Source organism: Gracilinanus agilis, chromosome 2 (genome assembly GCF_016433145.1).
Source record: "Gracilinanus agilis isolate LMUSP501 chromosome 2, AgileGrace, whole genome shotgun sequence".
NCBI lineage: Eukaryota > Metazoa > Chordata > Mammalia > Didelphimorphia > Didelphidae > Gracilinanus > Gracilinanus agilis.
In genome coordinates this window covers 289765155-289827734 of record NC_058131.1, presented here as the reverse complement: position 1 = coordinate 289827734, position 62580 = coordinate 289765155, and the positions used below count along the sequence as shown (strand labels likewise).

At 43.2% G+C, this 62580-nt stretch overlaps 3 protein-coding genes across 4 annotated transcripts; 2 read left to right on the top strand and 1 right to left on the bottom strand.

Annotated features, from left to right (window-relative positions):
* Nucleotides 1–38: 38 nt before the first annotated feature.
* COQ9 (coenzyme Q9) lies at nt 39–11402 on the top strand. 2 transcript variants are annotated; one of them, XR_006505375.1, is made up of 10 exons: nt 39–117; nt 5429–5597; nt 5916–6051; nt 6501–6643; nt 6929–7013; nt 8075–8179; nt 9335–9490; nt 10181–10234; nt 10623–10748; nt 11199–11402. XR_006505375.1 is itself a non-coding variant. In XM_044661393.1 (9 exons), exons 1-9 carry the CDS (start codon nt 48–50, stop codon nt 10656–10658), a joined length of 954 nt encoding a protein of 317 aa, XP_044517328.1. In that variant the 5' UTR covers nt 39–47; the 3' UTR covers nt 10659–11402. The 2 variants fall into 2 exon arrangements, 1 of the variants encoding a protein (XP_044517328.1); XM_044661393.1 differs by having other exon boundaries at nt 10623–11402.
* A 5029-nt stretch (nt 11403–16431) lies between these two features.
* On the top strand, nt 16432–24071 carry POLR2C (RNA polymerase II subunit C). Its single transcript, XM_044664124.1, has 9 exons — nt 16432–16696; nt 16874–16923; nt 18795–18863; nt 19220–19272; nt 20395–20523; nt 20939–20990; nt 21201–21369; nt 22642–22716; nt 23327–24071. Exons 1-9 carry the CDS (start codon nt 16611–16613, stop codon nt 23469–23471), a joined length of 828 nt encoding a protein of 275 aa, XP_044520059.1. The 5' UTR covers nt 16432–16610; the 3' UTR covers nt 23472–24071.
* A 321-nt stretch (nt 24072–24392) lies between these two features.
* On the bottom strand, nt 24393–43194 carry DOK4 (docking protein 4). Its single transcript, XM_044664123.1, has 9 exons — nt 43047–43194; nt 32752–33071; nt 28296–28403; nt 27961–28075; nt 27399–27518; nt 27089–27278; nt 26600–26738; nt 26108–26231; nt 24393–25951 (listed from the first exon to the last, which is right to left on the bottom strand). Exons 2-9 carry the CDS (start codon nt 32815–32817, stop codon nt 25833–25835), a joined length of 981 nt encoding a protein of 326 aa, XP_044520058.1. The 5' UTR covers nt 32818–33071; nt 43047–43194; the 3' UTR covers nt 24393–25832.
* Between the last annotated feature and the right edge of the window lie 19386 nt (nt 43195–62580).

The window sequence follows — 62580 nt, the reverse complement described above, 5'->3', positions numbered from 1 at the left end:
CGGTGGGGTCACGTGTAGACTCTTCGCGGACCGTGCCCACTTCCAAGATGGCGGCGGCGGTGGCTGGGTGCCTCCGTCAGGCAGGCTGGAAGTTCTTGCGGCTGCAGTGCAGGCCGGGTGAGGGGGCGGCCGGGCGGGGCCGGGACCCCCGGGGCCTGGGGGGGGGGGGTCACGAGGGCGGGAACAGGAGGGATTCCTTGCGACTGTGGCAGAAGGGAGCCAGGCTTTGGGCTGCTGACAAGGTGAAGTGAAGGGCACTCTAGGGTCTGAACCAGACTGGACCCTTGGGGGGAGTCTTGCTTCTTGGCCTCTCTCCGACAGGTCTGAATCTGGATTCCTCGGACTTGACCAAAGGGCCAATGCTTAGTCTTGACCCCACCCTGACCCTTGACTTTGACCTGACTTTGAATACCCAATCCCAAACATGGTCTTCAACTTTGCCTGGGACCTTTTTCTTCGTGTCTATCCAGGGCCAAGGCCTGGTCCTTAACTCCTGATCTGCATCCTGACTCGCAGTTCCAAATCTGAGCCAAACCCTGACTGTGACCTGACTAGGACATTTAGGCCTTGAGTCAACTCCAACCCAACTTCAGCTGGAGTCTGAGAGTGTGTGCAGAACTGCTGTTTGGGTTCTTCTGTTTCTGTTTCAGTCAAAGGTGCATCAATGTAGGTCAAAGGTGCATCAATGTAGGTAATCCTACCAAGGCTGCAAATCACAAGCCATCTGCATCCTTGTCATTGTTTCTCCACAGGAAAACCGGCCAAAGGCCATCTCTCTATATTCTCTTAGCCTTGCAAAGATACCATGACTTGGAGCATATGGGCTGTTCTTTGTTATCTAACATTCTCACTACTTGACCACCTTCTACTTTTCCCCTACATTTCCTCTAGGATAGTCTTAATGAGCTTCTGGTAGAGAATTCTTGGTTGGCAATATGCTCCAGGCTCTTTACACTCACCATTTTTTTCTGTATTGCCATTTCTCTAGATTTTGAATTCTTCTAATTAAAATCCATGATTTACTTCTGAATATCATCAGAAGAATATTCTTGTTAAAAATACAACCTTCCCCCCCCCCCAAGTTGAAGTTTAGGATTTTAAAACCATTTCCATTTCTTCACACTTGATCCCATCCATTGTCTTTCCTTAGCAGCTAGGTGACTCAGTGGATAGAACACTAGGCTTAAAATCAGAAAGATATGAGTTCAGATTTAACCTCAGACACTAGCTGTGTGACCCTGGCCAAGTCATTTAACTTTATTTGCCTTAGTTCCTCGTCTATAAAATGAGCTAGAGAAGGAAATGGCAATTCTTTCCAGTATTTTTTTTTTCCAAGAAAGCCCCAAAATGAGGGTCAGGAAGAATCAGACACAATTGAACAAAATTCCCTTTGGTAAATCTTTGTATTGATGAAATCTATGTGCTAACCATTCAACCTCTTATCACAAACTAGACAAAAGACATTCTTCATCCATTTGATTTTTCCTATGTAGATAGAAAACTTTCATGACCCCAGTTCTTATTTTAAATGCTCTATAGTGTTCCAAAACTTGATGCAATCAGCATAAAGTCACCAAATGGGAGGCTATAGAGAACCTTTCTATAGAGAATCTTCCTTTTAGGCTTTGTACTGAATATCCTTCATGATGGTGACAAAATATCTTTGGGGAACATTTTCCTCCTTGTTTTATACCTCACAAAATGTCAATATATCTCTCAAAGAATGTTACATAATTTTAAGGTATAAGTTCAACAAAAATAAGTAATATATGGATAGTATATGATAGTTACTGGGTAAGCTGACAATTCATCTTTATCTTATTTGAGATAGTTGTCTGATGCTCTGAGAAGTTAAGTCATTACTCATAGTTACACAGATAATATGCATCAAAAGTAGGAATTGAACCTAGAAATGCCCTGACTCCAAGGACAGCCCCTCCATCCATGATGGCATCAGTAGCTTCTTTAAATAGATCATTTGTTATCCAGTTGCTATTACAATCATAAGAAAAGAGGAAGGGAGCTGTGTAGGACTGAAAATATTTTTATATTTTTGTTTGTTTGCCACAACCAAAAAGTACATTGCCAAAAGGCCAGCCTATTGGTGAAAAATTTCCTCACCAAGGTTCCTCAAAGACACAGTTACAGAAATACATAAAGCTTTTCCAACATGGTAGACCATAACAGAACTTTTAAGAATATAGGATCTATAAGGCTATAAAGCATGCAATAAGGCATCCAAGTAGGATTTTTGCAGAGGAAAAATCATAGCTGACTCATAATGCTCCATGGTTTATAAAATGCTTTCAAAAGCAATTCTCATTTGATTTTCACATCAAACCCTGTTAAGTAGGAAGTACAGATGTTATTAGACTTCGTAGGAACCAGAATTGGAAGAAACGTTAAAGATTGCCTAGTGCGGTGATGACAAACTTATGGCATGCATGCCAAAAAGGGCACGAAGAACTGTGGGCACACCTGCAGTCACCCACCAGAGTTTGATACTAGAAAGCCAGAGGGACTTGGGATGGTGCTATTCCCCTCCCCCTCTTCATGCACCTGAGGACAGCCCTCATTTTACCTGCCCTTCTGCCCAGCAGCCAAATAGGAACACTTCCTCCCTCCCCTGTCTGGAGTAAGGTGCTTGGGGGGAGGGGAGGACTCACATACCGAATGAGGGTGCAGCACAGAGGGCAGCCTTTTGAGTCTCTGGTGAAGGTGATTCATGAGGTGAGGTTGGAGAGTAACTAGGTTTGAGGGGAGCATAGCTCACAGCATGGCATATAGCTGGAGGGGATTAGAGCTGGAAAGGAGTAGATCACTGGGGCCACTTTCCTTCCCCTCTCCACATGTACCTCTCATGAGTCACCCCTCTGCCCTGCAGCCCAATGGGAGTGATGGCTCCCCCCATCTGGAATAAAGGGCAGCAGGCACAGCACTTAGCCTTTGGGGGGGGGAGAGGGGGAGTGGAGTGGGGGCAAGGCCCAGCACTCCATCTCTAAAAGGTTCACCATTACTGGCCCCGTCATCTTTCAGTTTAGGAAAACGAAGTCCAAAAATTATTAAATGCAAATACCTTATCCACAGTCACATAAATATTAAAAGAACCAGAATTCAAACCCAGATACCCTGGCCCCAAATTGATGGCTATTTTCACCACTCTATATTGCTTCCCATTTTACAGATAAGATTCTGAAGCCCAGATTAGGAAAATAGATTTTCTGTGGCACATAGTTAATAAATGACAGCGATAAAACTTGGTCAGTGCCTTCTGACAAAATTTTCTAGGACTTTGTAGAAAATTTTCTATTACTACTGCTTTTTTTAAACATTTTTGAGTGCCCCTTTTTTATATCATCTGGTTTATTAATTTATTAATTATGTGATTAATTATTAATTTATTAGTAATTATTAATAATTAATTGTTTATTGGGTTCTTTAGGATATATGATATTTTGATAGGGGACTCATGAGGGATATTAAATTTTATTCATCTAGGAATAATTACTCTCAACCTTATTTTAATATGCTCTAATTATATTATAACTTAGTAAATCTGATTCTAATAATTTTACAATTCAGATCAACGTTTGATCAAAAGGTTTCTGGTGTGTTTTTTTTTTATTACTGTTTTGGTGTTCAGATAGACTAGAATCTGGAAAAGTTAGAACATAGACAACAATAAACTTAATAATTACCTGTATTATAAACTCTTCAAAAGCAGGACATATGATTTCTACTTCTTTTATATATGTCTTGTAATACCTAGCCTCAACATAGCAGGTGACTAATGTTGAATGAATGAAATATATTCTTTTTAATGTCAGTTTCTTTTTTTTCAATTCAAATAGAACAGTAAGACGGAAAATCTATGATGGTTTTTCTGGAAAGGAAGTCTATTCTCTACTTAGTAGTAGCAATATCCCATACTATTAAAAAGTATTTCTGGTACTCAGAATGTTTTGCAAAAGTTACCTAAAGGAGGACAATTGGGTGGCTCAGTGGTTTGAGAGCCAGGCTTAGAATTGAAAGGTCCTACATTCAAATCTGGCTTCAGACATTTCCTAGTTCTATAATCCAGGGAAATCAACCCCCATTACCTAGTCCTTACAACTCTTCTGCCTTGGAATCATTACACAGTATTGATTCTAAGATAGAAAGTAAGGGTTTTAAGAAATAGTTAACTAAAGATTGACTAAACAAATCCTCTCACTGATCAATACTTATAACTTACTTATACATTAAAATACTTGTTTTGATAAGTACATTTTATTAAAGTTTTAACTGTTCTTTATTCAAATTTTAAACTTGTATTTTAAAATTACTCTTTGTTATTGTTGAGTCTTGTCCCACTCTTTGTGACTCCATTTGAGAGTTTCTTGGCAAAGATACTAGATTGGTTTGTCATTTCCTTCTCCAGCTCATTTTACAGATGAAGAAACTGAGGCAAACAGGTTTAAGTAGCTTGGCCAAGGTGCTAGTAGAAAGGTCTGAGACCAGCTTTGAACTCAGGAAGATCAGTCTTCCTGACTCTAGGTTGAGACTCTATCCACTTCGCCATCTGACTGCCCTAAAATTACTCTTGAGTCTGTATTATTTTATGGAGGCAGTATAGTATAATGGAAAAAGCCCTGAACATAGAATCCAGAGAGCTATATTGTAATCTAAACTGCTGCTACTTTATTGCTTATGTGACTTTGATAAAATGATTTTATTTCTTGGGGCCTCAGTTTCCTCGTCTCTCAAAAGTTAGGGTTTAGTACCAAATAAACTCTACACTACCTCCCAGACTTAACATTCTTTGTTCCTATGAACTAAATATCTTAAATAAAAATAAGAATAGCCCATTATATCTCTTTTTTTTTCCTTTCAGAGTACATAGATTCATGATCTCATTTGATTTCAGCTTTCTGACATAGGGCAGGTATTAACACCCCCATTTTACAGATGAGAAAATAGAGGAATTTATGATTTGCCCCATCATCTCAGAATAGGTAGGGCCTAGAACCCAGCTCTCTTTTCCATAATAATAATAATAATAATAATAATAATAATAATAATACTCTTCATTTATATAAAACTTTTAACACTTTTCCTAAGTACTTTCAGATATGCCATATTATCTGTTCTTATACAAATAAGATAAATGAACCAGAGATGATGACCTGTATTTGACAGGTAAGGAAACTGGGTTCAGAAATGTTAAGTGACACCCACAGTCACACAGACTCAACTTCCTCAGTTCAGTGTTCTATTGTACCATGCTTTCAGGGCTATTCATTGCCTGAGGGCTTCATCCAAACCCCTTAAAATATAGGTCAGTGTACTCTGCTACTCACATTTTATGCCATGAGATCTCTTGTACCACCTTTGATCTTGAGTATCTTATGAAGATGTCTGTGTCTGAACATTCTACTTCCTGTTTCAGTGACTCGGTGTCAACTCTCCCTGATGCCACGTGCCTTCCATGCTTCAGCTTTAGCACTGAAATCTTCAAATGAACAAAAGTACCAGCCCCCACCCTCTTCCTCTCAGCAGCACACCGAATCACAGGGAACAGAAGATCCTCATCCAGAGCCCCCACGCTCACAGCCCAGGTAGACACCAGCAGCCCAATCATCTCATTCCTAGTCTTCCTGAACTCTAGTCTTTTCTGTGCAGTGACCAAGGGATACATCTGGGTCAAGCAAATCCTTTTGTTTACTGAGGAACAACTTTGGTATATGCTAGAGACCCTTGCTTTTTAGTAACAATAACAGGAGGAATTAAGATCTTTTTAATTCAGTTGGCATTGAAACAGCTATGATACCAGCACAAAGGAAAATAAGATCAATGTGCTTCTCAATCCTGTAAGGAAGTGTAGCAATCGAGATTTAGTCCTGGCACTCAACATGTTTTCCTGAAATGGATTTCAGGTACACAGATCAGGGTGGTGAGGAGGATGAAGACCATGAAAGCGAGGAGCAATTGCAGCATCGGATCCTGACTGCAGCTTTGGAGTTTGTGCCTGCTCATGGGTGGACCTCAGAAGCCATTGCAGAAGGAGCTCAGGTATATCTGTATGTAGGAAATTTGTAGATAACTGAAAAGTCAGTAGAGAGTTAAAACTACCAAGCATTATGGCGATTCTTAGCTCTTTTCCCAAAAAAGTGAAAAGATCAAATATAGTATTCCCTTTCTTTCCATCTCCTTCCCTTCTCCCACATATACCCATAGGTGCTTGTCTGTCTTTTTTTTTTTTGGGGGGGGGGTATAGTATCAAGAACACTGAATCTGGACTTAAGATCCCTGATTTCAAATTCTGGTTCTAACCCTTATTAAGTGTGGGGTTATGGGAAAGATTGTAAAAGTCTATGAGACTCATACCCTTATCTGCATAATGAATACCAACTACCTGCCTGGAGGCTGGTTGTGAACAAACTGTTTTGTAAACCTCAGAACACTACAGAAATGTGAGTTATCTCAGAGACTCCTCTGTCTTGCTCTCTCTTCTTTCACAGTCCCTGGGTCTCTCAAGTGCAGCAGCTGGCATGTTTGGGAATGATGGCAGTGAACTGATCCTACATTTTGTGACCCAGTGTAATGCTAAACTCAACCGAGTGATGGAAGAGGAACAGAAGCAAGTGCAGTTGGGCCAGGCAGAGTGAGTTTCCTGGGATGCCATCATTGAAGAGTATGAGGCCACATGTGCCAAGGCCCAGAGTGCAAGGCTTTCCAAAAAAAACAAAGAGAAAAAATAAGATCCTGTAGGCCAGCTCTTTTAGGGAAATAATCTCTACCACCAGCTGCTCTGACAGCCCAAGTCCAGATAGATTTGGACAGGTCAAAGTCATAAGCTAGAAAGAACCCCTGCCATCCTAAGACAGTGAGTAGCTCCAGGCCATTTATTCTGACACAGAGACACACTGTTTTCTTTTCCCTCTTCCAGGAAGAGGAAGACAGACCAGTTCCTGAGGGATGCAGTGGAAACCAGACTGAGAATGCTGATCCCGTATATTGAACATTGGCCTCGGGTACAAAATGCATATGTAGTCCCCATGTCATTGTTAATGGCAGAAATGATATTAATAATACTCAATACCAACTCAACCCTGAGCACTGTACCAAAGTTAACTCATTAATCTTCATAGCAATTAAAAAGCCTAGGAATACACAGTAAGTATGATAGGGCAAGAACACAAGCCCACATCTATTAAATGATTTAGAGTGGATGTCAATCCAAACCATTTATCCCTTTGGTGAGGCATGGGGAAGAGAGATATAGAGACAGTCTGGCAATATGAATGGCCTTGGGTTCTGGCTCACAGGATAGGCAGAGCCCTCCCAGCCTAAACAAGTCTCACTGCAATAAGATGATAAGAGCCCATGTAGGAAGCTGTAGAAAGCAAATGATTTTGTTGCTGCATCCCTAACATGAGGCACTTTTATAACAGCCACCTCGTGTTCTTGGTCCTAAGAGGACACTATGTTAAGGAAAAGCATCAGCAAAAAACACGGAAGTAGGAAAACTTGGCATGTTTCAGGAATCCCATTTTAAGTATAGGGCATGGTAATAGAGGAATTGTGGGAGCTTTTGGCTTTATAGATGATGCTAAGCCAGGATATGGTTAGAGTTATCTTTGAGGAAGATTAGTCTGGCATTAGTGTGCAGAATATGTCTGAAGGTGGGAAGGCCAATTAGGAGGCTATTCAAATATGTTTGGTGAAAGGCTATGAAGGCCTGGACTAGGATCCACATTGAAAATGGAAAGAATTTAAGGCATTGATTACCTGGGTAGAGTTACACTGCTACCAAGGGTGAAGCCTGGGTACTATCTGCCAAGGGAAGTGTTTGTAGGTGATTAAAGAACTTGATGAACAATTCAGGCAAGCAGGAGTCAGATTTGTGGACTGTTAAGGAGCCATACTATTTGACTAGGATTGAACCATCAGCCAATAAACAAAAGTCTCAGTTCTTTGATTAGTATTTTTTGTTTACATGAGCTACTTAAAACTATTTCCTAGTAACTACACATGACAGTCAGCCCCATTATGGGATTATGCCATATTTGTTTCTGTGTCATTTCCTTTTTAGGCTCTTGGTATCCTTGTGCTCCCTCATAATATCCCAGCCAGCCTAAACCTCCTCACCAGCATGGTGGATGACATGTGGCACTATGCTGGAGACCAGTCCACTGATGTAAGTGCCTTCCCCAGGTCCTGCCCAATTGTACTTATGCCTAGAACAATTGTGGAGTGATCTGCTATAGTCACCAAGAGACTTAGGGAGCTTAGAATACGTGAATCTGATGTTCTGATTTAAGGACCAGTTGACCCTAAAATTTAAAATGAAGATTCCTTATAGAGTTCTCAAATCATAAGTCTCCTTCATGGGGCTTACAGTATCATCATCCCCGGGGGGGTGGGGGTGGGGGCAAATTGAAACAATACAGAGAAGCAGTGGCATGCTCATCAATTGAGACAGTTCTTACCGGGCTAACTATAAGCTCTAACTTTTTGTTCAAAGTTTAGTGTCTGGGCCACAAAAAAAGAAGTTGATTAGAGCATCTTTTTTACCTACAGTAATGACGCAAAGCACAAGAGATGGTTTTTATTTAGAACTGCTTTTTTATAACCATTTCCCAGCAACCTCTAAAGATTTAAATCCTGCAGCAGGATCTCTTGGTGTTGGGTTTTTTTAAATTTGGGCTGATTTCATTAACACTACTCTCAAAAAAGAATACCATCGAGACACCCATCTCTTTAAAAAGAAACTCCCTTCCCCCATCCCACCTCTCCCTCCACTGAGAGATCAATAAACTCATTTAAAACAGCCACCAAGAAAGAATCTGCCTTGTTAAAAAGCATCCTCTTTGGGGCAGGAAATAAAAGAAGTAACTTATACCTTCATAAAAAACAATTAATAAGTGATGGTATTTTGTGGAATCTGGGTAGGGGAGGAACAGAAGGCTCCTACCACAATTGTAATAAACTGCTTTAATAAACTTCCTCCATGTGGGAATACACCACCGACTGAGATGGTAGGGAAATGAAATTGGAAAGCAAAGAAATTAAAGGAATAAAACATTAAGTAGCTGAGATGGTACTTTAAAGAGGGATTTACCAGGACAGGCTGCTCCCTTGCACAGTTAGAGATTGTTAAGTGTTTCTCCTAACTCTGGGCATCTTCTAGGGACCTAGAGAACCACTACCACTACCTGAAGGCTAAGGGGAAGGGAAGCAGTGGGCAAAGGAAGATCTTGCCCTTTTGTCAGGTCTGGCTTTGGCCCAAGCTTGTTCCCTTCCAGGGTCAATACCAACCCTAATTTGTTTTTTTGGCTTGCTTCTGATACAGATTAACTGGTACACACGTCGAGCAGTCCTAGCTGGCATCTACAACACCACAGAGCTTGTGATGATGCAGGACTCATCTCCTGACTTTGAAGACACTTGGCGCTTCCTTGAAAACAGAATCAGTGATGCCATGAACATGGGACATACAGCCAAACAGGTTATCTGAATTTAACTCTCTTGGGACAGCTTGGGAACTGTTCTATCATGGTCCTCCCATTGGTAATGTTCTTAAATTTGTTGAACAAAAAATATTCACCTGCAACTAACTCTCCATTAGAACATTTCATTCCTTCACACATGCTCAAACCAGATGACAAGTACATAGAGATTTAACAGAGTCCAACCTCTTCTGTCCTACCATTGTACATTAGTAACTGTATTCCAGCATTCTCCAGAGACTCACTTGAGCTCTCTTTAGGCAATTAGATCATCTTCAAGTATAGAGATATCAAACACTTAGCTCACCCTAATGGGAGCTAAACCAAGTTAACATGTAATTGGGAAATGTTTAGCAAAATAAATATACAATAAAACTTTGATGTTGTTAATTTGTGGTCTTCTAAATCAGTATGCAGCCCACAGAGAGCCATTTCTATTTTAATTCGACACCACTGTTTTAGTATATAAACTCCTTCATCTTGTTTTTTAATACCTGCTTTACCTTGGTTATTGATAAGGTCAGTTATGCTGAAAGTTTGCCAAATGCCATCATTTTTGTTATAAATCCCATCTGGTCATAGTGAATGATCCTTATGATATATTGCTGGAGTCTCTTTACTAGTTATCTGCTTTATCTTTAGTCACCTGCTAGAGGACTTGAGAGTTTTTCATTCTCTGTTTTTCCTAGGTCAAGTCAACTGGGGAAGCACTTGTCCAAGGAATGATGGGAGCAGCGGTGACTGTAAGTATCACTGGGGATGACTTGAGTTTGCATCAGCCTTAAACCTTACACTCTGTGTAATTCAAGTCCTTTTAATTTGAAGTGAGAAGCAAAAAAAAGCTAATGCCAATTTAACCTCCTGCACCTCCTAGGTGCAGTTTTCCCATCTCTTTAGCCTTCCTGTGGCATTGGGGAAGATACCAAAGAAGTCAATAGTGTCTTGTGTAATAACTAGTACTGATATGAAGATTTAAGGTTTACATAGGGCTTTTTACACATTATCTCATTCAATGTTGCTGCACATCACTGCCATCCCACCATCCTATTATTTCTACTGGCCACCACCTAATTTATAGTCAGGACCAGGCTCTGACCTTTCCTTCTGTCTGTTTTGATCTGTCTTCATTAGCTCAAGAACTTGACAGGCCTAAACCAGCGTCGATGAGGAGGAAGGAGAGTGAGCCTGAGTGCCCAGAAGAAAATGAGAATGTATTTACAGCTCTTTGAAAAACATAAAATGCTATACTGATGTAAGGTATTATTCAGAACAAATAAGAATCTATCTTAAACATTACCCTGTGCAATGAAGCATCTTTGTGCTGATTGCTTTGTTGATTATTTCTGACCAGAAACTAGGTCAGTCCCTCAGTTCCTAATGCCACATCAGACCTCTTGTCTTTAGCAGCTTCACACCTCTGTGTAGCAACTGTGTTGTTGGAAAATCAAAACGTCCCCCAGAGAGCCAAGCAAGGATGCCCACTGAGCACCCTACTGTTATCACCTACCCCAGCATTCTGTGGGACCTGATCATATCTTAACCCTCCCCTAAGCACTACTTCATGGGGCTAGTGTTAGATAACAGATTCCCACCACAGTGTTGCTTTTAGTAGTTCTACTTTGCCATCTACCCCAGTGAGCTGTATAAAAAACATCACACAATCTTCCTTGACATGGTCCCACACTGAAATCTTCTCTGCTTTTCTAGCTAAGGTCCTTCCAGGATGCCCACAGAGAGGGGAGGGCAGACATCATCTTTAACTCAGGTTCCTCTCACAGAGCTGTGCCAGTCTATGCCTTGCATATGGTCCTAGGTCCTGTGCCTTGAGGAGCCTTATGCCTACTCTGCTATGGAGTTGTTAGTGAATTTAGAGTCTGTAAAGAGGATAATAAAGGTGTTTGTTTGAAACAATTCCATTTGTTAGTGTGTCCTTAAAAGATATAAGGTTAGGACCAAGAGGGGACTTCCTTCTTCTACTTGAGCTTGGGATAGTATTTTTTTTTCCCATAGCTTCTAGGACTTTTCTGTCAGTGAGCATCTTGCCTCCCACGATTTGTACCCTGATTGTTCCTCTGCTGCCTCCTTTCCTTCTATCTACAAACATGCACAAATTTCTCTAAAATTAAAAATAAAAAATCCAATCTTTCCTTACCTGGTCTATTTCCTACGTACTGCCTTATTTCTCCTCTTTCACCATACTTGTTGAATGAACAGACTAATTTACTATTTCTTCCCTGTGTTTCCCTCATTTACCTTTTCTTTTTTAAACCTTATCTTCCATCTTAGAATTAATACTGTATATTAGTTCCAAGACAGAAGAGCAGTAAGGGCTAGGCAATGGGGGTTAAATGACTTGCTGGGGTCATGCATCTAGGAAGTATCTGAGGCCAGATTTGAACCTAGAACTTACTGTCTCTAGGCCCAGCTCTTTATCCACTAAGCCACCTAGCAGCCCCCACTCAACTTTTTTGTAGTCAGGTTTCCTTCTTCATCACTGCTGAAACAATTTCCTTTAAGGTCAAGATGAAGCATTCCAAACAGAGGCAACAGTATGTAATAGAAAGAGGACTAGATTCAGAGTGAGAAGATGTGAATTTTAGCCCAAATTTCTTCACTTAGAACTGTTCCTCATCTCTAAACTGAAGGTAATAATTTCCTAGCCTTCTGCATAGGATTATCGAGGATCAAATGAGATAATTCATGTAATAAGCACCAAATTTATTGGCCCTTTTATGTGCTCATCTACTTTGCTTTTTGCAGTATATGGTCTTGATGATATGCAATATCATTTTCATGTTGAAATTCCTACCATAGCTCTTCCCATAACATTTACTATCCTGGTTCCCTTTCTCCACCAAAATCTTTTTTTTCTTCATTGTCTTTTCCTCCTCCTGTCCCTTAAAGGTAGACATTCACCAAGGTTCTTTTCTGCTTCAGTATTCTCTATCATCAATCAAACTCATCCACTTCCACAGTTCCGACTTTTCACTGTAAGAATAACTCTCAAATTGTTAAGTCCAGATTCATATTTTCATCTGCCAGCTGGACAGCTCTACTTGTCTGCTTTAGAACACCACAAAACTAAAAACTCAAACATTTAAACAAGTTACTTCCCTACTCTTTGCCTGTTTTGTCTATAAAGTGAGGGAGTTGGAATAGAAGTCCCTTTCAACACTAAAAACTCAATGATCCATGTGTAAAACCAAACTCTTCCTCTCTCTTCTGCTTCTCAACATGGCATGTTGAACTTGGAGTCAGAAAGACCTGGTCCCAATCCCACTTCTTCTCTGAATTTATGGGCAAAATAATTTAACCTCACTTGGCTTCAGTTTTAACATCTGTAAAATGAGGAAATTGGACAAGATAAATTATCTTGAAGATCCTTTTCAGCTCTAAATCTGTTCCTCTTCTGGAAACTTTATCAAAAAAGTTAAAACAATTCTTCTGGAAGAACAAAAGATCAAAAATATCAAGGGAACTAATGAAAAATGTGAAGGATGGTGGCCTAGGAGTACCAGATCTTAAACTGTACTATAAAGCAATGATCATCAAAATGATGTGGCTAAGAGATAAAAGGGTGGATCAATGGAATAGACTTGGGGTAAATGACAGCAAGCTAGTGTTCAATAAATCTTATGATCCCAGCGTTTGGGACAAGAGCTCACTATTTGACAAAAACTGCTGAGAAAGCAGTATGGGAAAAATTAGGTCTAGATCGGCATCTCACACCCTATACCAAGCTAAATTCAAAATGGATAAATAACAAATATACAGAGGGAAATTATAAATAAATTAGGTGAAAAAAGAATAGTATACCTGTCAGATCTATGGGAAAGGGAAGAATTTAAGACCAAGCAAGAGATAGGGAACATTATAAGATGTAAAATGAATAATTTTGATTATGTTAAATTTAAAAGTTTTTGTACAAACAAAACAAATGCAACCAAAATTAGAAGGGAAGCAACAAACTGGGAAAAAATTTTCAAAACAAAATTCTCCAACAAAGATCTAATTTCTCAAACATATAAGGAACTAAGTCAAATGTACAAGAAATCAAGCCATTCTCCAATTGAGAAATGGTCAAGGGATATTAATAGGCAGTTTTCAGATGAAATCAAAACTGACAATAATCACATGAAAAAGTGTTCTAAGTTCCTCCTGATTAGAGAAATGCAAATCAACAATTCTGAGGTACCACCTCACATCTAGCAAAGTGGCAACATGACAGTAAAGGAAAATAATAAATGTTGAAGGGGATGTGGCAAAATTGGGACACTAATGCATTGCTGGTGGAGTTGTGAATTGATCCAGACATTCTAGAAGGCAATTTGGAACTATGCCCAAAGAGCCTTAAAAGAATGCATGTCCTTGTACAAAAATATTTATAGCTGCATTCTTTGTGGTGGCAAAAAATTGGAGAATGAGGAAAAAATTGTCCCTTGATTGGGGAATGTCTAAACAAATTGTGGTATATGATGGTGATGGAATACTCTTATGCTATAAGGAATGGTGAACTGCTTGGTTTCTATAAAAACTGGGAAGACCTCCATGAACTTATGCATAATGAAACAAGCAGAACCAGGAGAACATTGAACACAGTAACTGAAACATTGTGGGACAGTCAAATATAATTGACTTTACTCCTAATAGCAATGCAATGACCCAGGACAATTCTGAGGGACTTAGGAAAAAGAACACTATCTACATCCAGAGAAGGAACTGTGGGAGTAGAATTGCAGAAGAAAAACATGATTTATCGCTTGTTTCTATGGGTATAGGACTTGGGGTTTTGGTTTTAAAAGATTACTCTATTACAGAAATGAACAATATGGAAATAAGTATCAAGTAATAATACATGTATAACCCAGTATAACCCATGTTTATCAACTCTGGGGGGGGGGGGGAAGGAGAGAACATGAATCGTGTAACCATGGAAAAATACTTTAAAAAAAATAAATAAAAATTTTTAAAAGACTGTCATTTGCATCTTTGTATACTCTCATAGTATGGGCCAGGACCTTGCACATCTAGCATAAAAAAACAACAAATGTTTGTTGATCGAAAACATAAAATCAGTTTTATGAAAAAGGGACTATTATTGTGGGAAAGGTATTAGTTCTGCCTCCTTATGGGACACTTTTAGAGTTCCCAGTAGCCTTGAGGTATTGACATGGGATCATTCAAATGGCTGGCACTGCAGCTACAGTGGGGCCCCAGTTGCTTTATGGTTCCTGATTCAAATATTCATTAATCACCTATGTGCAGAACATTCTGAAAAAGATACACAATTTGGATAGGGCACAATCCCTACAAACATAGAAAGAGGACATAGCCAGCAGAGCAGTAAGGTTCATATACAGAATTATAACACAAAATAATGTACATTGAGTTCATTAGGAGTGCAGACTAGTGCCAAAAATAGATTGCCAAGACTGGAAGAATCAGGGAAGACTTCAAAGAGGAAGTGGTATTTGAATTGGGCTGTAGAACTTACCACTCATGGATCTCTACAAGTGAATCCAGTAGAGAATAAGGAGAGAATTGTGGAGGGATATTAAAGAGGCAAATTTTAGCTGATTATATGGACAGACTTGAGAATTAGAGCTGTTTTAAAACTGAATGGCTGCCATGAAGATAACGAATCCTTCATCACCAATGATTTTACAGAAGAGGCTGGACAACAACTTGAGGGGGACATAAAAGGGAATCTACCAAGTTAAGTATCAGTCAAGAAGCATTTATGCAGCCCCAAGCTCCTCTGCCTTCAGCCATGCACAGAGATGGACTCGGGTCATCACTTGCAAGTGTGCCACATCTATGTTCATGAACTCTTAAAATTTATTTATCTGATCATAATTTGTTGTCATTCTCTCTGCTTCATTCTCCAATGAGCTGATCATAAAACAGATCTGACCATATCATTCCATATTCAATAAACTCCAGTGGCTCCCTATTACCTCCAGAATCAAAGAAAATCCCTTGCTTGGACCCTTCCTACCTTTCCTATCTTCTTACACTTTCTTCCCCTCCACACACACTGCAAGCTAGTGACCTTGGTCTCCTTGTTATTCCTTAAATAAGGAACTTTTATCTCCTGTTCCAGTTCACATGGAATTCCTCCAGTTCACTATTTCTTTGAGCACAATAGTATTCCATGCAGTGATAGCTTTTAGAGAGGAGTGCTGGGTCCTTTCCACCCCCCACCCCAGAACATGTACCATGTCCCTTCCCACCACCACATGATGGGTATGCCCCACCCCACCCTGCTTACCCCAGACAGGGGAGGGAGGAAGTGCTCCCATTGGCTGCTGGGCAGAGGGGCAGGGGAAGTGAGGGGTTAAGAGGGGAGGGAGAGAGCATGAATCATGTAACCATGGGAAAATATTCTTAATTAATTTAAAAAAAAAAAAAAGCAATGTGGGTGCAGCTTTGTAGCTCAGCAGATAGGCCTGGAGTCAAGGTCTTGGGTTCAAAATTGAACTCAGGTACTTCCTAGCAAGTCACTGGACAAGTCATTTAACCCCCACTGCCCAGCCCTTACCACTTTTCTGCCTTAGAACCAATACACAGTATTGTTATTGTTGTTGTTGTTTTAATAAATAAGAAATTAAAGCTAGCTATGTGACCATGGACACTTCCCTTCGAGACTCAGTTTTCCCATCTATAAAACGATGGAATTGAAACTGGATGCATCAAATCCCTTCTACGATTCTGAGATTCTGTGACTGGGTGGGTCCAGGCTCTCTTTTCAGTTGTTCCTCCCAGAGCGAGAGGGCGCTGTGGGCCCGGAGGGACTCGAGGGAAGGAAGGGAGGGGGCGGGGCCGCTCTAGCTGACTTCCGTTGACGCCAGTGGAGGCGCGCCGTTGCTCGAGTTGATAGGCAGGTGATCGAGTTAAGTCGACATCAAGTGATCGAGAAGTCGATATCAAGTTATCGAGAAGTCGATATCAAGTTATCGAGTCCGGAGGCTCGATCACCTGATCGAGTTAGGTCGCAATCGAGTTGGTAGAATCGAGTAATCGAGTCCGGAGGCTCGATCACCTGATCGAGTTAGGTCGATATCGAGTTGGTAGAATCGAGTGATAGGGTCCGGAGGCAGGTGATCGAGTTAGGTCGCGATGCCTTATGCCAATCAGCCTACGGTGCGAATCACTGAGCTCACGGACGAGAACGTCAAGTTCATTATCGAGAATACGGACCTGGCGTAAGAAGCAAGCAGCTTAGGGTCCCCAAGAGTCCGGGGCGAGTGCGGGAGGGTTTCTTCCACGCTTTACAATCTTTGGGGAAGAGGCTTCGGCCAGGACCCCTGGTGTGGAGGAGACGGGGTTGAAGCGGGCTCGGGGTACTCTCTCTCATTAGCCTCTGTTCCCTCCCCCCGCAGAGTGGCCAATTCCATCCGTAGAGTCTTCATCGCCGAGGTGCCCATCATAGGTGAGCCTCCTGCCCCGCTGCCGTGGTAACCGCGCTCCCCTCCTTTGTCCCTGGGCCATTTATTAATGGCCCATTAATGGATCCTCACGTTTTTAAAAAAGTTTTAAAGATTGCAAAGCGAACTCTCCATGAGAACCCAATGAAGAGTGTCCTCATTCTCCACCCCACCCCCATCTTTATTTTGTACCTGGATAAACAGGCACAGGAAAGATCACATTTACGACATGACAATGATGTGAAAGCTGAGAGAAGTAGAATTAGAGACGTCACTTATCCTGTTAGCCAGGTGAACTGCTCCTTGTCTTTTTTCTTCTCAGCTCCCACCCTCCTCCTCCCTGTCTTGTTCATGCTGTTCTGTGCCTAAAATGGACTCTTCCTCTTCTCCCTTCCCCTTACTTTTAGTTTCTGCCCCCTTTTTCTTCGTCCATATCAGAACTCAGATACTTTCTCCATAAAATCTTCTGATTCTTTTTGTTTTTCTCTAGTTGAAAGTGATCTTAAACCCTCTTCAAATTTTAGATACCCCTTTCCTGTACCTCTTTGCTCTTATCATGCTTTTCCTTATGGTCATTTAGGTGTTAGCTTAATAGAATATTAAAATTGGAAGAGGCCTTTGGGGGAGGAGGATGAGGGTACTACAGAAATAATCAATACAAATTGGAATATGTGTAGGAGATATCAACTCAGAAAGAGGGGAGAAATTGAAGTGGGAGGCTTTTCTGGCTGGGAGAATAAAAAAAAAGCTTAATCAAGGTCAGAGACCCTCATACTGTTGTTCTTTTGTTCCCACTATTCCTGAAAAGCAACATTTAAGTAATTAATGTTTCACTATGTATATGTTAAGAGTTTTGTTGATTTTTTTTTTTTAACTTTGGATGGGGAGGTTAAAGAGAGGAAGGATGACAGTAGGGTTGTCAAAAAAAGAAAAGAAAAGATTGTCTTTCAAGCCTTTTTTTAAAAATACACAGAAAAGAACAAAAGAAACCCAGGCAAGTAGAATAACTTTGAAAGTTACATGGCGAATGTATTAAATTCTTAAAAGGAAAAAGCAACTGTACATATTAGAGATTCACATATAATCTTTTTCTGTCTTGCTTTGAATTTAGAAACATTCAATTATTTAGTATTAAGTGGGAAATAAAAAAAATTAGATTAAAATAAATAAAATGGAGTTAAATTAGATTATTTTTAAGGTGCCTTTCTAGTTCAAATGATCTATGACTCTCCAATGGGACTGTAACTACAGCCTTTACCTCTCTTTCTTGCCAACTTAAATTCTTGTCCTTTCAGGACATATAACAGCCCCAATCTCTCCATCAAGTATTCCCTAGTCACTGTTGACAGTTAAGCTTACAGCACTTAGCTCAGTGTCTAGCATATAATAAATAGTACTTAATAAATGCTTGTTGACTGAATTGACTTAAAAAGTGCCAAACTGTGTAATGCAAACATTAGGTGGAAAATGGTTTAGATAAAGGAGGTAATTAATAGGTTAGAGTTTTCAGCAGCTGGGACTTTGACTGGGTCTTAAAACATGAACAAAATAAAACAAATAATTTTTTTTTTAGGCATAGATTATGAAGGTCACAGTGAGACCACTCTAGCTGGAGTTAAGGGAATGGATTTGAGAGGGTGCTCTGCGTGTAGCATGGGGATACATTCTAGAGAGCTTTGAAAGAAAGGTTCATTTCAGTGTTCCCTGGCTTGCAAATGACATGGCATATGTTGGTATAATGAGCAAGTTTTGATCTTCCTCCTTGAAAGGTCAGCACAAAGGCAGTGTTACTACTTGCTTGATTCTCTAACTCTTCCATTAGAGCTCTGTGATTCAGTTGCATTTCTGCTTTTTTTTTTTTTTTTTAAATCTTTAGCCATAGACTGGGTCCAGATTGATGCCAACTCTTCAGTTCTTCATGATGAGTTCATTGCCCACAGACTTGGTAAGTGTTAAGTTTAGGAGTAGTAGGAGGGAAGAGCTGCTGGTGTATGTCTTAGAAACATATGAGAGGAGGGCAGTGGCTCCATGGATTAAGAGCCAAGTCTAGAGATGGGAGGTCCTGGGTTCAAATCTGGATTCAGACACTTCCTACCTATGTAACTGGGTAAGTCACTTAATGCCCACTGTCTAGCCCTTATGTTCTTCTGCCTTGGAACCAATAGTATTGATTCTAAGATGAAAGATGAAGTTGGGTTTTTTTGTTTTTTAAAGTAAAGAAAGATATGAGAGTAGGTCACCTGACTTCTGAAGGTTTTTTTTTTTAAAAACTCATTTGAAACACTGCTTTATTTTTTCCAGGATTAATCCCTCTTACAAGTGATGACATTGTAGATAAGCTTCAATACTCCAGGGTAAGATTATAACCTGTTTGGTTTGATTATCAAAGAATATTTCCCCTGATAATATACTTTCAAGCTGTTAGACTTCATTCACTTATGCAAGCTTACATTTTAGTAATTCTCCCAGCTTTTTCATTCTTCTGACCCCACCTACTCCCAATCACCTCATGTTCTCTAATTCCAAATTGTTGTGGAAAAGGGAACAATAGTAACATCTTGCTTGTTTATCCTTTTAGGAAGAGGTAAGTTTGTCTGTGAAATTGGCTAGGTATTTGGGAAGACATCTATATGTAATGATAGAGGAAAGGGCAGGAGACAACGTGAAGGACTGAGGCATGGGAGAAAACAGTATTGACAGAGAAGTTATGCTAATATAAATATAAATATGATATAAATAAAATACTCTTCTCTTCCAGGCCTCGTTTGAGAAACTTTCCTTCTACAGAATCCTAAGGCCTTAATTTTCAGCTAAGTGGAATGTGAAAGCTAAATTACCAATAAGGGAATAATGTGTATATATGTTAGAAATAAGGGTTCGAACCCTTAAAGGAACTTTCCAGTTTAGATTTTATGCACTTAACAACTGCCTGTTGGATAAATAGACTTAGCTGCAGTTTATATGTAGTTTATATATAGATTGTATTAAATCATTTGGTTGGAGCATAGAATTAACTTTTCCATAGAAACAAAGTGTTGTAAATGATGATTGGGTATCCAGGACAGCCTATAAAAGTCTTTTGAACACGTAATAGAGATGAAATAGTACCATGGGACCTAATCCCATTTATATCATAGTTTTTTGTGGGAAAATAAATGTTCAGAGTTCTATCATAGGACATAACCAGAGATTTTCCTGTGTCCATGATGGTACCTATACTAATGGGTTGGAGGATTGGGATATCATAAGCTGGAGGGGGAGGAATTGCCATTCTTCTATACTTGTCATTTCTAAGTCATAGACTACCTATCAGCCCAAGAGAATAAATGCAATCCATAAAAAAAGTCTTTGATACTCTATGATTATACTATTTTATGAATTTAGAAACTTGTGGGAATTAGTGTTGGCTACAGGATGCAAAATTCAGACTTGGCTCTTTGGCTTCAGACTTATTTCTATTCTTTGTCCTCTCCTAGGACTGTACATGTGAAGAATTTTGCCCTGAGTGCTCAGTAGAGTTTACACTTGATGTCCGTTGCAATGAAGACCAGACTCGCCACGTCACATCTCGGGATCTCATTTCTAATACTCCTCGAGTCATTCCGGTCAGTGTCTAGTGACCTCCCTCACAAAAGCTTACACTCAGAAGCTGTGATAAATTCTTCATTTTTTTGTAACATTGGAATTCTAAGCATTACTTTTTCACCTAGCAGATAACTAAGTTACTAATCTTGAACCTTTGTTAAGTGTCAGGCAGGAAGTATTTAAGTATTTGGGTGCCATTTCTTGGTTTTAGTGCACCATTCCACTACTATTAGGAGAGCTCTTTAAAGTGCCAGCAAAGTTAGATTCGAATTTTTTTCCTTGTCACTAATATTAGTGCATCCTTCTAGCTGTTCCTACCATTCCAGTCTTAGGTTAGCTTTCTATAGTCATCACTTAGCATTTGAAATTTAAAGGCATTTGAGCTCAATAAGCCAAAAAATACGGCAGCTAATCTCTGCCTTGGGTTCTTTGCAGGTGACATCCCGGAGTAGAGACAATGACCCCAATGACTATGTGGAACAGGATGGTAAGTGTCTTGTATAAGATCCCAAATGCTTGTTCTTGCATGTCTGTGGTAGGATAAATGAGAAAAAGAACAATCATAGCTTCTTATTGCGTGCTTTCAGTGTAAATTTACTTTCAGATTTACATACTCCTTAGACTGCAAATCTGATCCAAAATGTGGAAGAGTATATTATCAGTTGCCTTTTTTGACCTTGGTTTTTATTTTCCTTAGACATCCTCATTGTCAAACTCCGGAAAGGTCAAGAACTGAGATTACGAGCCTATGCTAAAAAGGGCTTTGGCAAGGAGCATGCTAAATGGAACCCTACAGCTGGAGTGGCCTTTGAGTATGACCCAGATAATGCCCTGAGGCATACAGTCTACCCAAAGCCAGAAGAATGGTATGTTCTGCTTCTAGGTAGAGGTGGACAGCTTACAAAGTGTGTTGGGTGAAAGATGAAATGATTAAGAAAACAAAGATTCATTCTTCCAAGCATTTCAGTTTATTAAGTAGTTTAACAAATCAGAACCGGTTGCCTTCCTCAGCTTGGGACTGGACCCCTGAATGCAAGGGGTCTAGACTTTTATACATTAAAAACAATCAAGGCCAATTAATAAAAAAGAAACACTGATTTCTAATTGGATGAATGATTAGGAACTTTCCAAGTTGTGTAGGGAAGAGTGAACTGGAACAATTTTCTGAATTCAGAAAAAGATGTCCCACTCTCCCTAAGTGTGTGTATACAATCAAAGGAACATGGCAATAATTTATCACTCTGGGGCCAATTTTCAGAAAAGGTATGGGTTGCTTGAGATATACAATTGTGAGAAAACTTTCTTACATCAATCTTTGGATCCGATTAGGTTTTCTGGTTAGCATAAACTAGGTCCTTGGTTAAGGCAGGTACAAGTGGTCCAGTTTCCCAGCCATACAAGACAGAATTCAGGCTAAACCTTTAGGGAACTAAGCTAGCTGCAGAATTGAATCATGAGCTGGAGTCAGTGTGATTCACTCAATTCTCACAATTAACCATTTGCTGTCCTAAACCCCTCAGTTGCCTCACAGGTAAGGGAAAATGGGCTCTGGGATCTGCTCTGATGTATCTTGGTTCACTTCTTATTCAAATATCAAACATAACAACTCTAAAGCTCACAGACCTGTCTACTTTACTGTCATATTCCCAAGTCATTCTATGTATACTCTGGATATATATTTTCATTTATTTCAGTGGTCCTCAAAGCATAGTCTAGAGACTCACCAAGACTGTTTCAAGAGGTCTGCAAAGTCAAATTCAAAATGATTTTCATAACACTTTGGCATTTTAATTTCTAATAGAGTAAATATCAGTAGATATAATTCACATAAACAAAAGTTCTTTGGGGTCCTCAGTAGTCTTAAAGAATTGTAAAGGGGTCCTGAAAACAAGTTTGGAGAACCACCAATCTCTTAAAGTCCACATTATTTTGTAAGTAACGCACATTTGATATAGCACACAGAATAAACTTATTCAGCAAGGTAACACAATTTAGCTCAAAGGGAAGAATCTGTATTAGAACATTTAGATTTAATCTGCCATGTGAAGAATACTTCTCTGGCCCTGTATTTTGCATACTCACTTGTCCTATAAAGCATTTAAACCAGTTTTGTGCTGTCACTTCTTTGATCATCCCAGGCCAAAGAGTGAGTACTCTGAGATTGACGAAGATGAAGCCCAGGCTCCCTATGACCCCAATGGCAAACCAGAGAGGTAAGTTCTATCAGACATTGGAGGTTAACTTCCAACAATCCTGACCAATCTATGTGACCTTAAATCTTGGTGGCTTCTGTTGGGACAGTAGGGATGTAGTTTTGCATGGAGTAAGCATCAAAGGAGAAAATTCTTTCATTGTGTCAGCACCTGATGACCTAAAACCTAAGTCTGTAGGAAATTTAGATGAATTCTCAGTTATCAGATGGCTTGCAGATTTGGAGGCACTCTAGTAGAGAAGGTCCATCAGTCTTCCCAGGTCACTTAATTCTTGTCTCCAATAAGTTGCCTTCTTAAGCAGGGTTAAGAAGGTAACAAATATATATATATCCTTTTCCCTCCAAAAATTCAAAAATAGCATATATTTGTTTGGAGGTTTTTACAATCAACAGTGAAATGTAACAGAAGATGCCCTGTGGTTTATAAAGTTTGGGGAATAACTAGAGATTCTCTCTTCCTGATGTTATTTAGGTGTGGGGGATTGACCCTGTCTATAGGGGTTAGTTGGTGATAGAAAGCGAAGTAGGGATAAGCCCCAAACTCAAGAACTTAAATCCTAGCACAAAAGTGCCTTTGCATTTACTGCCTTTGCTTGGTAATCCCTTCAAAGGTTCTACTACAATGTGGAATCCTGTGGCTCTCTTCGCCCTGAAACCATCGTCCTTTCTGCTTTGTCTGGTTTGAAGAAGAAGTTAAGTGACCTCCAGACCCAGCTAACCCATGAGATCCAGAGCGACGTCCTGACTATAAACTAGCAGCAGTCATTTCTACCAGAAATGGGGCTCAAGGATAATGGAGGGACTTCTAAACTGACCTTCTGCTTGTCACTGAAAAGTGGACTAAAATTAGCCTCTTGAAAGTCCTGGCTAGCACATTGCAGCTTTTAAGCCTGTTGCCAGTTTGGGATGTAATTTGCCCAGGAAGCTATGGGAAGGAGAGGTGAGAAGCTTCACTTCCCACAAGCTTTCATCCTGGTCAGCTTGGGTTGATCTGTTCCCTTAGTATGAACAGCAAATAAATCTTTTCTCTGCTGGGGATGAGCAGAGGTTTTGGAGGATGAGGTGAGAAGGCACATCTTTATTAAGTCCTTATCATAAATAACCTTAAGGCTAGACTGGGCCTTTCTTGTGCATTTTACTGTTAATACCCTTTGTTGGCAGCATTAAGGAAAATTCTTTTCCCTGGATTGTAGGCCCAGTCTTGCCGGGAATTACTCTCTGATGGTGCTTTAGCTGCCTGGGGTTGAGCCTTTATTGGGTATAGTGTTTTCTCCCAGGCTTGCTTTGGAGGGTCCCATTACTTTCTTACCAGTCCCCCACTGCCTTCTCAACTCCAAATCATTTTAAAAAACAAAACGAGTTGTCTTAGAATCAATACAAGGCAGAAGAGTGGTTAAGGGCTAGGCAGTTGGGGTCAAGTGACTTGCCCTGGGTCACACAGAAAGTGTCTGAGGGCAGATTTGAACCCAGGTCCCACTGAGCCACTTAGCTGCCTCCCAAATCACTGTTAATGCTAACTGGAGCTTGATCACTTAGCTACAAAGAGAAAGCAGGCATCCTTCAATGTTTTCTTGATAAAGGTGGGTTATCTCTAACCCAATACCACTGGGTTTAAAGGGAAGTACAACATCAAGGGTTTGTTACAGCCCTATTTGAGTGACAAATCAGAAAAGCAAATCAGATAGTAAGGGTCCTTTATTGATGAGCAGGGTTGTTTAAAAAATCATTTTTGGCAATAAACAGCACATAATTCTCTGTCCTACTTCCTCCATGCAGCATTCATTCTGCCCTGGCCCAACCCAACTAGCTCTGTTCCCTCAGACCATTCCAAGGCCTTTAGCCTGAGCATTCTCCCCACTCCCACCCTCCATCTTCACAAGCAAAATCTGATTTGTCCTCAAAGAGAAGAGAAATTGAATGAAACCAAGGAGGAAAGCTGGGTCAGTGGCTATCTCCCTTGCTCCTGTATTGGGGTGGGAGAGTCGTCTTCTCTGTTAGCCTGTCTTTTGCCTCAACAGAAATAAATATTTACAAGAAGCTCAACTCCCCAAATCAGGACCACAGACATTAAAAAAAAAAAAAAAAAGTTTGATGTGAATAGAAAGATAGCCCTTCTGCACGGTAGTCAATAAATACCAGCACTAGAAAATCAATTGCTTTAATTGCATTTCAGCAGCATCAGCCCCATGTCAAGTGGGAAGCCTCCTGTCCAGTGAAAGGAAAGGACAAGTGGTAGAGGTACTCCCTGGGGAGGTGTTGGGGTGGGGGTGGGGGGGGCCTTAGGGATGTTATCCTGCCTCCTTACTGGGTCACAACCTGACTTGGGGTTGGAGGACTTGGTTTTAGGGCAGTGTGCTGGGTCAGAACCAGTCAGGGTCCTAGCCCTCCTCCTTTCCACAGCCTCCTCAAGGGTAAGATAATGATCAATGACCCCTCCTGCCCCAATAGGCAGGAAGGGGTTTGTGCAGAAATTGCATTTTAGAAAGATGTCACAGTACAAAATTTGTTGCTGGCACAACCAAGATGCCATCTTCCTGTGCCATCTTACGAGGACCCTGGACAGGAGTTCTAGGGCTAGCTGCTTCTCCCTGGCCTCTGCCTGGGCCTTCTCAGGGACAGCCAGGCTCCTAGCTGCCTGCTTTTGCTTGAGTTCAAATCCCCCAGAGAACTTTCCCGGTTCTGGGATCTGGGGGCTTTTCTACATACAATAGGAGAGCAGCTGCTCCAAAGACACCAACCACTGGTCACCAGATTTTAAAATTGCATTTGTGGGTGGGGAGGGCAAAGATAAAAGGGGGAAATCCCATTAATATAGAATTATGTAACAATATATATTAAAATCATAACCATATACAGTCCCATGGTTGCTCTAGCCCCTCATGCATGCTCTGGTGAAGTGAATGGGCCCTCTTCTTGGGCTTATGCCTGTCCCTCAGCTGAGGAAAGGGCATCTATCCCACTCGCTTTCTCCAGGCTCTCCTTCTATAGGGTAGGGTCCTGGGTCATCTGCCCCGTTGGGGAGAAACGTGAGAGGAGAGGGGCCAGGAAGGAAGGAGCCTTCAGTGTGCTGCTGCTCCCTCCCCTGGGATGGCATGAGCTATTTCATTAACAACAGCATCACTGGGAAGCAGTTTTGGCTTCCTTGCTTTCTCCTGTTCCAGCCTTTGGCTTCAGCAGGATAAATCTGTTGAGAAGGTCGGTCTCCGAGCTTGCCTGGGCAGCCCCATATGCCTCACCTGTGGACACAAAGGTAGGGTGGACTAAGGCTGGCATAATCTGTAACACCTAAATTGAGGTAATAAGGATCAGAACACCTAATGTACCTCCTGAGGGGAGGTGCAGGGATAAACCAAGAATAATCTATTTTGCTTCAGGTAGGGGAAATCACTTACCAGCATAGCTGGAAGTCTCAGCAATGTTCTGGGACCCAGTGATGTGGTGCCAGTAGGCACTCCTGGGCAGCATGGTGGTCGGTGTGCATGGATAGGAATAGTGCTCAGTACCTTTGTTTAGCAGCTGGGACAAAGTAAAGAAGAAGGCCATTAACCTAACACACAGAGCTTAGGAAGACCTGACATGGCAGAAACCTGGGGATCTGACCTGGCCAACGCACAGTCAAACAACCAGGAAAAGGCTGGTTGAGTCACAATGTCAGCCAGAAGGGACATTATAGGACTAATTCAACCACTTCATTTTACAGATGAGGAAATTTAAGGCCCAGATAGGTTAGAACTTGTCCAAGGTCATATTAGTAAGTGGCAAAAAGAAGCCTTGAACTCAAATATTTTATCTCCAAAATGGCCCCAAAGAACAGAAAGTTGTCCCAAAGGCATACTGGCCTCCCTTGCCCTTCTGTTTCGCCAACCTCCCATCCTGGGCCTCACCCTCACGTTCTTCTCCATCTCCAGTAAGACCCGTTTGTGCTGCTCAGCTATCGCCAGCGTGGCACTATGTACTCGTTGGTAGATCTGCTCCCCTTCTTGAGTCTGGAAGGTGTAGAGCCCTTCACCTGCATCACACATCCTGTTGGACAGCACTAGAGCTATGGGAAGGGTGGTGGGGGACCAGAAGTGTACACATACATAATGTACATACACATGCCATGCTAACATGCACCACCCAAGGCACAGGCTTGCCTTCTGCTTATTCACAACCAGCTTAATACCCTTTTCCCCACAAGGCCCACCCCGCTTCCTGTATCATAAATCCTGTAAGTACCCTCTGGAAAACAAAGCCCAGCCCCTCCAAGTATCTCCTTGGTTCTGGAACCAAAATGCTTTTGGAAGGATGCTGGTCATAGATGTAAGCAGATGGAGGATAAAAGGATGGTCTCTCGCTCTTCCTAGGTGAGGTTGGTAGATCTGAGGCCCTACCTGCCAGCCTCAAATGTGAAACGTGTAGCATCCCGGCCATAGCGGCGCAAAGAGCAGAGTGGCCACGAGATGAGCTTTACACGGGGGTTGTGCATATCCCAGAGGTAGATATTCTCATGGGTGATCTGTAGTTTGCATTCACCATAGACATCCAGGTTGGGGCAGGGTAACAGGAAGACATTAAATCGATCTAGTGAGGGAAGAAAGGAGAAAAAAAAGAATGGAATTGTAATTCTATGAAAAAGTCACCTCTTGGAGACACTTTCCTTGAATTTCAAGCCAATTTCAAATCCCAGGCCCCATACCTTACCTGTTTGTTCACATTGTACTCCTGGGGCCAGAAGGTCTGGCTCCCCCAGACTAATGTCATTGAGCCGGGCACCCAAGCATTCCACAGACAGCGTCTTATACCACTCCTCAGCTTCCAGCTCTGAAACAGGTATTTTCATCACTTGTCACACACATTCATCTGTACCTCTTGTCCCGGGGCACTGAGGCTGACCATTGCCTCCCACCCAAAGAATTCAACCAGGAGGAAGGCAGCTAAGCTCTTCTTGGCACCATCCTACCAAATGGTTCTTCCTACTCTGCCCACTTTCTCCTTAGAGAAAGAAAAAAGGCTTCTCATTTTGATTACAATAGTAGAATCTAATAGTACCCACCCACCAAGAGAGTAAGCCCCAAGTTTTTAAAGATGGTGGCCTGGCTCTTTTCATCAGGAATCTCATCATAATCAGGAGCAAAAGGCTATCTCCTCTTCAGGATTCCATTATTCTGAGGACTTCTCCAAGACCCTCAATTCTAAGTCCAACCAAAGCTAACTTTGCTTATCACCAAACCTTTCCATGGCCTCTGCCTCCTCTGTCACTCACCTGAGTCACAGGTGAAAGTTCGGGCTGAGTCATCAGTAAAGATAATGGCCACAGCCTGCCGCTTTGTTTCCTTAGGGAGCCTTGTGACACATTTCACATTGCTGATCTCAGTCACCTGGATGGAAACCAGGAGAGACTCAGTCCCAGAGTCAATCTTTCCCTCTAGGGCAAAAAGGTGGTCAGAATTCCCCAGGCTCCAGTCAGGTAAGGAGAAACATCTTATGTCCAGCCAGCCTAGAGATGGGAGTGTGCAGTGGAACCACAATACCAGCCTTTGGAAGGAGCTGCATTAATTATGGGGCAGTTATGAGATGAGAGGTTAGTGCCTCACTCACCTTGGGGCATCCTCGGAGACACACTGACTTCTCATCTGGATACTTTTCCAGCCTCTGAGGTCCTTTACTGGAAGACTTTCGGAAAACCAGCCAACACCTCCGATATATCTATCAGGGAGATGATTGTGAGATCAGATTCAGGCCTATGCCACCACTCCAGCTATGTGGAGTGACCTAGCTATTTTCAGACCCAACTACAGAGGGCAGCACTTGATAATACTCAATGGGTGAGGAGAAAACCAGAGTAGATGATGAGAAAGCATGGACTGGCTCTTCAACTAAGCACCAAAACCTGGCACAAAACAAAGGGTTGAGTGTCCTTGTTCCCCAAGTAAAGAACAACTAAGAAGCACACCCCTATACACTGAGTCTCAAAAGATGAAACAGGGTGAGAACCAAGAATGCATCTCAAAGGCCTCTATACAAATGGGATCAATAAAGTACCCTCAAAATATGGCCATAGTCTGAGGGCCAATTTTTTTATGGATATCTCTTGTTTTAAAATGACTTTTTATTTCCCAGTATAGCCTTCCTTCCTTACAACCCCCAACCCCCTAGAAAAAAAACCCAGAAAGCGATCTCTTACAACAACAACAAAAAAAAGGAAAAAACCAACACTAGCAAAATTAACCCACACATCAATTGAGTTGAACACGGGCCGAGTTCTCTGGACCAGACCCAGTCTTTTTTAGCAAAGTTCAGCTAGAATCCTAGTAACTTTAACTCAGGAGGAGCCAACACAAGGGGACCCTAAACAATTGCCTTCATCCACAAGATTATAAAAAATTGATTTGTCTAATGGCTTTCTCTATCAAGTTTATAATGAATCAGACTGATGGGAGGAATTCAGAGGCCACTTCTGTATCCAAGTCTTTCCCTATACAGCGCCTGTGATCTTCCTTCATACTTGGTGACAATAATACCATCCCACATCTATGTGGAGCTTTTACACTTTTTAAGTGGCTTTCACATGTGTCTCATTTAAGTCTCTCGACAGTCCTCTGGAATAGACAGCAAGGATTTTTGGAAATGGGGAAACTGAGGCTCAGAGACTGTTTTGCTAGATCTCTTGGATCCTAGGCCAGTATCTTTCCATTCTATCAAGCCAGCTTCTGTATAACACCTTTTACCTCAAGTCCTGACTGCCTCTAGAATTGAGATCACTCTTTCTAATAGTTCAGAGAACCACAGAGAGGAAACGGGGTTTCTCCTCATATGGTAAAATAGAAATTGAGGGCCAGAGACAGAAAATGACCTGCTAAAAGACATGGCTGGACCAGTGGGAGCCCTAGAAATAAAATTCCTAAAGCTCATCTCCAAAACCATGTGAATGCTCCCTGTCCTTCCTCTAATAGTCCCGTTCTCCTTACAAATGAGGATGCTGAGGCCTCCTTTCTCCAGTCACCTAAAAATCCTATGGCACCAATTCTCCCTTTGGGGGTAGTACAAGTCAAGCACTATGCTTCCTATCTAAAAAGGGTAAACAGATAAAGATGTAGGGAGCCTGAAAAAGGCTCTACATACTCTCTTATAATTGTTACCAAACTCCGTCGTGGCCCTACTGACCGTGGCCATGTGTGCTGGGAATATTTATGTCATCCACATAGTACCATTCCCCAGCCAGGGCTTAATCCTGGGTGAGGCAGTTTTCACAACTCCTGGCAGGCAAGCTGTTTAGACAGCAGCCTTGTGCTCAGCTAAGTGAGTTCTAGAAGGAATAAGCCCCCAGCCCATGGTCCTTCCCTTCCCCCAGGGGACAGCTAGAAGCCCATATATGCCATGGAATCTAGTCATTGGACCTCCTGACTTGGGGACCACCAGAATAGAAGTCTATCCCCTAAACTACCTGTTTTCTCCAAATTCTCCATATTCTCCAAATAGAAGAAAGCCAACTCTGCCAAAGGCCAAAGCTGGCACTGGTGACCTAGACAGGCAGTCTGTCACAGTACAAAAGATCAACTTGGAAGTCAGAAGACCTTAGTTACAATAAACCTGGCTTTGCAACTAATGTGAGTGACCTATAAACATCAATTCTCTGGCTCTCAGTTCCTTTATTTGTAAAATGAAGGGTCCTTTGTCTGGCCCAAATATTCTGTCATTCATTTCTATCCCCCTACCCTCCTTCCCTAGAGTCTAAGTTCTGTCCTCTGTTATTTGGCCTCCTACCCAGCTATTGACTGTAGGGTGTACCAATGCTCTAAGTTCTAAGCAGATTCAGTTATCATATAATTCAACAAGATAACTGGATGACGGACTCAAGATTCTTCTTTCCTCATCACCACCCCCCACTTCATAGGTCCAGTATCTAAAACTCAAAGACCTACTTTGCTGTTGGGAAGAAGTCAGGAATAGGAGGTCCTCCACTCAGGTTCTGCCTCAAAGGCCACACAGCTTGTTCAACCATGGGACCAGTTACCCTAGGCTGCCAGTGTTCTAGGCTGGAATGGAAACATGCTCTTGAAGAAAAATGGATTGGTTCTCACTGAGTTATCTGGCATTTGGGGAGGGAAAAGGTACAGACCAGCTTGGCCAAGGCCACAGAGAATCACAGAATTTCAGAGTTGTACTCTTCTTGGCCATATATACTCCATCATCACCTCTGATTACATACAGTTCCTACCAATGCTGCTCTTTGTTATCTACTATGGAGACATCTTAGCCTTGAATTCTGTTTATTCCCAATGCCTGTTTCTCATACTCCCAAGCCTTGCTATGATGGCCAGGCCCTTGTGAGCTTGGGACCCCAAAGGCCACCAGGTCCTTAAAATCTGGTTTGCATAAGGTCCTCCTAGTTCAGAAGGGGAATGTTAAGTTCTAGAGTCCTAACTGACCATTTCATTGTTCTTGACTTCAATCCCTTGAGAAGAGGGAGTCATATTGGAGGGCACTGGGTTAAATGCTCCCTCTCTTGGGATATGAGGGAGGTTGGCAAGACTAGCCAACTAATCCTATTTGAGGGTCCAAGCTGTTCTACATATTCATAAACCAGCGATCTAAAATGTGACCCATTACAAACCCTAACCAGATTCCTGCTCCCTAAGTTCTAAAATACAGTTCTTCATTGGCTAGTAACCAAGACAATAAAACAGCCATTTCCCTGCCTTTACCCCTTTGCCAAGCATTCTCGGCACTCTAGCATACTGCCCAAAGAAGCCATCAGGATGCCACAAGACTACAAAAATGCCAATCCTTTACCTGAAGAAAAATGTTCTAGAGCAGAGATGGGCAAACTACGGCCCACCAACCAGATGTGGCCCCCTGAAATGTTCTATCCAGCAGAGGGACATTATTCCTAATCTGGCGAATACAATGAGTAGGATCCAATACAATGAAACTTCGAAAGAGTTGCCTTAGAAACAGACTGACAGATGAGCGTTTCCTTTCCTTTGGCCCCCTCTTTAAAAAGTTTGCCCATCACTGTGCTAGAGTACCTACCTAGGGGTAGGGCCAAGGAGAAGGGGGCCTACCAAAGTAGATTTTTCTCCCTCCCTTCCTCTCTCTCACTCCCCTCCCCCCTGTCTGTCCGTTGTATGTCCACCAACATCCTATGCCAACTACAGTCCTCTCGTGAACAAAGTAAGGAATAACCTCCCTGGTCTCTCCCACTGCCCATGCAATACAGGGAGGTTGGGGAGGCCAGTCAACTAGAAGTTGGACACCAGGGCCTGAACCCTGAAGTTTTGGAAACACGACTGCTTTTATCGGGGGACACAAGCTCCCCCTTGAAACGTGTAGGGTAGACAGGGGAGGCAGGGGCTAAAAGTCAGTCCATGGTCTTTCATTCGTCCCTGCTCAAGAATCCCAGTTAGGGAGGGGGGGCGGGGCTAGTGTGTCCAAATTTTTTCCAGGACTTGTTGAGCACGGGGTAGGAAGGGATAAAAGGGCTATTTGAACATGAGATGGGAGACCTTCTCCCCAAGGAGACTGTTCATTTCAAGGAATTCTCATTTACATTTAAATCAAATCAATAAGCAAAAGTATCTGCTTTTCCACACCTCCCCCACCTCCCTTCTCTGGCTTTAAAAATACACACATACATACAAGCAATCTGATTTGTGGGAGATAATGTACTTAAAAGAAAGAAAGAGTCCCCAGGGCCAGACCAATTTCTGCCAGATCCCTCTAGAGGGCTGTTTTATAGCTCAGTGGCAGCCCTGGATTTCCAGGGCAAATGCCTCAGGGACAACTTTAACAATAGTAGGGGAGAGCAGGCCCCCGGGTTCCAGGCTTCCCACCCAGCACCTAAGTAATAACTCCAGATTTCAGCTCCAGGCTGGGGCTGACAGCAGAAGGAGGGCCACGGAGCAAAATCCAGCAACGGGGTCCTAAAGCAGCTCGAACTGAAAGGCTGGAACAAGTGCAGCCTCGATTCCCTATTCCTCGAGTTCTTTAGTATCTTTAAGAGACAGGCTCCTCCCCGTGGTCATGCCAGTGCTCCAGCCCCAGGCTCACTTACCCCGAGTTTCCTGCTCTTCATCTTCACGTAGCCTTGCTTGACAATGTCATTAAAATTGGTCGCCATGGTGCCGGTGCTCCCTCAGCCCCTCCCTAGCCTGGATTTGAACCGCCTCCCCTCAAGGCTTGGATGGGCTTCGTTAAGTCCGTGGGATACCAGGGGCAGACTCTTCTTCCAGCTGCCAGCCTATCTTCTCAGGATCGGCTCCTCCAATCACCTGTTCTCAGCCGCTCCCTCAGGCTTTCTGCCGGCTCCTCCTCACCTCGCCAGCCTCAGCATTGTTCTAGCAAGTCCTTTTCTGTGAGCTTTCTTTGCACTGGCTGGAAAATAAAAAATACAGACAGATTAGAGATAGGGACATCTTTCCCCTTTCCTCTCTCTTTCCCCCTTCTTCCCACACTTCTCCCCACAAGCCCTTCCTCTCTCCCCTTCTTTTCTCCCCACCCCTGTTCCCATGATGATGACTGAACCATTCAGGAAAACCGAGGTAGACACTAGAGAAGAAAATGGAACAGCCCAGTTTCCTCAGCTGATGTTTAACCCCTTCCTTTGAGGGGTAGTTCTTGAAGCTCAGAGTCGGGGACTTGTGGAAAGCAGACAGGGAGCCCAAAAGGAAGAAGCACTCCAAAGGAGGTGCCTTGGGTGAATCAGAAGGGCTTAGCCATCAGCCCTGCAAAACTGATAGCCAGCAGAGCAGTCAGGCTGTCTTTGTAGTGAAACTTCTCTGCCTAAACCTCCAGAAGCTACTTCCCAGGAGGATATTTTGGCCTGGGCCCTCTCGGCTCAGTATCCCTAGAATGGAGATCTGGGTCAGTCTGCGGGCAATCCTAGAACAAGAGCCCCTTGCCCAAAGTTTCCTTGCCCATCTACTAAACATATTTCTCAGGCCTCGGCCTAGATGTTGTCTACAGAGGCAGAACCTTCCCTTGGTAAACAGCTAAAAGGCCAGTGTGACTGATATTCCCCACTCTACATTCCCCAAAAAACAGGGAGACTTGGGAAGAGGCAGTAACACATAGAACATGCTCAGGGGGGCTCTGAACACCTTCTGCCCCCCAAAGATACCTGCCTCCCTCTTCCTCCAGGAGAACACACCTCTAGCACTCGAAAAAGGGGACAGCTTAGTGTCAGCCCATGTTCCACCTCAAGCCACACCTTACTACTCTGCAACCCAAGCCTTGGACCTTGGCCAGGAGCTCCTGTGAGCCTGTGGAAGGGAAGAGGGAAAGGAAGTACCTGGATAAAGGCAAAGTCCAAAGGAAAGGGGACATTCATATCGTCCATGGATAAGTCTAGGGACTTGGAGTAAGTGGCCAATAATAAAAATTATAATAGCATTTTCATAGTGCTTTTGTATTTGCAAAGTACATTACAAATTTTATCTTACTTGATCCTCAAAACAATCCTGGGAAGTAGGTGCTATTATTCTCATTTTACAGATAAAAGAACTAAGGCCAATGAAGTGCTGACTTGCCTGGGGTCACACAGCTAGTAAGTATCTGAGGCCACATTTAAAGTCTTCCTGACTCCAGGCCCATCCCTCTCTCCACTTTGCCACCTAGCTGGCACAAAAAGGGTACTATATAGAGGTTAGCTATGGGTCAGCTAGCTGGTTCAAAGGATATAGCACTAGATCTGGAGTGGGGAGGACCTGGTCTCAGACACTTGCTAGTTGTTCGACCCTGGGCAAGTCACTTAACCCTGACTGCTTAGCCTTTGCTACTCTTGTGTAAGGCTAGCTTTTTTTTTTTTTAATCTATCCACTTTATTCATTTATTTAGCCACACTATGCACTTATTATCTATTTACTGTGCTACTTACCTGCCTAAAAAGTGATCTGACCCTAGAGAAAGCCATTTATCCCAAGTAGAAATTCCAGAATGCAAGCAATAGGGTCACTGCTATGAGAACATCTCTGTCCTAGCGTCAAATTATTAGGGATTCTTACGCTACCCTCGCCCATATGGAATCTCCAAAGTTTCAATTCAAGACGTCATCACTGCCCACAGTGACGATATATATTTAGTACCTGGATCCTCTTGGAGGCTAGGTTTATACAGTTCTTTCTCTATCTCAATATCACAATACCCTGGGACTTTGAGAGAGGATCCACTTCCCACTCTCTTGGAGGGAAGATGCTGTTCTCATTTCCCTAGAAGCAAACAACTACAGTTCTTCTGATGAGGTGAGGGCTGGAATTTGGGGACCTGAGAGGGGTATTATCAGAACCAAGGAACAGGGCCATCATCTATAGACTAATATTAGAACCAGGCAGTTCTACAAAGAATCTCAGAAGCCCCTCATCTTCCACATGGAGAAAACTAAATTGACCTACGAAAGGTCACACATTGAATAGCAGAGCTCAGGGATAATAAAAGCCCATAGCTAGTGAGTCGAATGTTTCAGATTTTAAACTTTTGGTTCTGGAATCAAGATAACAGAAATGCCCTCTCTTTAGAGCTTTCCTAGTATTGGTACTAGCTCCCACCACCCACTGGAGAACAGAGTTGCCAAAAGCAAGATCCCATATACCGCAGGGATCACTTAGTAGTAAGTGACTGGCACTTAGGGGGTCAGCGGAGAGTTGCTGCTACCAGGAATGGGGTCCCTAGGGCCTGGCCCCACTGCCAGACCTGCCAGCAGCTTGGCATTAATTAATCTCTTGGAGTCCTGTCTGTCAAGTCTCTAACAAGGAACAGATGGTGAGGCCCCCTTGGGCACTCTGAAACAATGGGAGTGCAGCCAGGGAAAGCGACTGTCTCTCCCCTTCACCTTACATCCAGGCCTTATTCTCTAGAGCCCCCAAGGCCTTCACTTTCCTTTTCCCAACTCCTGACTTCCTTCTTTATCTCTCAGCCTGTCACTGCTGCCATCCTTTCCCACCTATGCTGTTGGGAATCACCCACACCTAAGCCACTTTTTTTCTTCCTGGTATTTTATAGGTATAAATCCTGTCTACTCCTTTGCTAAGCCCTGTCAGGACTGTTCCAGGGACAACTTCATTAGACCTGATACTTTCTCATATATAGGGCAGGTTAGTTCAGCTCAGTTTCCACCCTAACTTTTCTATATTCTGACTCTCACTGGAAGGAAGCAGATGCCTGAAAAATTCTTTCTCATGGTGTATCTAGACCTTAGGATATGTGTCCATCCACCTTACAAAAAAAAAGAAATTATGTGAAACATCCATCATAATCCTCCTCATTGATGAATGGTAAGATTAGATATTTGGTGAGCCTCCCAAGCATACAACATTCTGTTCAGAACCTAAATACAGAGGCTGATTCCTATTTTAAGAAGAAAAAAAAAATTGGCTGAGCAGTAATTCTGAGTGGTTGTTTGTTTGTTTTTTTAAAGAGCTTCTGTCCAGACTCTGATTTGCCCTCTTAGGTATTTGAAACACCACTATAATTCCTTCCACCGATCTAAAGCAGACATTCTCCTTCACCTCCAACAAACATATCAATAATCTTTCCACTGAACCAACAAAGTGTCAGCAGACCAACTCTCAGGAGCACTCCTATACCATCACTATACACAACCCAGCCCTATAGCAGTTCTGTAATAATAAACCAGGGTGAACAATCCTGCCTCCAGGAGCAACCCTACAATAGCAAGCGACTGTACAAGCCAAGTTTTATCGTAGGGTACAACATAATTCTTGGCTCAGCCCCATCTAGTTCCAATGAGAATTAATATGAAAATCTGGAACTCTGAAGACTGAAAGGAAAGGAAAGAGAGCAAGGCACAGATAAAGATGGAAACATAACAGAAGGGGGGAGGAAATGAAGATAGAGGAGCCAGCAATTATCACTGAACAAAAGAATGAAAGACAAAACAACAACTGAGGAAAAGGCAGAGCTTGGAGATAAGGATAGTGTAAAGGAGACCCTTAGGAGAAACCTCAAAATGAAGGAAAGGGAAAGAAAAGCACTGAAATGTGGAAGGAAGGAAGGAAGGAAGGAAGGAAGGAAGGAAGGAAGGAAGGAAGGAAGGAAGGAAGGAAGGAAGGAAGGAAGGAAGGGGAAGGAAGGAAGGAAGGAAGGAANTCTAAGCCGAAGATTCAAGCCAAAGACTCAAGCTGAAGACCCCTTGGACAAGATGTTCAGGACTTTTTATAGTCCTTTTTCCAGGTTACTTCCTGTCCCTTCCCCTCTTCACAGGGGCCAATCACAGCTTCCAAGTTGCAGTGTCTGTGGGATCCACCTCTCATCCTCTGAGGATGTAAACTCTTATCAAAAGATTCACAAGTTTCTGACTGAGTTAAAAGGGTGAAACTCTCCAAAGTAAGTGACTTGTGAACTCCCTTACTTAGTGTTAAGTAGGGGTGTTTAAGTTTTTGGTTGATTAATTCAAAATAGACAAAGAGAATAAAGAATTCCCTTTCACAGAGGAATGCTGAATGCTTTGATATAATCAAGATTTACTTGTCTTCTGTATTCTTATGATATGTCAGCCTTATTGTCATTCAGATATTTTTCATCTTTGACTCTGTGACTTTATTTAGAGTTTTCTTGGCAAAGATACTGCAGTAGGGGGCAGCTGGGTAGCTCAGTGGATTGAGAGCCAGGCCTAGAGATGGGAGGTCCTAGGTTCAAATCTGGCCTCAGACACTTCCTAGCTGTGTGACCCTGGGCAAATCACTTGACCCCCATAGCCTACCCTTACCACTCTTCTGCCTTGGAGCCAATAACACAGTATTGACTCCAAGATGGAAGGTAAGGGTTTAAAAAGAAAAAAGACTACTGCAGTAGAGAGTAATGCAAAAAAAAGCTTAAAAGGTTCAGCTCCTCAACTGCCAGAAATCAGAAGTCCAAGGGGGAAAACCAGCACTGATGTACACATAGTACTTGGGTGGTCACTTTTCCTTTCTTAAGCATGGTTTTCCTATCTAACAAATGATAACTTATAAATTACTTAAAAAAAAATAAAACCTTTAACTTCTGTTTTTGTATCAATTTAAAGACAGAATTGTGGCAAGGGCTAGGCAATCAGGGTTAAGTAACTTGTCCAGGATTACACAGCTAGGAATCCGAACCTGGGTCCTCCAACTCTAGCTCTGGTACTCTCATAAATGCAGAGCTAGAAGGGCTCCAAGGGGTCACCTAGTTCAACCTTCTCATTTTAAAGATGAGGAGATAGAGGTCTAAAGCCTTCACATAGGTAGCCAAGGTTCGAACTATTCTAGATCCAGTGTTCTTTCCAATGGACCATCCTGCCCTTCAGATGGCAAAAATCACAGCTACAAGGTGCTTTAAGCTCTTGGGAGATATTAGATATTACCATATTTTTCATAAAATACCACCCCTCATACTTCTCATGCCTCTATTTTTATTTTCTGGTAGGATGTTGAAATCTTTTTTTTTTTTAAACCCTTACCTTCCACCTTAGAATCAATACTGTATATTGGTTCCAAAGCAGAAGAGTGGTAAGGATGAGGCAGTTGGGGGGGGGGGGGGAGGGGAGGTAAGTGACTTGCTCAGGGTCACACAGATGGGAGGTATCTGAAATCATATTTGAACCCAGGATCTCCTGCCTCTAGGCCTGGTTCTCCACTGAGCCACCCAGCTACCCCCAATGTTGAAGTCTTAAAAAAACTTAAATCACCATCCAAACTAAGCAGTTGTGACTTCTTTGAGCACCAAGATAGTTCTGTATACATGTAACTGGAGAGAACCATCATGCCACACAGGAGGTCAAACCAGCTCAATAATTTACCCAAAGCCACACCAAAAGCCCAGATCCAGAGTGAAGAGCCCAAGACACTGGATGATCCCAGGTGGAAAATCAAAGGAGGAAGCTCCAATAAGCTGCTGCCTGCTGCATTGGGTTAGCACAGCTGCCCCCTCCCCTTTCCTTCTGCCAACCTGCTAAAGGACTATGGGGCTGAAATTCTCTCTCTCAAAAGTCCCATCTTCCCAGGGTAGGGCAGGTGCTTTAGATGGGGGGAATAGGAAGAACTCACCTGCTAGGAAGCTTCCTTAGCTGTCCAACCCTGAAGAGGGTGGGAGGAGACCTCTCAGCCCCACCTGCCAGACATAAGCTCAGCTCCTGAAGGGCCCCCCCCCTCCCCCTGCACCTGGATTCTGCCTGGAAACTGAAGCTTTGTCTCCTGAACAAACACCACTGGCTCAGGAGCCCTGCACGTTCACAGCCAATAACAGAGCAAGCTGAGACCCAGGCCTCTTTCCCCACCCCCATGGGCCCTGGACAGATCTGATCTTATCAGGGCTTTATGGAAAGCACCACCTACCTCTCCCCAGCAGATCCCCACCCCAGACCAGAGATCTTATCGCAGATTTTCTCCAGCATCAGGAAAGTTAAGTCACCTATCCAGTTATCTGCTAGTCTGGTCCTCTCTGGGAGTGTGATTTTTATCAGGGTCTGCAGCCAAGCCAGAGCAACCTACAGTCTCCACTGGGGAGCTTCAGCCTGAAAATAATGGGGAACTTAACAAAGGTGGCAAAGGTCAAATGGCCAAGAGGGCGACAATCCATGGGAGAGCAGAACCCAGAAAGGAGCTGGGGACTAGAGCCATCAACCCAAACCACCCAGGATCCCAGTCCATTCAAGCCAGAAGCACTTTGGGGTTGGTCAAGCCTTCCTCCTACTAATTGTTCCCCTCCTCTTAATTCTATCCTTTCCTAATTAGTTTTCTTCACATATTTCTTTGCCTTTCAGAGATCCCTGTCAGGCGATTAGATGTCTTCCAAAGCAGTGTACTATACTTGGGAGTCAGGAAAGGCCTGAGTTTAAATGCTGCCTCAGATACCAGCTCTATGACCCTGGGCAAGTCACTTAACCTCAATCAACCACATTTTCCTCATCTGCAAAACAGGGATAACAGTAGCTCACCTACCTCACAGGATTGTTGTGTTGTATCAAATGAGAACATATATATATCTCAAAGTAAAACAGCCTACAAAACTTACAGCAATATGTAACTTAGTTACTATTATTGTTAAGAAGACACAGGACCCTCAAATCTTTTCAGCCCTTTTCTGCCTGTTGCCCCCATCTCTCTTAAGGGTAATTGGGTTTGTTACCTGGTTTGTACCTGGTTCAGCCTTATGGAGAGCTCCTGGATTTCCTGGCAAGCCATAAGTTCCATCCTGCCCTAAGACTGGCAAACTCCGTCCAAGTAATCATGGGTTCAAAGCTGCCTCTGGTGCCCTCCACCTGGCAAGATCTCTGCCTAAGCAGAGTCTGGGCCCTGTCCTGCTCCCAGCCACACCTCAGCCTGGGGTCTGTTTAGGTGAAGTCATAACCCAATCCAGCTTGCTGGGACTAAAAAGGCTGGGTCTGGCCACTACAAAAGGAAAAACTGATTTCTGGTCAGATCTTCTACTAGCCGTGGGTGGAGGGGTAGAAGAGGAAGGTGGGCTTTTATAGACTCTCTAAGCAGTGATAAGGGAAGCAATGGTCTACTGCCTGCAAATCAGTAGGGAAGATTTTTAACCCCAGAAGATCTCCTTTGTATTGCATTCTCAGGCAAGCAAAGAAAAATTATATGAAAGGCTAAAGAAATAAGGGAGGATGCTGTTGATCATAGCTGGCATTTGTTCTAAAAGAGGAACTAAATTCACCCTTTGGTCTTTCCTCTCTGACTTGGAGCTCTTCCAAAATGATTCCTCTCACACTCCCTGGAGGGAATCTAGTTCTTAATCCCTGAAGTAAGCCCCACTTTGAGCTCAGAAGATCTTGAATCTCCCTCTACTCAGGAACTCAGAAGATTTGAAATTTTCTACCAGGGTCTATTAGATTTAAATACCCCCAATCTTACTATCAGATTAATATTCTATCAAGCACATTCTATAAATGAACCCATTTCCTTCTAACACATGGAAAAGTCATCATTCCTTAGGGCCCCCAAATTCAAAAGGAAATTTGATATATTTTTTAAACATTTATTAATATTTATTATTAGAAAAGTTAACATGGTTACATAATTCATGCTCTTACTTTCCCCTTCACCCCCCCCCCAGCTCCCCCTTCCATGGCTGATGTGTATTTCCACTGGTTTTTACATGTGTCATTGATCAAGACCTATTTCCAAATTGTTGATCGTTGCATTGGTGTGGTAGCAGAAATTTGATATTTTTGTCATGACCAGGATGTCTGCCTAAAAGCCTATGCAACTGTAATCTCCAAGCACCTCAGATGAGGCTGAGGGAGGATACTAAAAATCCATACAAGGAATAGGTCTCAGATCCTTCAAGTACCTCTGGACCCAGACCCTGGAACCCCTCTGGGGTTTTGTCCCAACAAATATCATTAAAAATTAGGGGGTAGGAAGTAAAAAGGAGAAAAATTGAAGAGGAAAGGGGAAGGAATCATATTAAGGAGGAGCTGACAAGTTAATTAATGCTCCATTGAGAAGGGGGGGCATATTTGAAGGGGAGAGTCTGAGTCAAAAAAATACCTTCACTTTTAGATCTATTTTTTGGGAAATGGGGGCCTAAGAGGAAATGGACAGTTATTCATTGAAGCAATGTTAATTGAGAATGAGAGCAAAAGAAAAAGAGCACAAAGATATAGATTTACTTTATGGTGGGGGGTGGGGACGAGGGGAACTGCTTGGGATGACCACTGAGCAAAGAGCTGAGAGCAGGAGAGCCTTCTGAGATGGCAGGTTAGCTCTTGCTCCTTTAGGGTGGGGCATTAATTGGGGTGTCAGGGTCAAAGAAAATAGCAAGTAAAGGGTGGGGGTTGGAGGATGGGAGAGATGGCAGCATCCTTAAAGCCTCAGTCCAGCAGAGAAGACACAGCTATAATGGCATGAGGGGAGGCAGCTGACAAGTTAGCTCAAGTGTCCCTTGTCTGGATGACTGGAGGGGGAGAGGGAGGGGAAAGGACAAAAACAAACATTTTTTTTAATCAAGTTTAGAGAATCATAGATTTATACCAGGAAGGAACTTCAGAGTCCATCCACTGTCTAACATATTATTTTAAATGGGAGGAAACTGAGTGTCAGGGAGGTTACATGAACTGTCTAAAGATACATTGGTAGCAAGTAGCAGAGGAACATTTGAACTCAAGTCCTCTGACTCCAAAAGAAGTTTTATTCCCACAATACCACAATGAATCCAGAAAGGGGAGAAATAGTAGGGTCCATAGTAATCCCGCCCAGCAAGTAAAAGGCAAGTGGATTGCTGCCAATGATAGAAGGGGTCCCCAAGGCTCAAGACAGAGTTGAAGTGGTCACAGCACCTCAGGTTAAAGCACTTGCCCCTTTGGGGCATGAGAAGCAATAAATAGGGTAAAGATCAGAGGAAACAATCAAAGTTGGGGGAGGGGGCACGATGGTAGGGTCCCCAGTATTCCAACCCTGCTGAGAGGGAACAGTCTGATGGGGAGGGGGGCAGCAATAGCTTTCCTGAGCACGGGAGGGGGCCCCGGGGAAGAAGGGGACCTGGGAAAGAGTTTGGAAAGGGAGGGGGCTCAAAAGAGGAGTGCTCTAGGAAGGTAGAATGGGGAAAAGAACTTAGGGGGAGGGGGCGTGGGGAAATTGTTCTCATGAGAAGGCTCTCAAGAGAGGACTTGAAGACGGTGAATGAGTTCAAGGGGAGAACTGTCAGTGGGGGTTCTCAGGAAGAAGGAGGGAGCCTGAGGGAGGCTCGTGGAGGGATCATTCAGGAGTGGGGATGCACAGGGAGGGGACTCAGGAAAGGGAGAGAACAGAAAAGAGGTTCAGGGAGGGGGCTCTAGAGGAGGAACTCGCGTGAACAGGCTCAGGGAGGGGCGTAGAGGAGGGGGAAGAGCTCTCGCTGAACAGAGAGACTCCAGGGAGGGGGTTCTCGAGGTTCAGAGGAGGGTGCGCACAAGGAGAGGGGTCTCAAGGGAGAGGGTTCGGGAGAGAGAGTGCACAGAAAAGGGACTCTAGGGAAGGGGTTGTCGAGGACGAGGTTCAGGGGAGGGGCTCAGAGATGGGGCTCGGATGAAGGGGTTCTCGATGAGAAGATTCAGGGAAGGGGGTGCACAGGGAGGAGGGTTCAGGGGAGGACTGGGGGGCTCAGGAGGATCGCACAGGGAAGGGGCTCAGAGGAGGGAGTTCTCGAGGAAGGGGTTCAGGGGAGAGGACTCAGAAGGGGGGTTCAGAGGAGGAGGCGCACAAAGCAGGGGTTCAGAGGAGAGGGTTTTCTAGGAGGGGGCTCAGGAGGGAATTCACTGGAGAGAGGTGACTCCGAGGAGGGGGCTTGCGGCTGGCAACTGCCATGGTACCCCTTTCTTTCTCCCCTCCACCCCCAGCCTCAGGGGTTCTCCTTCTCTCCCTCTGCCCTCCCCTCCCCACTCACCTCCGCGCTTCTCCCGCTCCGGCTCCCGCCCCGGCTGGCTGGGGCCGCAGTCCAGGCACATGCCCGCTTCATGGCGCTACCCGCGGGCCCATTTGGGCAGCGGCAGGGGTGGCGGCGCCGGGCTGGGACTGGGAGGCGGCCGCTGGTCCGTCAGACCGTCTGCCTCCCTGCCTGCCCCGGCTCCCTCCTTTCCCCAGACGCCGCCGCCGCCGCCGCCGCCGCCGCTGCTCCCTTGGAGCCGGCCCACCCCTATCGGAGCGCCGTATTCCTCCGAGCTGACGGGCCGCCACTTTCCCTGCCGACGCTGCCTCTTTCCCTCCTCCTCCCGAATTCCCCTATGTATCGCCTCCTCAGCGCCCCCAGGTCCCAGCCTTGCAGCCGCCCCAGCTTCCCACTCTGAGCCCCTGCTCCTTACCCAGACGTTCCAGAGTCGGCCCCTGGCTCCCTCACCTCCCCTTGCAAATTTCAGCCCTTCACGCCCTGCCCAGCAAAACGCCCGCCTCCTGGCCCCCTTGGCTGCTCCTTCACCTCCACCCCCACCCCGATCTCCCATCATCTCTTCTGGCAAACCCCCTCCCACTACCTCCAAGATCCTCCAAGATGCTCCCAGTAATCTGCGCCCCAATACAAATCTATTCTTAATTGAGCACTTTGCTTCCTAGCCGACTTCTTAGACCCTAGTTTTCAAATCGAGCCCTCAGCCCCTCTCCATTGTTTCACTCTACCTCAAACTTCCCTCATTTCATTCATTGCCACTGAATATCCACGTACTCCGACCTCATTCTTTCACAGTCAACATTCCCCAGCCCAGGATTCTCAAATAGACTAGCCAGCCTAATTCAGCCTCTCCCGTCGCCCCAAATCCTCAGATTTACAATCAAAAAGCTACTTTCTCAGTCCAACTTCACACCCATCCAATTCCCAGAAATGAGAGGATTCCTCGTTTATTTGAATTTCAGGTATGTTACCATGTACATGATGACCCACTATAGACATAAACCGGATACTATGCATAATCCCCAAACTATGTGAAATTAGATAGGAATTTTCAAATATTGTTAGAATTCCATTAAAGGAGGGGAAAAAGAATTCTATTAAAGGACTTCAAAGATCTGTTTTCTTTTAGACTCAGGACATTTTCACCTACCTTGTCCTAACTGCAAAACTGAGTGAGAGGCTTAGATACAGCCTCTTAAATTTCTGCAGCCCTAGTCAGATATAGGGTATATTGTGATGGCCATTTCCACTGGGGAAGAGGCAAGATAAGCAACACCAGGGGGATCCAACCAGGAACCTTTGTCGTTTAGCACTGGGCTTCTAACAGAGTTAACCAGTCAGAAACGGGGCAGCCAAATTTGATAAGGGCTGGACTGTAATAGGTTACCTTGTCTTCTCACCCACCCTATTAGTTTGAAAGCCCCATATGCAGCCCCCAGAGCTGGACTCGGTCTCAACCTTTTGACTTTCCTCATATATCTTTCTCCTATCTAAACTTGAACCCACCTGCTCTTCTTCAGACCTCAATGTCCAATTGATAGAACTCCCATAGATTTTGTCTATTTTAGGAAAGTGTTTAAGCAAACTAGAAAGCACATTTTGACCAATGAGAAAAAACAGGCTTTCAGAAAATTAAAAAAAAGCATATTCTCTAGAAAATTCGACCTAACCAATCCAATTATCACATATTGTGCTTTCTCCAAGATTGGGTTAGACTTTCAGAGAGTGACAATGAAAAAAGCTACCCATTCTCTACCCTCTAGGAGCTTACAATCTGCCTGGAGTACAAAAAAAAAAACAAAAAAAAACAATATAATACAAAGTAAAGAATAACAGGGGAAGGGAGGAATAGATCCTACCTGGCTCTAGGAAAATTAAGGGGGAAGGAAATCTTTCTAGATCCTTTTCCAGTTCATTTTTTTCATTCCTGAGAAAAGAAGTTCCATCTTGGGATGTCAGACACTTTCTAGAAATCATAATAATACTAAGAAGACATACTGCCCAATATTGTTGTTTAGTCATGTCCAGCTCTTCATGACTCCAACTGGAGTTTCCTTGGCAAAGATACTAGAGTGGTTTGCCATTTCTTTCTCCAGCTCATTTTACTGATGAGGAACTGAGGCAAACAGAATTAAGTCTCAGGGTCACAAAGCTAGTGTCAGAGGCCAGATTTGAACTCAGGAAGATGAGTCTTCCTGACTCCAGGCTCAGGGCTCTATGCACTTCACCTAGCTACCCTACTGTTTGATATAGTAAATGTCAAAAGATATGAAAGCACATAAACATTCTTTGGAATTCTTAATCATTTTTAAGAGTGTAAAGGGGTATTGAGACCAAAAAGTTTGAGAACCATTGCCAATGGCCCCTCTCTCAGGGCTAGAACACATACTAGATGGGCTTCAAGAAATATTTTCTAAAAGAGACAGAAAGCTTGGGATCATTTTGGTTTCCAAAGCTACAATAGAGGTTACATTGGGAGATCATACCAGATCTATTTCAGCTCTAAAATTTATGAATGAATAATCAGATTTCTAGTCCCACTTCTGATCTTCCTTTCCAACTTATTCCTCCCACCCTCTCGGAGCTTACACTGCAATCCCCAACAAGGAAAGGTTAAATCCAGGCAATCCTTAATTGGCTTCCAGTTCATGGTCCAGAACAAGCCTGGCCCAGCTTTTCAGCCTGTTACCAATGCTGAAGATTTCAGCCACCACTCAGCTCTGATCTGCCTGTACCAGAGGGAATTGGGGGGAGAAAGAAACAGGCCATCAATGCCACAACACCCTGACAGCAGCCCAGCTCTGGCATCCTGGCTCCCCATCTGTATATGCTTTATTAAATCCTTTAAGGATCCAAGCTTGTTTTAGTTAAGAAAGCTGCTGTTCCCCCTGGGGGGAGGGGCAGCTCACTGTAAAAAGCAGAGTGCTCCTCAGCTAGGGAAACTGCCCCTGGGCTAGAATCATCCCACTGGAGTCTTTCTGCTCCGCAGGTCATTTTGGTGGAATTTTATTAAATTTTGGCTCATTGGTTTATTGCTCTTTCTGGGTCAGGGGATGCTGTTTTGTTTTTCTTTTTTGAATAGTCTGGGGGCTTTTGTCTGTGCTTCGTTAACCAGCAAACAGCTTAATTTCAATGGAAGGGAAATTAAATCCCACAGTAATAGTAAGTGATGGGTGATGATAGATCTGAGCACTAAAAAGTGATGGCTGATGGAACCTCAGTGCTTTCATAACTGATACACTGTAGGAAACTAAATCAGAATCTCCTTGTTGAGCATCCCAGGAAAGTATAACAAGTATGGCACTCCCTTATGGTTTCATGCCACCTTTCAGCCAGGAATTCCAAAAGGCTCCAGATATCATGTGCTTGGAATATTTTGTCACCCCATTTTACAGAAGGGAACAGAACATCTGGTAATGCTCCCAGTCTTGACAATTCCTATGGCAACTGAGACTTTAATGAGGTCCACCAGAGAAAAGATATGGTCTGATGAAAAAAGCTTTTGAGATGTGTTTCTGCACTAACTAGTCATATGCTCATCGCCCTTCTGCCTCTGAATCTCAGTTTCCTCATCTGGAAGCATATCAGTCCAACAACTTTTGAAGGGAAAGAGATAATAGATAAGAAAGTGCTTTGAGAAGTTGAAATTGCTGTGCAGATAATAACATGCAATTATTAAGGGGTGGCTAGTAGGGATTTCTTTGGCACTGATTGGAAGGATAAAGCTGCTCAGTAAATGGGTCCCATGGCTCCTTGCACATCTGTGTGTACTGATAAAACAACTCCTTCACCAAGTGATTTGTGTGTGGGGTGGGGGGAACACTGCAGCACTGGCCTGAACTAATCAGGAGCAGGAAACTGTTTTAGATGCATTGATTGGAGAGAAGAAAAAGTGTAAGGGAAGAAGGAGCATGTCTCCCCCAAGGAATGTAAGCTCCTCAAGGACAAGAACTGCTTTATTTTGTCTTTTTATCCACAGCTTCTGGCACAGGGTCTCAAACATAGTAGGCATTTGATAAATGTGTGTTGAATGGTTGAAGTAAGAAACTGGCATAAGCATTGAACAAATCTTAACATAGTAAAAGCTAACAATAGCTTCAGAGGGTTAGCTAAAGTTTTTGTCCCAGGGAACTCAAAGTATTTTAGACAAAGTAATTCAGTTCAATAAGCATTTAAAGAGATAGCCCTTTGGCATAGCAGATACCATGCAGGATTTGAAGTCTGGAAAGCCTGTGTTCAAATCTCACTTCTGACATTTACTGTGTGACCCTAGCCCAGTCATGACACTCATATATATCTTGGGCAACTCCATAGGATTTATCTAAGTCACAGATTCATGATAATCCTCTTGTAGTCTGCCTAAATCAGATCACAAGAAGAATTATGCGTGCAGTTTTGGGTATCATAGTTTAAGAAGGATATTAATAAGCAATTGAGCCACCAAAGTGGGGACTAGGATTGCCAAGGGCCTTGAGTCTCCATCATTTAAGGAACAAGGTATGGTTGAGGCTCCAACTAGCCATGATTGTTGTTGAGTCATTTTCAGTCATGTCTGACTCTTCCTGATGCTATTTGTGGGTTGTTTTTTTTGTTTTTTTTTTGCAAATATACTAGAGTAGTTTGTCATTTCCTTCTCTAGCTCATTTTTCAGATAAAGAACTGGGTTAAATGGCTTGTCCAGAGTCACACAACTAGTAAGTGTCTGAGATCAGATTGGAACTCATGAAGATGAGATTCTAAGCCTAGAGCTCTATCCACTGTACCACCTAGTTGCTATGATGATTATCTTCCAATACTTGAAGTCTTGGCAAAGAGATGAGATGTTTTCCATTTGGCCCCAAAAGACAGAACCAGGGATAATGAGTGGAAGGTTTAAAGAGGTAAATTTGGACTTGATGTCAGCATAAACTTCCTTCCGGTTAGAGCTGACCAAATGGAGAATGGATTGCCTCTGGAGGTACTGGCCTTCTCTCATTGGATGTCTTCAAGCAGAAACTATCAGATATTTTGATGGAAGGATACTTTTCTGGGCATGAGTTGGATTGGATGGTCACTGACATCCCTTCCAACTCTAAATTCTGTGATTCTGAAATTGGGATCTCAGAGTTCACATACCACTGGCTTAATCACAGATTCTTTAGCATAGTCATTGAAATCCAGCACATTTCACTAAGTAAAAAAGGCATACGAAGGTGAAAAATGACAGTCTCTGCTCTCTCAAGGACCTTGCAATATGACAGGAAGGAGAACCCAAATGCTTATGTCATGATAATAAATATATAACTCTGATTGAATCTTCTGCCAACACTGGGAGATTGAAGGGAATGGAGGGAGGGAGTTAAGTTTGATTATATAACTTCAGAAAACTCATGTGGAAATTTGTCTTCTGATCTCCCTTTTTCCCTCTGGCCCCATCATTGTTGGATCAGGTGCCCAGAACCAGGCAATTTCTCCCTTCCCTCTCAGGATTCTACAGGTATATGCTAAGGAGTTGTAAGGGATCTTTCCCTAGTACTCATCCACTGCATTTCTCCCAATATCAATTTTTAGTTACCATTTCCCCAATATCTTTTAGCTGGTGATTACTACCCCCAATGTAAATCAATGAGTCTTTGCTTTAATATTGCTAAAAAAGCAGTTAATATTAACTTTGATTATTATTTTAAACCCTTATCTTCAGTCTTAGAATACTGTGTATTGGTTCCAAGGCAGAAGAGTGATAAGGGCTAGGCAGTGGGGGTGAAGTGACTTGCCCAGGGTCACACAGCTAGGAAGTATCTGAGGTCAGATTTGAACCCAGGACCTCCTGTCTCTAGACCTGGCTCTCAATCCACTGAGCCACCTAGTTGTCCCCAGTATTAATTTTGAGAAATGAATATTTCCTGAGAAGATATAGCAAGATCTGAAATACAAAATACTTCTGAAGCTGGGAGCCTATTCTCCTCTACCACCTTGGTCTTTAGGAAGAGTAGAATCAAACCTAAAGAGGAAACTACCAGGCCTTCACCCTACTATGTCCACTTCTTGGTATAGCGTAGCTAATAGATAAATCATTCTCTTGTTTGCAGCACACTGTATTTTGACTGCCAGGTATATAGATTTCCAGGTAGGCTAGGTTAAGCATGTTTATCTTTATGGCAGGCTCCTCCCAGGAGTTGGGTGCTGTGGCTATTGGCAGACTATGCTCTGAACTCCTAGACCTCTGGTTATTTTATTTTATTTTTTAACCCTTACCTTTTGTCTTAGATTTGATTATCAATTCTAAGGCAAAAGAACATAAGGGCTAGGCAATTGGGGTTAAGTGACTTACTCAAGTTCACACAGTCCTTGGGTTATTCTTCAGACATTTTAAAGCTTAGGAGAACATGAATACTAACCAATATGGGCCTAGACCTTAAAACATGCTCAATGGGCTCCACATGCTGCTAATGGTACATGGGGGCTCACTAAGCTGGCTTCTGGAAATGCCAAGGGAGGGGTCCTGCTCTTCATTTCAGAGCATGTGCAGGTATTCTGGGATTATTTCCTGTTGGCCACAAAAGGCTCAAAAAGATGAAACTCTGTCCCTCTCTCTCTCTTTGATTCTCTGTCCTTATCTTTCTCTTTTGAAGGCTTTCAAGACATGAGGAGGATGAGCTACTGTGGGCTTCTGGATGGCCTTAGGCCCTCTCCCTTACATGGCTGCCACATAACAATGAACATGTCACTGCCATTTTTCCATTGCTGTTGGGTTTTATTCTTTCAAGCTCTTAGATGAATGAGTATTAGAGATGGAAAAGACCAAACTATGACACTGTGAGCTTCCAAAGTGCTGAGGGTTTGGAAATGGAAGGGGGAAACAAGAGTTTATATTTCCTACATTGGGAATAGCTGGAGTGGGGTATGTGCTTGACTTCACTGAGTGATGGAGTCTTGTCAGATGAAGCAGCAATTCCTGATTGGTCACCAGTGGTGCCAGAGATGATGTGTCACAGGGTCAAGAGGAGTCACCCACTCAGCAGGCTATTAGAGGTTTTCTATTTAGGGACTTTCCAGCATGTTCTCTCCCTTGGACTTCTATCAAGGAAGAAGGGGATTTCTCTTCTCTTTTTCGCTTCTCCCTACTTCACCAGCAGCCATGGAACAAGCACACAGCAAAAGGACCCTGAGTCCTGGGTCATCTTCTGCTATTTTCCCTGAGCCTATGCCATCAGCAGTACTCAGTCCTGTTGGCAACCTCATGAGTTGGAGAGGTGGAAGTTGGGTTCAAAGCAGGCTTCCCAATGGGAAAGGATTACTGCAATGGCACCATGCCTTAGTAGAAGAGGAGCATACTCAAAAGGATACTACTACTACTACTACTGCTGCTGCTGCTGCTGCTGCTGCTGCTGCTACTACTACTACTACTACTACTACGCTCAAAAGGACTAGAAAAGAAAATTAGGTAGAAGACTAAGAAAACCCAATCTTTGCCATGGCTGCCCAGAAGTTCTGAACCCTGTGAATTACTCAGACAACAGAGTGAAGTATATAATAACTATTCAGCTTCACAAACCTGTCTTTACCTTTTAGGAGAGTATAATTGCACAATGGGTTACATTTAATGTTTCTGAATTTTTAATGAATGTTTATGAGTTTTGTGTTTTTTAAGCATTTTCTGAGATGGAAGAAATAAATTCCTGTCCTATACCTGATACCCACATTGTATATTAGATACCTTTCCTAGAAGTGATTCTGTCCATTACTTTTTGGGGAGACCCAACACAGGAGGTATACTTAAACTTTGTTTTAGAGATGTCCTTGGAGATGAAGTCTAGAGATGGGGACAATGAGCTAGAGAGACAGAAGTCTTATCCCACTTATCTGGGAGCAAAACTCTTCCCTAAAACCCCTCTCCCTCATAGAAATTGGTCCATACAAACCTACAGCCAAAACCCTTTGTGGGAGAGGGTCCCTTGGACCTTAGATCATAACTAAAAGGATTATTGAGGACCTGAGGGGTTGATTGCCAGCAACATAAAGTTCTTTATCCTTCTCTGGAAGCTCTACTCATCCTTGGGGTTCATCTGAGTTCTGTTTGGTTTTATATTATTTATTTCAGTTTTATGTAGAAACAATTTTTGACAATTGTTCTGAGTTCTATTTCTTTTTTAAATATTATTTATTTCAGTTTCGTGTAGAAATGATTTTTGACAGATGATTTCTGAGTTCTACTTCTTTTTGAGCTAGCCTGCTCATCTCTAGGTCAAGGTTCCTTTTTCTCCTCATGAGGCTTCAGCTGGGGAGTCGCCAATGGACTTCCTTAGTTCTTTTAATTACAGCATCCTCCAGAAACCATCCTGGTTTCTTTTCTTGCAGATATGTGTTTCCTTTGGGCAGCTGCCCCCCACCTCAAAAGCCACCAGGTCTAGAAATGTCCATTTTTCAGGAACTCAGATTGCTGGTCAATGCTCAGGGGTAGAAAACAGAAAGAAGGGTCCAAGTCCTCCACTTGAGAAGGTCCTTCCTATCACTGCTGTGTGTTTGAAGCCTTCATTTCCAATAAAGAAAGCAGGAGGGAGCCCACCCCACTCTTTTTTTTTTTTAACCATTACCTTCTGTCTTAGAATCAAATACTGTGTATTGGTTCCAAGGCAGAAGAGTGGTAAGAGCTAGGCAAAGGGGGTTAAGTGACTTGCCCAGGGTCACACAGCTAGGAAGTATCTGAGGTCAAATTCGAACCTAGGACCTCCTGTCTCTAGACCTGACTCTCAATCCACTGAGCAACCCAGCTGCCCTCCCTTCCCCACCTCTTGCTGGACGCCAAAGGAAGACTAGTCTCAAAAGAGAAGTAAATCTGGCTTTCTTGGCTTTCTTTTATAGCTCACTGGATAGCTTCCTCTTGATCTGGCCAAACATCTCTTACACAGCCCCCTTCATTGGTGAATCATGAGATTCTCAGTCTTGTCACCAAGGTGCATGTCACTCAGCAAAGAGCTCATGTACATGGTGCCCTCCATGATCCTTCCTGTTAAATATTTTATACAAAGTAGAAAGCAGAAAGGGAGAGATCCAAAACAAGAAAACAAGGAAGGAGTGATAATCTTTCCTTCCTTTCCATCCCTCTCTCCTAACTGGGTCAAACGTATCATTTTATCAGTATACAGTGTGTCCCCAAAGCTTAAACTTCAGTTTAAAATGCACTAAAACTTTTGGAACACTCTGTCTAGATGGGCAAAGGGAGGCCTGGAATGATTAAACAACGGCTAGTACTCACACTCCAGATACCTGGGAGAGTCAGACTAGAAAATGAACTCAATCACTTAGAAGATTCTCCCCACTCAGTGGGCTAACACTCCAGTAAGCTGAACTCTTTAAAAGGGAAAAGAGCTGACAGAGACTTTTCAAACACAATGACTGTTCCTATTTTCCCATTCATTCACATCCACAATCATGGAAGGATGGGAAGACACTCTATCACAAGTGAAAAGAACTGACAGCAAGATGAGATAAAATCTGGTGCCACATGGATTTCCCCAGAATTGCTGCCGGGTAGAACTGAAGTCCACAGATTAGTAAGAGTTGTTTGTGTGTTGTGCATCTCCTTTAAAACTGTGCTTATATTTATTTCCAATAGGGATTGTTTTATTCTTTCTATAATTAGCATCAGTTCCTAGCACTGTACCTGGTGTATAATAGATTCTTCTTTTTTTAAATAACCCTAACCTTCTGAGAATCAAACTAGGTATCCGTTCCAAAGCAGAAGAGAGCAGTAAGGGCCGTGCATTTGGGGTGAAGTGATTTGCCAAGGATCATACAACTAGGAAGTGTCTGAGGCTCCATTTGAACCCAGGACCTTCCATCTCCATGCCTGGAGCCACCTAGCAGTACCTCATAATAGGCTTTTAATAAATACTCGTTGATTGAGGGGGAAAACTGTGCTTATAGGATTTACCTCTGCTGATACCAACCAGGGTAAAATCATAGGTCTTTTGTTTGGTCACCATGTAAGAGATATACAGATATTTTGAGTTTTAAAACAATAGCACTCACCTATATGGTGCTTTAAAGTTTACAAAGTGCTTTCCTCCCCAAAACCATTTGAGGGGAAGGGGACAAGGTTAAAGAGAGGGAGAAAACATGGATCAGAAAATGTCAGAAAATGATTTTTTTTAAAATTCTATCTTTGTGGGGGCAGCTGGGTAGCTCAGTGGATTGAGAGTCAGGCCTAGAGATGGGAGGTCCTAGGTTCAAATCTGGCCTTAGACACTTCCCAGCTGTGTGACCCTGGGCAAGTCACTTGACCCCCATTGCCTACCCTTACCACTCTTCCACCTAGGAGCCAATACACAGAAGTTAAGGGTTTAAAAAAATTCTATCTTTGGGGGCATCTGGGTGACTCAGTAGATTGAGAGCCAGGCCTAGAGATGGGAGGCCCTGGGTTCAAATTTGGATTCAGACACTTCCTAGCTGTGTGACTCTGAGCAAGTCACTTAAACCCCATTGCCTAGTCCTTATGACTCTTCTACCTTAGAACCAATACACAGTGTTGATTCTAAGATGGAAGGTAAGGTTTTTTTTTTTTAATTGTATCTATATATAATCTAGGAAAAATACAATTTTAAAAATCAAAAATATATAAAGTCACTATTATATGTATTGTTATTCCCATTTTTTTTTCAAATGAAGAAGGAAATTGGTGAGTGAAGAGAAATTGCTTTCCTATGGCCACATAGCTAGGAAGTGTCAAACCCAGTACTAAATTTCTAAGTCTTTCCACTACGTTACCCAAAATAGTTACCTTCTCTCCCTTCCTTAGTTTTGACTATGCAGAAACTCTGATTTAGAAAGAATGTGAAAGGATAAAAGGAAAGTTAAGAGGTCTCTGGCTCAGTCTCTTTTCACTTTGGACAAGGGCCCTGCGATAATATCCTCACTGGCTTATAGCCCGTGTGTATGTGTCATTCTTCCCTCCTAACTTCTACCTATCCAATCTCTCACTGGTGTTGTGTATAACACAGGAATAATATATCTGATACACAGGTCAATCACTAGGACAGACAGACTAACACTTAGGCATCAAAAATGGCCAACTCCTGCCTATAAGGAATTCACACTCCTGCTGCTTGTTCCTCCCTTTTCCCTTGACCTCAGTCACCTTCAGTTTAAGCCAGACAACCCTTGGCTGTAGAGGCTGAGAGGTCAGATCTCTGGACTGTAGGGTATCCCCAAAGTCTCCCTCATTTTTTCCTTCTCCATCTGCTCCTATTATCTTTGACTTTAGGCTTTCCTATCTGGGGGTGGCCTCAGAGAGAAGATAGCTGGGAATCTCCAAACTTTTCCCCTACTCCCATTGACATCCCAAGGCATCCTGTGTACCTTCAGCTCCCTCAGGTCAAACCAAGTATTTACGGTTCAGTCAGAAAAATGGAGCAGTTTTCCAAAGAGTCATGGGTTAATCTGTACTTTTAAAACTGTTGGTGATTGTGTATATGTGTCCTAATGGGATAACCTATATTTTTTATGGGGCACCAAAGTGGTGCAATGAATAGAGTGCTGAGCCTGGAAGATTTGAATTCAAAAGTGGCCTTAGATACTTACTAGCACCCTTGACCCTGGGCAAGTTATTTTATCTTGTTTGCCTCAGTTTCCTCATCTATAAAATGAGCTGGAAAAGGAAATGGCAAACTACTCTGGTATCTTTGCCAAGAAAACTCCAATTGGGGTCATAAAGAGTAGGACATGACTGAAAAATAACTATACAACAAAAAACTTTTTATATTCTTCATGGTCTGGGGGAGTTGTGGGTTAGAGCAATGGAAAAGTATTTTGTAAGGGAAAGATCAATAGATTTGTGATCAGAGAATCTGCGTTTGATTCTACACACTCTTTGGGCAAAGTCAATGAGCATTCTGGACCTCAGTTTTCTCATTTAGAAAAAGGCAATTGCACTGGTTGATTTTTAGGATTCCCTTTGGTGCTAAGTCTATGCTCCTGTGGTCTGTGACTTCTTACAAAATCTGCCTAGTGGCCTGACATTGAGAAATAACCCTATTTGGGGTGAGGTGTCTGGGATGTGAGGGATCCAATTCTTGAGTTGTTAAATATTCAGTGTGAGCATTTAGGCCTAAAACATCAATGCATGTACAAATCAGGGCTTGATTTATTGTTTTGTTGATTGTCTAGACTTAGGAAAGTGATAGAGAAAATGTTAAATATATGAGATAGATTAAATGTAAAAGCTCTTTTTCAGAGAGCTGGTTGTTAAACATTTACTAGCTTACCCCTATAGGAGATTAATCTTAACATAGAATTTAAAACTCAAAGGGACTTTAGAAAAACTAAATCTTTATTTCATAAGGAGGAAACTATATCTCTCTCTCCAATCTGTAGTCCACCCAGCTGCCAAAACTATCTTCCAAAGCCTTGGCCTATCACTACCGTACTTAAATACTTCTGGTTCCCTGTTTCTGAGAGGTTTAATGACAAACTCCTCAGCCTGGCATTTAAAGCCCTGTTGTCATCTAGCTCCTGCTTACCTTTCCAGACTTATTTCATACCACTTCTCTTCTTGAACCTGCCCATCTAGCCCAACTAGACTTCTCCTGACATCAACACTGCCTCTCCTGCCTCTGTGGGCTTATCCAAGCCACTCCCCACACCTGAAATGCTAGCCCCCTTCATCTCTGCCTCTCAAAAGCATCAGGCATCTTCATCTTTTCTTTCAAGATTTAGCTCAGAAGCCACCTCCTCCCTCAAAGGCTTACCCATCCCCCAGAATGTAATGCTTTGTAAGACTTTCCCAGTCCTCCTTAATCTTAGAGTCTTTTTCTCTGAGACTACCCACAATTCATCCTGTATATCTTTTTTTTTTTTTTTTAACCCTTACTTTCTATTTTAGAACTGATATGGGTTCCAAGGCAGAAAAATGGCAAGGACCTGGCAATTGGGGTTAAGTGACTTGCCAAGGGCCACACAACTGGGAAGTATCAGAGACTAAGGTTTGAACCCAGGACCTATTACCTCCAGGCCTGGCTCTCTACCGTCTTAGCTACCTAGCTGCTCCTCAGAGCCTTTTCTTCTGAAACTACCCTCAACTTATCTTGTATATCTCTTGTAGGTACAATTATTTGCTTGTTGTTTCTCCCATTATTCCATGGGTTCTTTGAGAGCAGAGACTCTTTTCTGACTTTCTTCGTATTCCTAAAGATTAGCAAGAATGCCTGGCACATAGCAAGTATTTAATAAATTGTTATTTGATCGTTGTCTCCTTCCTTAAATTAATAACTATGGCATAGTTATCTGCATACATATCATATCCCCCTTTCTTCTGTATAATGTAAGTTCCTTTTATTTTTGTATTTTTGTGGAGAAAAGTGCCTGGACAAAGTAGGTACATGATAGAGATTTGTTTAATTGAAGTTATTTGTCCAAGGTCACTCCTTGTTAGGTAATTAGTTAGGTAATTAGTGGCCAGAAGGAGGATTTGAACATAATTCCTCTGATTCCAGTTCCAGGGCTTACTGTTTCCTGGCCAATCCAATGCTAACCATCCTCGTTCAAGGCCCGTTTCCTCTCTGAAGTCCTCACCAATATTTCTAGTTCATTGTGATCTCTTCTCTCCTCTGAATTCCTATAGCATTCCCTGTCCATATCCCTCATTTTGGCACTTAAGATTCCTGGTAGCATAAGACCCTGCACTTTTCTTATTTCTTCAGCCAGACCATAAGCTCTCTGAGAGCAGGTATCCATCCAACACTTTATGGTGTCTTCTAGGCAGATCTTTTACAGTGATAGGTAAAAAAGTAATCAACTAGTAAATATTCTTTACTTATCTTGGAAGCAGGGAGTGGTGAATGCAGCACACATATAGTAAATGAATATTCCTTCCACCCTTCTTTGACTCATTCTTTCAACAGACATTTATTGCCTACTGTGCATCCCCAGAACCAAGCTAGGCACTGCAGATTGTGTGCATGCAAATCAGTGTGCACCAATAATTTGATAGGACCGAAATACTGTCTCTGACATTAGATAAAGGCCTCTGGTCCATTGTTTTCCCATGGCACTTCCCTGCTGGTGCCAACCCGAATGCCAGAATTCTCTTAATTACAGTAGTCTCCTTGATTCTGTTCAGTAATCTCCTTCTTCTGACAGCTGTGCTCTCGCTCATCCCAGGCAATGCCACCATCCTGGCGGCTAACCTCCCTCCTACTTCCCTTTCCCCTCCTCCTCTTCCCTCACTCCAGGAATCTTGTCCTTGGCCTGTGCCATTTTCCTCTGACATTCTCATCCCAGCTGCACCAGCTCTTCCAGGATCTTCTGGCTACCTTCTCTAGGCTAATCGCTTGGGTCATAGCTGTTGGTACTCATCCGCCAAACTTCTAGGCACCTTGAGACTCTTTTTTTGGGGGGACATATCTGAACCCCCAATTCTAATCCCATGATCTTCCATACATGCTCTGCCATCTCTATAGTGACTCCATTCCAGGCATCAACCTCTAACACGGGGTATAATGGATCTGCCTGGCATCTGGCCAAATCACTCCCCATATGCTCCCTGATTCCTGTGCTCTTGCTGAGGCAGCTCACTGCCAGGACAGCTTGAAGAAGTGGGGAATAGAGCTACCGTTCCACCATTCACAGGAAAGTTGAGAACTAGACTAGAACTCTGGGGCAGAGATTGAAAAGTGGGTTAAGGTGCTGAATTTTTCACAGATGATACTTGTGAATTTGCTCCATCTCTCCAAGGAAAGCTGTCCCTCTGTGCAGAGGGGCTTAATTCCTAGAGATACATTCTTTTTAAGAAAGTGCCAAGCAGTGGCAGCAGAAAGAAGGAAAGCAAGATGGAAAGGAAGAGCAGGAAGGAAAGATGGATGGAGGGTGAGTGAGGGGTTAGGGAGGGGGCATGGGGTCAGCTCAACCTCTCCCACTGGACCCATTGGGTTGCCGCTGGCTCGGACACTCCTGGGGCCTCTGTTTAGGCAGCCTGTCATACTAATAGAGATGGATGAGGCGGCAGAAGGAAAAGAAGCAGATACTGGCTGTTCCTCCTCCAGTGGATTGTCTGACAGGCATTCGTTCACAGGATGGTGTCTGCCCTCACGCCTGTCTCCCTCTCCCCACTTCCTGGTAAAGCAGGACATCCTTGGGAGGTGTCCCCTCAAGAAGCAAGGCCATGCCCCAGACTTCTGCCTAACTCCTTTCAGCTATCCCTAGCACTATCAGAATTGTTCCATCCCAGCCTGGAAACCCAGAAGCTTCCATTAGTGGGTTAACCCTGGGATCCTATTTTGTACCACTTGCAATTTGGAGTGTATAAGAAGCAGACTTATTTATTCAAGATCATTCTGAGATCACACAAGTGGGGATCAACTGTCAGAGCTGGAAAGGACTTAGTCCAAGATCCTCATTGTGACAGAAGAGATAACTGAGGCCTCACTGCTTCCTGGTCAGTCCAACAATAACCATCCTTTAAGGCCCATTTCCTCTCTAAAGGCCTCCCTAATATTTCCAGTCCATCGTGGTCTCTTCCTTCCTCTGAATTCTTATAGCACTCCCTGCTTATATCACTCCTTTGGCACTTATCTTGAGATTCCTGGGGCAATGAGTGACTTGCTCAAGGTGATACAGGGAAGGCTATGCCCAGAATGAAAGACTTAAGATTTCTATACAAGTCCTTTTTTCCATGATACCCTTGCTGTTTTTCTAGAACCAAAGAATTATTCCATGCCCTAGCCGGATACCCTTTTTATTGTCCTTCCCATCAAGCTCAAAGAGATGGTTCTCACAGGTAGGATCTGTGCTGACCTGTCCAAGCTTCAGGCTGGTGCCTGAAATAATTCTCTTCACCAATGGATGAGCCCCCACTTCATCCTGGAGTCCTGAAATTGGTACAATGTTTAAGTTCAGTGAAAATATCCCCTCCCCCCATACATATAACCACCTCCCCTCACTCCAGAGATTTGCAATTGGCCCTCTTGCTTTAGACCATCAAATCCATTGTGCACCCACCTCTCCTCCATCCGGATTTGATCATCCATAAAAAAATTAATGTTCACTGCAAATAAAAGAACACACACAACAGAGGAAGGCTTTTTAGGTAATCAATTAAAAGCCTAAGAGAGAGGGATTATCTCATTGAAATATCAATTTTTAATAACACTGCATCTTTGAGCTCCTTTAGAAAAACTTTCCCCATTTTATTTCCCTGGTTTATGGTCCTTCTTCTACCCATGTACTATATAACCTTCAGAGACATTCATTCCCTAGGATAGCTCTTGGCAGTCTAGGGCAAGAGTTAAATGGTTTTCTCGGCCAGGAGAGTTCAGCTCTCTGCTCTACTGCCTCATGGTCTGGTGGCCCAGACCGAGAGCTGGCACCTTTTTCTTGGGTTCAGGATGTCCTTGGGCAAATTACTGCCACTTGTCTTTGCCTATTTCTGTACTTACCAGGGAAATGTGGGGAAACTGGAGACATCCTGAAAAGGATGAAATTGATCAGAGGTTGGAAAGAAAGAACCCTGGAGGAAAGGTGAAAGGAAATGGGATGATTTAGCCTAGAGAAGAAAAAAACCCCAAAGATTCACTTAATTAACCATTGCTGAGCTCCTACTATGTGCAATCAAGTGCAATGATGTATTAAGTATTATAGGGTCTACAACTGGATGGTGAAATGATCCTGGAGTCTAGAAGACATCTTTCTGAGTTCAAGTCTGGCCTCAGAGACATGCTAGCTGGGCAAGTGACTTCACCCTGTCTGCCTCAGTTTCCTCAGCTGTCAAATGAGCTGAAGAAGGAAATAGCAAACCATTCCAGTAGCTGTGCCAAAAAAACCCTAAATGGGGTCTTGAAGCTCCACCCCCAGTGGAAAATAAGCAGGAACTACCTCAGCTTTGTATTTTTATCTCAAGCATCTAGCAGGCAGATATCTTTTTTTAATTCCATAAGTTTTATGAAATATATATTATGTATTTTATATATGTATATATCAACATGCTCCCCCTGCCCATGATAAAAGCTAGGACCCACCCCACCTCCTATCCCCAATCCTTTTAAAAAAATAATCATTAGATGGAATGAGTTCAAAGGCTCATTAAGGTGAAAGTATTTCTTTTTCTACTCTTGTTGCTCATAACTCCCCTTCATATGCTCCAATTTAGCTTACTGTTCTTGCTGTTTCCTCACCCATGACTGACTCTCCAACCCAATGACTCTCTCATGCCTTTGCTCTGACTGTTCCTCACATAGTAGACACTTAATAAAAGCTTGTGGATTCGTGGATTATTCAACTGTATACAATCCTTATGGGAAGGTTAGTGACCTCCTTGCTTTCTCTTTTTATTAAAGAACAAAGAAGAAATGAACCTAGAATGAAATCCAAGACCCCATAGGTGATAAGGAAATGGACCAAGATTCTTCTGATTGAACCCTCTTTTTTGCAGAATCTATCAGAATGGCCTTCTGGACTGCCATGGTTATATGCCAGTAAAATTAGTAGCTCAGAGTATGGTGCAGAATCTCTTTTGCAGGGGTCATTTAAAGTAAGATAGACTCTTCTTATTGAGAAGACAGCCTAGTTTAGGAGCTAGAGGGATAGATTCTGATCCAGGCAGAGGATTCTCTGATTAAGGGTAAGAAGGCTATTGACCAAACTCACAGGGATGATCTGCCTGCAAATTCAATAGAGCTCTTTCTCTGAGTGCCATAGTATCACACACAGGAAAAGAGGAAGTGGTGAGGTTTGTTCCAAGCAATTGCCAGCATATTCCTGATGGATGAAGCAAGAATAGCCCAGCCCTTAGATGCATTTTGCAGACGGTAGCTCTACCTTTTCCAGTGGGAGAAACATTCCTAGCATAACGGCTGCTGCCCAGAGCAGAAACCTCCAATGCTCTGGGGCCAGGAAGCTTAGGGATTCATTTCTGTTACTGCCTCAGTGCTCATTTTGTAGGGACTTGAGGAAGAGATCTGTTATTGTTTGGTTGTTTATAGTTGTGTCAGACTCTTCCTGACTCCATTTGGGGTTTTCTTGGCAAAGATAATGGAGTGGTTTGCCATTTCCTTCTCCAGCTCATATGACTGATGATGAAACAGAAGCAAACAGGGATTAAGTGACTTGCCCAAGGTCATATAGCTAGTAAGGTCAGATTTGAACTCAATTACTCCTAACTCCAGGCCTAAAGAAGAGGTGCCTGGGGCAACTGAGAAAGAAGTTTTTATGATTTTCTACCCCATCTCGACCACTACAACCCCTCTACTACCTCCAGCAAATTCAGAGCCATGGGGAAACTGCAAAGGCAGAGCCCCCACTGGGTGACCTTGACACCCAATTGTATATCTCAGCATTTGATTAGTTTGCCCACTTTGGGGTGGGATCATTGTGATGGTAATGAAAATCTGGCTCATGTCAAAATTCATGATATTAAAAAAATAATAAATTCATGCAATCTTGTCTGCTGGGGCCTTGGTTGATCTACAAACCTAGATATTTTTATCCATTCCACCCCCACCCCCAGCCCCAACGTCCTCGGGGCCATCTCAGTAGTAGCTGCACTTTGGGCTGGAAGAATGATTCATGAAGGTGCTTTGCTGTGGGGCAGGCAGTCAGAAGGTTCCAAACTCGCTCTCTTTCCCTCTAGGGAAGTTTGGTGGGGAGATGCTAGTGTGAATTCGCACCACGAGCTGCCTCTTCTTTCTTTTTCCCACCCTTCCCTTTTTCATCTCTCCTCTCACACATTCCCTCTCTGAGTCCTTCGCTTTTCCCTTTTCTCCCTTGCTTAGAAACGAAGCTTGCCAGAGGGCTGGGACATAGCTTTGCTGGGTCTCGGATACACTTCTCAGTGGGGGTAGAAAGGCTGTAGCTCCCTGCCCTGAGCTATTGATTTGGGGGCCCATTGAGGGGCTGCGGCCACTTCCCCTAGAGAATGGTTCACTGCGGAGCAGAGAATTGGGAAAGGCTGCTCTGGAAGAAGACCCATGACCAGCCCCAGGGGATGGCTTGGGGGTTGGGGGAAGCAGGGTTGTTCAGGGAGTCAAGAGGAGAAACCAGCAGAACAAGTAGGTTTGGTTCAACTCAGCAACTTTCCCTTCTTCTCTCCACCATCCCCACCCCATCTACACACACCCCAGGGTGGTGGGAGGAGTCCATAGACATATTGTCTAGGCATCTAATGTCCTGTTTCCTAGGGGGTGCTAGGTTTGAAGGAGGAAAAACTTTGAAGGGATTATCCCCTCATCCCCCACCTCCCGCCTTAGTGTACGAAGCCCCCAGCCCTGAGGGGTGCCGGGCAGAGCTGGGGGGAGGGGAAGCAGCTGGCATCTCGCAGCCTTGCAATTAAGAGCCAGCGAGGAGCCAGCCTGGCTTGGGAACAGCAGCTGGCTCCCTGGGCTCCGTTGGCCTCCCTCCCCCACCGACGGCGGACTTACCCCTTCGACGCACACGTGATCCCCTTCTCCACACACTCGTCTGATCTCTAAGGCAGATGCGTAGTGAATTCACCTCAACTATTCCTCAAGGATAGACCGAGGCAGGTCTCAGAAGCCCGAAGGGAGATCCACGTGGGGGACGGGGCTGAGGC

What these genes read in the sequence shown, in the direction of transcription:
- POLR2C (XM_044664124.1), top strand. Translation starts at nt 16,611, where the DNA reads ATGCCTTATGCCAATCAGCCTACGGTGCGAATCACTGAGCTCACGGAC. An exon ending in ATAAGCTTCAATACTCCAGG is followed by an intron (nt 19,273 to 20,394) that starts GTAAGATTATAA and finishes GTCCTCTCCTAG; the next exon opens with GACTGTACATGTGAAGAATT. An exon ending in ATACTCCTCGAGTCATTCCG is followed by an intron (nt 20,524 to 20,938) that starts GTCAGTGTCTAG and finishes GGTTCTTTGCAG; the next exon opens with GTGACATCCCGGAGTAGAGA.
- DOK4 (XM_044664123.1), bottom strand. Translation starts at nt 32,817, where the DNA reads ATGGCGACCAATTTTAATGACATTGTCAAGCAAGGCTACGTGAAGATG. An exon ending in TGAAGAGCAGGAAACTCGGG is followed by an intron (nt 28,404 to 32,751) that starts GTAAGTGAGCCT and finishes TCTCCCTGATAG; the next exon opens with ATATATCGGAGGTGTTGGCT. An exon ending in AGTACAATGTGAACAAACAG is followed by an intron (nt 27,279 to 27,398) that starts GTAAGGTATGGG and finishes TTCCCTCACTAG; the next exon opens with ATCGATTTAATGTCTTCCTG.
- COQ9 (XM_044661393.1), top strand. Translation starts at nt 48, where the DNA reads ATGGCGGCGGCGGTGGCTGGGTGCCTCCGTCAGGCAGGCTGGAAGTTC. An exon ending in CTGGAGACCAGTCCACTGAT is followed by an intron (nt 8,180 to 9,334) that starts GTAAGTGCCTTC and finishes CTTCTGATACAG; the next exon opens with ATTAACTGGTACACACGTCG. An exon ending in TGATGGGAGCAGCGGTGACT is followed by an intron (nt 10,235 to 10,622) that starts GTAAGTATCACT and finishes TGTCTTCATTAG; the next exon opens with CTCAAGAACTTGACAGGCCT.